At 35.1% G+C, this 72089-nt stretch overlaps 3 protein-coding genes and 1 long non-coding RNA gene across 5 annotated transcripts; 3 read left to right on the forward strand and 1 right to left on the reverse strand.

The window, feature by feature from the left end:
• Positions 1 to 7793: 7793 nt before the first annotated feature.
• On the forward strand, positions 7794 to 8506 carry LOC136223324 (uncharacterized). The gene is made up of 2 exons (XR_010685908.1): positions 7794 to 8147; positions 8277 to 8506. It is a non-coding gene; the product is annotated as an uncharacterized lncRNA (long non-coding RNA).
• Positions 8507 to 17185: 8679 nt separating this feature from the next.
• Positions 17186 to 21916, forward strand: LOC136224245 (LRR receptor-like serine/threonine-protein kinase IOS1). Of its 2 annotated transcripts, XM_066012520.1 has the most exons (13): positions 17186 to 17298; positions 17381 to 17458; positions 17622 to 18641; positions 18723 to 18861; positions 18943 to 19014; positions 19089 to 19160; positions 19296 to 19376; positions 19662 to 19819; positions 19892 to 20118; positions 20205 to 20331; positions 20417 to 20479; positions 21037 to 21226; positions 21309 to 21916. In XM_066012520.1, the coding sequence occupies exons 1-13, from the start codon at positions 17283 to 17285 to the stop codon at positions 21709 to 21711; spliced, it is 2646 nt and encodes an 881-aa protein (XP_065868592.1). In that variant the 5' UTR covers positions 17186 to 17282; the 3' UTR covers positions 21712 to 21916. The 2 variants fall into 2 exon arrangements, with proteins under 2 accessions (XP_065868592.1, XP_065868591.1); XM_066012519.1 differs by having other exon boundaries at positions 17216 to 17458.
• Positions 21917 to 24671: 2755 nt separating this feature from the next.
• Positions 24672 to 29270, forward strand: LOC136221535 (putative leucine-rich repeat receptor-like protein kinase At2g19210). The gene is made up of 12 exons (XM_066008904.1): positions 24672 to 25027; positions 25114 to 25654; positions 25732 to 26207; positions 26291 to 26429; positions 26497 to 26568; positions 26659 to 26730; positions 26800 to 26880; positions 27041 to 27425; positions 27498 to 27624; positions 27780 to 27842; positions 27943 to 28132; positions 28471 to 29270. The coding sequence occupies exons 1-12, from the start codon at positions 24937 to 24939 to the stop codon at positions 28862 to 28864; spliced, it is 2631 nt and encodes an 876-aa protein (XP_065864976.1). The 5' UTR covers positions 24672 to 24936; the 3' UTR covers positions 28865 to 29270.
• Positions 29271 to 50432: 21162 nt separating this feature from the next.
• On the reverse strand, positions 50433 to 53096 carry LOC136223541 (transcription factor bHLH87). The gene is made up of 4 exons (XM_066011598.1): positions 52846 to 53096; positions 52523 to 52719; positions 52166 to 52425; positions 50433 to 52078 (listed from the first exon to the last, which is right to left on the reverse strand). Exons 3-4 carry the CDS (start codon positions 52403 to 52405, stop codon positions 51098 to 51100), a joined length of 1221 nt encoding a protein of 406 aa, XP_065867670.1. The 5' UTR covers positions 52406 to 52425; positions 52523 to 52719; positions 52846 to 53096; the 3' UTR covers positions 50433 to 51097.
• Between the last annotated feature and the right edge of the window lie 18993 nt (positions 53097 to 72089).

Raw genomic sequence — 72089 nt, forward strand, 5'->3', positions numbered from 1 at the left:
CATTTATCCAAGTACTTGCATTTTCATCCCCGTATTTTCAGTTTCTTTACCTTTCATTATCTGATTCATAACAAAGATTGCATCCAACTTTTGCACTTGCTTTTGATTATGAATCACATGTCAAATTTTGCTTTGCGCGAAACAGATAAGTATATAATTTATAGTTATGATATAAGATCCATTTATCAAAAAACGTTTAAGATAATAGATTGAGATTATTCTACCTGCAAGTGCTTGCTACACTCTCAGACGAAGAGTGCCATGACCAGGAAAGGGTAGATAGGCAAATCTGGTGCTGGAAAAAATGATCAAGCCAAAGCAAAATAAATTCAGACAATTTGATAGGTTTATCGACCAAAAATAATTCAATAGAAGTTGAAGTAATTCATCCAAAACAATCAAAATCTCATGACTTTTATGTTGTACAAAGCCAAAAGAAAAAGCACTTAGAGATTGACCGAATCGGAATGTACTATACAAATGATTTCATATAATTTAAATAAATGGCGAGGTATCAATCAATTTTACTAACTAAAGGCAATTGATATATCGACATCTAATGAGGCAATGATAAAAAAACAACAATTTCATAATATCAACCGGCCAATCTACATGTCTTTCTTTGAAATTAGAGAAGCATTCTGTTGAATACATCTGTCTTTTTTCTATTTTTTGTAACCTTCCTTATGACCCATTAGAGCTTAAATGACCCAACTAATTTCAACAAAAAGAGAAGAAAAATCCATCATTGATGACAATGAAATTCATATCAAAATCGTTGAAGCATAATTTTGTAATTGATTGAACACATCAGTTGAATATTAAACTCGGATATTAGTTTGAAAATATAATGGTAAAGAATATGAAGCACAATCATAAAACATGTGAGCTTATCCAACACAAAATGGATTGAGATACATTTAACATAATACCATAGAAGCTAGAACGATGAAGCCACTGAGAAAAACAGGGAATACCAAGGAGAGATCGGATGCAAACTCACATTTGTGTAGAGACACTTACTTTGGGAGATACTTTAACTTCAAGACCTTTCTAGTTCGCTATACCTACAATGTACCACAAGATAAAATCTTAAATGAGGAATTAGAGATACCTAACATTTTTGCAATTATTATGTTATGTTAAGCGCTTCAAATAGTCATACATATGTACTGTTCGATTTTATGAAGGAAAGCTAGGATTTAGAAGAAAAAAAAAGGTTGGAAAAACTTGAATAGAACCTGCATTTTGATGTCAATCTGCAATTCCTTCCCGCTAGCACACCTTGTCTGCATAAGAAAATGAAAATCCATGTACAACACAGGAAACCAGAAGAAATTTCCAAATTACCTTCAAGTTCATAGATTCACATCCAACAATGTGAACACGGCCATCCACAATGCTCTAATTGCTGAATCAATAAAAAGAACATTGAAAATTATCAAAACCCAAACTCACAAAAATAGATCAAAAGAAATTCAAAGCTCACCTTATTCATAATATCATTTGGTAAAAACAATACATTAGAATGAATGAAATAAATAGGGTGGCTAAGAACAAATAAAGTGAAATAGAAATCACACAAGAATGCAAATGATATACGGGGAAAGAACTATAGTAGCAGTTGAAGATGGAGCAGTAGTGGATTAGGATTAGGATTAGTTAGTGCGAAGTTAACTCCTCTTATTAGATATTTCAGATAGATTTTTAATAAAGTAGGATTAAATTTGAGCCTAGCTGACGAGAAACAGTTGGAAGAGATTGATTTATGTATCATTAAAATTAATAAAAGTAAATAATCTGAAACACTTGGAAGAGTTGTATATGCTGTTATTTGTCATATTTTTATAATGCAAATCTTATTTTAGGGATAATTGCACTATGAAAAACAAATTGTATTGTAGTAGAAGAGATCATTTAATGGATTTATCACACTAAATTATATTTTATGGATTAATGGGATAATTACTATGCAAAACGTATTCTAGTTGAAGAGAGGTCATTGGATGGAGTTATTCTAATTAAATTATATTTTATGGCTTTATGGATAATTACTATCAAAAACGAATTGTAGTACCACCATATTTTGGATTATATATTTTTATCCCATTAAATAAAAAATTGAAGAAAAATAGATAGTTCATCAATATTATTTTTAATCAACAAAAATCGAGAAGTTGACACCTCAGCTCCATCGTTACTGTTTTATATTATATATAGATTACCGGCTACAAATCGGTTAACTATTAAAAATATGGATAAATTACAGTTATAGTATCTAAACATTACATTCTTTTACATTTTAGTATTCAGATTTCATTTTTGCACAAAAAATAATATGATAGTGATTTAATATATGAAAAAATTGTTTAGAAAGAGTGGGATAAAAAATGAAAGAGCCAGAATGAGAAGATTAGAAATGGAAATAAAATGTTAAATTGTATTTGGGTCTCACTTTTAAGTAAAAGCATTTGTCAAAATATGCATATCATGTAAAAATGAAATTTAGATATCCAAGTATGAAAAAAGTTATAGTTAAGATACCATAATTATAATTTATCTATATTTTTAATAGTTAACCGGTTATTGTAAGTCAATAATCACTTTAAGTTCATGTAGTTTTTTTTGTCACAAAATGAAATCTACGTACCAAATGTAAAGGTAGATAAAGTTATAAACCCTTGCATTTTCTTCCATTTATATTTTTTTTAGTTAATACATTACTAGTCCTTATATTTATCCAAAAAACCAATTGGTTCCATAAAAAAAAAAGCCAATTCGGCTTTTATATTTTTAAAATGTTTAAGTTGCCTTTTCAATTTGTTTAAAATGACTTGTTAATCCCATAAAATTCCCGTAATTTAAATAAGTTGAAATGTGTATATTTTATACAAGTTTAAGCGATCAATAGATCATTTTAAGAAAATTGGGAGAGCTAATATATACATTTCAAACAGTCAGTCGGTCAGCTTAAACAAGTTCAAGAGAATTTTTTCAAAGTGTTAATTCTTTTCATACAAATATAAAAGACTAAGGCCTTGTTTGTTTACCAACTTAATCATTTAAATTAAAATGTTAAGTACTTATTTAATTCGGAAAATTACAAAAATAAATATTGTGGTTACACCTGTTTTCGATTGCAGCATTATGGTTTAAAAATTTACAAAATGGTATATTGAGGTTCATTCCGTTAGTAAACACATACCAAATTGACTAACGGTGTTAAAAATCAAAGAGAAAAGAGTTAATTTGGTTCTTATATTTATTTATTTTATAAATTAACTCCCCTTATTATCTAATTATCACAAACAAACCCCAAAATTAAAAATAAAAATCAAATACACCTTCTTCTCAATCTCTCTTTAATTTTTTATTTTTTTCCTCTAAAATCAGATTTTTCAATAATTCCCGACGGGTTCCAAGCGGGGTTCTTTCAAAAGTTCTGGGAGACGGTGGGCTCGAGTACCAGTGCTTGTGTTCTGCGTGGGCTTAACACTGGGGTTCTGGAGGAAGGTATGAACCATACTCTCATTTCTCTAATTCCAAAAGTTAAGAACCCGGATAGCCTTACTCAATTTCGTCCGATTAGCCTTTGTAATGTAAGCTACAAGATTCTCACCAAGTGCATTGAGAATAGGATTAAATCTATTCTGCCCAAGGTGGTGGGTCCGATGCAAAGTAGTTTTGTAGTGCTAATCCAAGAAACGGGTTTCTCCTTTCAGCGAGTCAAAAATACAAAGAAACAAATGTTGATCAAGTTGGATTTGGAGAAAGCGTACAACAGAATCAACTAGAACTTCCTTAGAGATACTCTACCTGGCCTTGGTATCCCCGTTGGTTTGATTTCTACTATTATGCAGTGTGTGTCCTCCCCCTATATGCATGTGCTCTGGAATGGCGCCAAGGGGGAGGGTTTCATCCCTTCTCGGGGCTTAAGACAGGGAGATCCTCTTTCTCCTTATCTCTTTGTCCCGTGTTTGGAGAGATTAAGCCATCTTATTCTGGATGCTGTTGAAACTGGTCGCTGGAAGCCAATTGTGCTTTCTCAGAATGGGCCTCAAATCTCACATTGCTTCTTCGCAGATGACATCATTCTGATGGCTCAGGAAACTGGGGAGCAGGCTAGCACTATTAAGGAGATCCTTAACTATTTCTGCGATGGCTCAGGCCAGAAAGTTAATTTGGAGAAGTCTTGTTGTTTCTTTTCTGCAAATGTGCAAGTTCATGTGCAGGATCAGATAATAGGGACGCTGGGAATCAGAAGTACAAAGAATCTGGGGAATTATCTTGGAGTGCAGCTCGCTCACGAAAGAGTGAATAAGCGCTCTTTTGATATGGTCGTTGATAGGGTTCGATGTCGACTTGCTGGCTGGAGGGAGAACTGTCTCTCAATGGCAGGTAGAACTACTCTTGTTATATCAGTTCTATCTGCGCTTCCGACTTATACGATGTAGACAGCAGTGTTTCCAATTAGTGTGTGTAAGACACTAGACAGTATCAATAGAAATTTTATTTGGGGCAGTACCAGTGGTAAGAAGAAGGTGCACCTGGTGAATTGGGAGAGGGTTAGTAGACCTCGGAGCCAAGGAGGGCTCGGGGTCAGACAAACTCGTAAAGCCAATCTCACGAACATAGCAAAGCTCAGTTGGAGGATGCTTTCAGAACCGGATTGTTTCTGGGTAAAAGTGCTCAGAGGTATCTATGGCAGAAACCGTAATGGGATGGCGATCTTCCGGAAGAAGAATCCCCAGAGTTGTATTTGGCGGAGTATTGTCCAAGGGGCAGAAGTGCTGAAGAAAGGGCTAAGGCGGTTAGTTAAAGATGGTAAAGAGACGAGCTTCTGGAATGATTGTTGGCTGGGCTCTCGGCCTCTTCGCGAGACAGCCATACGATCTCTATCGGAGGAAGAGAATGGAAGGAATATCGCTGATTACTGGAAGGAGCAGCAAAGGTGGGATTGGGATTGTCTCGCCTTGGTTCTGCCTCGTGAAGAGCTGTTCAATCTCGCAGCTATGGTGCTGTTTTTCGGAGGTGAGGCGAGGGATGGTTGGACGTGGGATAAAACGCAGACAGGTGCCTTTACAGTGAGGTCGGCGTATGAGGCTTTGGGTCCGCATCTAGTGAATCGGTCTTGTGAGGGGAGTTGCTCGGACTGGAAGGGGTTTTGGGAGATTGAGACTACTGAACGTATCCGCTATTTCATGTGGACCGTAGGGCATGGAGTCGTTTTGACAAACGAGAATCGTGTCCGTAGGCACTTGAGCTTGGATGCAAGTTGTCTACATTGCGGAAATAAGGAAGATATGCTTCATCTCTTCCGTGATTGTGAGGAAGCTCGGAGAATTTGGCTCTTCTTTATCCCCATCGCCTGGTAACACGCATTTTTCTCAAGAGACTTTAATTCGTGGCTGAAGCAGAACATCAGAGCTCAAGAACGCTGGTGCGGAAGGAAGTGGTCTTCGGTTTTTGCTGTCAGTTGCTAGTTCATTTGGAAGTGGCGGAATGAATTAATCTTTGATGGTTCAGCTCGGGGAATAGACGAGAAAATCGCGTGCATCTCTAGCTACACATTGGAGATGAGGGGCGTGAATCGGAATCAGGGGCATAGCAGGCCACGGCCCTCGCACTGTCAGGATCGTCTGGTGAAGTGGAATCCGCCGGCGGAGGAGTGGATTAAAATCAATTGCGATGGGTCAAGTAAAGGGGATCCGGGCTGGGCGACATGTGGAGGTTTGGCTCATGACAATACGGGGAATTGGCTGAGAGGTTTTGTGTGTAATCTGGGGATTTGCACATCGTTGTTAGCAGAGCTATGGGGTATCTATTATGGGATGGAGTTGGCTTGGAGATTGGGATGGAAGAAAGTTGTAGTTGAATCAGACTCTCAATTGGCGGTCAGGATGATTAATGAGGAGGCTCCAAGTTTCCACAGGTACTACTGGTTGGTTGAAGACTGTCGGAAGAGGTCAGGCTATGATTGGGATGTTAGAGTTGTTCATACTCTTCGTGAAGGGAATAGAGCAGCGGATTTTTTGGCAAATTTCGCAGGATCAATGAGCTTAGGGCATCACGAGTGTGACGAGCCCCCGCAGGCCTTAGAGACATCATTCTGTCTTACTCTTCTGGTTCCTGTGTTGTTAGGAAAGCTCGGGACCCTCCCTGAGTTTTGCTTTCTGTTTCTCGGGATCCTGTACCCTTCCTTCTGTTGAAAAAAAAAATAATTCCTTCAATTGAATTTAAATACATAAAATTAAGTCGAAATTAAATCTTTAATTAACTGATATTTAGCTTTTGAACGACATCGGATATGGCCGTTTTAGGATCACCAATTTTTGTAATTATCTTTGCATTCACCTGAAAAAGAAGAAATAAACAAATGATTCAAAACAAGATTCAATTAGATGGGAAATATAGACAGGCAGGCAGGCAAGCATATACCCCTTGATGGCACAAATTCCTTTAGCTTTCTCTAGATAAGCCAAAGCAAGCTTTTGGTTATTCTGTTTGACACATTTAGCCAATTTTGGAGCTGCCAATATCACAGTTTAAAATCATCAGCGAAGTGAAGTGCTGATGAAGATGAAGATGAAGGGTATTACCGGAAGAAACATAGGAGTAGATGAGAGCAGAGCCATGTGAAAAGTGAGGTTGTCTATGGCAGGTGGCTGAGCCATGAAGATGTAAAGAGGTGCTTCCATTAAAGTTTCTTTAAGATTATTGTTTTTTGAGCGATGAATTAAATTCTAAACGAAAATTAGGAGATACGCTACTCCTTATTGATTCTCCCACTCAAAACTTGTTAATTTCTCTCTCTAAAACCACCACAAATGATATTGATTTTAGATAGAGAAATTAATAAAGAGCAAAGAGAAAGAAAATAAAATTAAAGAGAGATTGAGAAAAAGTGTGTCGCGCCCGTGCCCGCGGATCGCGAACTGTTAATATCTTCGAATATGACTCCCGCTCTACTGGTTTGTCAACGGTGCTAGACAGTCCCTCCAAGAAGACTGGTCCAACGGGTTTTCGAGTCGCCACCAATCAGTTTGACGGTCTGATTGGACACCGATTTGATTCCAAATTGACCCATTCGGGTAATGTTCGGATAAGGTATTGGTCTGCGATGATTCCAAGTTCGGTTTCCGGTTACGTATAGGGAAGAGACGAAATCTCACCCTACCCCGCCCGATAAATCGGTACTGTTGTGCTTCTATGTGCTTGTGTTTAGAATTGCTTTGAAATGTTGCTAAGTGTATCAATTCAAGCCTTTGACGATACTCGTAAGGTTGTGGTCATACGACCGTAATAGAATCGTTATCTAACGATCAAAATTGATAGAGGAACCCGTAAATTATTTTTATTTGATTGATTAAATATAGTTTAAGATATTAATATATACATATTTTTAAAGATATAATAGTATATAATTTATTAATTATTTATCGCTTATTTGTTTGGACCACTATTCAATGATCTGAATAATTTGGTCGTTTTATAATTGCTATCCCACAATTAAACCCGACAAATAAAAAGACATCATATATTATATCATCTTTATCAAGCAAATATAATTTTAGCAAAAATGGCGAGTAAACTCGTCATATTTATTAAGTAAGCATAACAATGCACAATTTTATTGTTTATTTATCCGGACCATTATCCAATGATCGAGATAAAATAACAATTTTATAATTTCAGTCTAGAAATTAGAATTTGATAGATGAAAAAAGCTTAAGAATTATTTGAGCTAACAAAACTTGGATCAAATTGAAAAGAAAGCTCAGTATGAATGACTTAAAACTATAGGATCTGAATTGAAATAAAATAAAAAGGGAGGGGTAAATTTAAAATAACAAAAATATGAATATAAATATATAACTTTGGATTTTTTAGGGTTATTTACACATATTTATGTGCAGCCACCCTCGTCCTCTCCTCTTCTTCAAGAACAAAAAAAAAGCATTCCTGGACGGCCATTCCTTTCCGTCTGCGCCGCCAATGTCTGAGTGCTCCGCCGTTCGCCTTCCCGTCGTTCACTGCTCCTTTCTTCTCTGTCGACTTCATCCGTGAAAGAAAGGAGTCGCAGCCATCCGGCCGGCTACCGTTCACCGCCTGTCCTAGTTCCGGTTCGTCTTCTCCGATGAACTCGAGTGAGTTCAGTGTCGTTTTTTTTATCCTGATATTACATATTAGTCCATTTTTTTATGATCTGTGATGGTTGTTGAGTAAGAGGATGTATTTTGCTTTCCAATGTCCTAACAATTTCTCCCTGTTACCAGATCTGAGGCTCACAGAGATTTATTCTCCAGAATCGCTTTCCTTCCTTCATTATTGGATCCGGTGGCTGCAGTGGTAAGGCTTCTTTGAAGAACACAAAGGGGAGACCGAATGCTATGTTAGATTGATTTAATTATTTTTGTTTTCTTTTGGTTTCCTAATTATCTGATAATGATTTTTATTTTCTGAAACTTGTAACAGCAAAACGAAATATAGTGGAAAGCTTATTCTATGTAAATCGTGAGAGGCCGAGTGATGGTACGAGTGGGATTTAGATAGAAAATGGGTTGGATCTATTCTAAGGATAATAGTAATAATAATTTTTCTACAAATAAACTAGTTTTAAGCTTCTAATCAACATTTACAGAAAATGTAAACCTGCATGATTTATTATAAGATTAGGAAAGCTTAGCAGAAATAATAAAAGGGTGGTAACAAATATTTAAGATGCACTATCATGTTAGTAGTATAGTAAAATATGAATAATATATATACATAGTAAGATGACAACATATAATAAATAGTCAAGTGAAGAATAGATATAAATATAGATAGTTTATATACAAATAAAAGTATAAGAGTTTTTATCTAATATATAGAGTTAGTAAGATTAGTAAATGGTTAGTAGTATAAATTTAAAGTGCATTAAGTAAATAACATAGCTGAAAACTAATAGATGTTTATTTAAAATTTACAAAATCAGATCATTTCAAAAGCAACACAAAGTGCTTTTAATCACAGTTTTTGTAAATTAGAAATAAAAACCCTTAGCTCAAAGCTTTAGGGGACAAATGCATAAGAACTTGTTTGTATTTGATATATAAAAATAACAATTACAATGACTCTCTCTCTGATTAGGCAAAAGGCCTTTTAATTGAAGAGATTTCTGTCTAAAAAGTACTTCAAAATATGCTCTCTCTAAACATTTGGCCTAAAAATCTCTTTTTCCAAATTGCCTACCAAACTCTCCAAAAAATCCCCCCTTTCTAGTGTTCAAAACCCATCTATTTATAGATGTACAAGTCATATTGAGAAAAATGTGATCCTCTTTTGTGATGAATTTTTGTGCATTATTAATCCTTGTGCATTTGTCTCTAGTGATGGTCCTCTATTTTCAAGATGTAGGGTATTGTTTGTTTATTCATGCTGAATTTGTCTCTTTAGCCTTGAGGAGTGGACTTTCTCTTGGATTGAGGACCAATGATGCTGTCATTTTTGAATTTTGGTTAGAAAGTTGAAACTTGACTTTTGGAGTCTTGCTTGAGATTATTTTCAGGATTTGTAATCTTTGTAATTCCATGTTTATCTGCAAAAAGACAAAGGATGTAATTGGATTAGTTTATTAATACAAATTTATTTCTTAATAACAGTATCTTATTTTATTTTTGTTTTATTATTTTTTATAATTTATTTTATGAATATTAATTCATTCATGATTAATTAGTTCTAAGAATAAATTGTGTTCTAAATATGATTTTATATAAAAGAATTATTTTTAATAAACAATCTCTTAATAAACCTCATATCTAAAACTATATCTATTCCTTAAAATAATTATAAAATGAATGAGTTAATTTAACTATTGAACAAAAATTGATTTTAACTAACAATCATATTATGAAATATAACAATTTCAAAATCATATTCAGAAAATAATACATTATATCTCACATATAGTTTATAGCAAGATGGAAAATTCATTTATTCCAATGAATTATACCTTGATTTGATAATTATATTGAGATATAACAAATTGGCACACAAAAGCTCCATTTTTGATAAATCATATGTGAGAATGAAGTGTTTTATTTCCGATATAATATATGAATTTGTTGAAATTTCAAATATTGTCAGTTAAAACATAAAAAGTCCCGGACAAAAATGGGTATCTACAAAGTGTATTTGATTTTTATTTTTAATTTTGGAGTTTGTTTGTGATAATTAGATAATAAGGGGGTTAATTTATAAAATAAATAAATATAAAAATCAAATTAACACTTTTCCTTTTAACACCGTTAGTTAATTTTGTATGTGTTTGCTAACAGAATGAACCTCAAGGTACAATTTGTAAATTTTTAAACCACAAGGCTGCAATCGAAAACAGGTGTAACCACAAGGTTTATTTTTGTATTTTTTCCTACTTAATTTAAGTGCATTTAATAACAGTTATTTCTCCACCATTTAAATTAGTAAATTAAATTAAAAATCACTTATTTTGATAAATCAAAATATTTAACTTAATATTTTAAGTTAAACATTATTAACTAATATTTTTATAATAATTACATCATTTAATATTTTCAACACTTATAATATTCAACATTTAAAATTCAATACTTATTTCAACATTTAATTTTCAATTTTATGAAACAACAGTTAAGAATGTATTAATTTATGTTTTCTTCCAATATATGCTATCGTCCTAAAAACTGAAAGAAGAAAAACCTAGCTCTTCTATTTAAAAAACAACAACTACTACTTCTCATCTTTCTCCTCTTAGGGCCCGTTTGTTTTACCTACTGTTTGTTGTTGCTGTTGTTGTTTGCTGTTACGGTTTGCTTTTGCTGTTGCTGTTACGGTTTGCTGTTGGAAAATGCTGCTTTTCCAAAAAGCAGAGATTCCCTGCTTTTGTAAAAGGCTGCTTTTCGGGTGTAAAAGGCAAACAGGAGATCAATAACCAAACACCTAATGCTGCTTTTCAATTGTAAAAGGCAAACATGAGGTTTCTAACCAAACACCTAAAACTCTCCCTTTTGAAGTGAAAAGGCAAAATGAGCATGAAAAGGAGCAACCAAACGCCCCCTTAAGCTGCCGTCCCTCCTTTTCTACTCCTCTCTTCTCTCCATCTCTTCTCTCTCCCTCTTCTCATTTATCAAGCTTTAGACATTTCGGGAGGAAAAATGAAGTTTATTGTAATGATTGTTGAAACACCTTTCCACATGATTTTGATTTGACAAAATTATTTAAGTAATTGATAAAAAAAATATTCTAAACACATTAAATTTAAATGTTTTGATTTATTTATACTAATGTGTTTGTTCAATGTTGAGTTTATTTATCTATAAGACATCAAGATATAAAGTCTAAAAGCCCATGAGTGGAAGTCAAGCCCAAGTCAACATAATCAAGACCTCACGGCCCAAGAAGATGAAACGTAGCCGTTTCAAGCAAAACGACGACTCAGCATGAAGAAGGATCGAGAAGCCTTCTAGCAAAAGCTTCAAGAGGAAGCTGTTGAGTTAAGCGATAAGCAGTCAGGACAGCGGCAGGCAAGAATCAACTTCTAGATAAAGTATTTCTACTTTGGGGAAAGTTCAGAAGGCGCAGGAAGCTGTCTGGAGGACTTTGCCAAAAATGTCGAAACATTCTGTTTACTGGAAGAAAAGTTGCCGAGCACTGCCATGGACAGAAGATGCAAGAATCTCATTGGCCAACGACACTGAGCGCGTACTGAGTGACAACGACAGGAAGTCGTTTCCTTCCAACGGTTATTTCGAAATTCGAAATGACCGGTGCCTCAAGTGTCACTATATAAAGGCCTCTCATTTGCTTCATTCGATGCAGATCTTCAATTAGCCGAAACGCTGTCCAAATTCATACACGAAGTTCTGTGAGAAAAGCAAAGCAAAAACCTTACACCAATTTCCATATTATTGTGTAAAAGTCTAGAGTGATTTCAATCATCTAAAGTGTCTTAGCAATTGTTGTTTAGGACAAACACTTTATCATTTGTAGAAGAATAGAAAGGAGAGACTGAGTATTCGGTTATAGTACTCAGCGGTAGATATAGGAGTGAGTAGAGGTATAGAGGAAGGTACTCTTGTATACTCAGCTTCTATTGTAAAAGGTTTCGTGCTCTACCTTTAAAGAGCTCAGTAGAGAATTCAAAAAGCTCGGAACGAGTTTCGGGGAATGGACGTAGACGGAGAGGCCGAACCAGGATAAGTCTGCTGAGTAATATCTTTCTAACCCTTAAACTCCTTTACATATTGCTTGCTATAAAACTGACTAAGTAACGAACTCACGCTGAGTTAAGTATACTAAGAAGCTGAGTTCAGGAATAGACTCTAAGTGCTATTTCCTGACTCAAAGAAAGAAACAGACTTAGTCACAAGTTGACTAAGCTTGTGTCTTTAAACGGCTTAGTCATGCTGTGTAAACCTTTTCATAAGAAAAGAAGTCAGCCTTAACGGACAAAATTTTAAATAGTTCCTATCGCCCCCTTGGAACTAACTTGTCACGTTATAAGGGACCAACAAGTGGTATCAGAGCTAAATAGCTCACTGTGCAAGATATAACTATCTTGAGCTGATCCCCACTATGGCTGAGAACAGCACTCGGTTCCTCCCAGGAAATCAGACAACTCAGATTTTACCTGAGGGGCCGTCCATTACTCGGTCTCCTCTATTCTTTGGGTCTAACTATACCTTTTGGAAGGATAGAATGAAAAATTTCATTCAGGCAACAAATATGAGTGCATGGCTATCTATAGTCCAAGGCCCATTTGTTCCTGTTGAAACTATTGACGGCCAAACGGTTGTTAAAGCTGAGACTAGATGGACAGAAGATGATCTTAAGAAGCTACAAAATCATGCTTCGGCTATAAACATGCTTCACTGTGCGTTAGATGCTGCAGAATACAACAAGATTTCAGGTTATGAGTCAGCGCAGGAGATCTGGAAGAAGCTAGAGGTTACCTATGAAGGAACTTGGCTTTTCCACTCTCTTTTTCTTATTCTTGCTCAATTTCCCACAATACAAATATTGATCCTCCTTGGCTTTTTATAGGCCAAGGAGAGGCATTGCCAGCAATAATTTTGCTGGCAATGTTGACGAATTTGGTGGTCAAATTAGACCACCAAATTTGTCCAACCTTCGCACTATATTTTTTTTTTCTTTAATTACAAATTACACAAATAATCCTTCAATAATACAAATTACAAAAATAATCCCCCATTAATTGGAACTTCACCTCAATTCCTTTTTTTTTATTTAGTTGTTTTAAATTAATAGTTAATTTTCTCAACAGTGAGATCAGTAGCAGTATCGAGCATCAAAAAGTACTGGAGTTGTTCAGGGGTTTGACGAGGGAATGTCCCAACTCCTACTTGAACCATGAAAATGCAATTGGGTTGAAATTCGACTCGCCCTCGGATTGTATCGGGAAATGTTGCGTTTTCCGGACTAGTGCGGGACAGGTAGGCGGCGCGAGCTGTAGATTGGAGAGATAGCCATTGGATTTGTTGAGTATGAGTAAGGTTAGTAGATTGGTGGAAAGGGGATTCGGGAGAGAAAATGTGGGTGAGATTGAGGGTTAAACCGGCGTTAATGGGATTGATAAAATAGCTTGTTAGGAACAAGCTTGATAAAATGCAAACTGGAAGCAACATTGCTTGCATATTTTTGCTATTGAGTAACACTGATTTCAGGCATGTTAGATAAGTATATAGCTAGGAGATTCAATTAAACGAGAATCTAGCTTAATCTGATAATGTAGATTTTTTTTTTTTTTTTGATATTTTAGGCTTTTCTTTTTCAGTGTTAACAAGAGAAAATGTACATTATTAATGAATAAAATCTCAACTTGCTAATTGTTAACTGTAATCATATCTAAATGCACATTAGTGTTCACATGGATCCTAATGACCACGGTGAATGTGGTCATTTACCATTAGATATAGGCTGATTAAAATTCTAAGGTGGAGATTCAAAGCATCCTACGGCTTAAATTTAATCAGTCTACATCGGTGAATGACCAAATTCACATGGTCATTAGGGTCCATGTGAAAAATACTGTCTAAATGCATACATGTAGATTAGACGAAGAGGAACCTTTATTGATAATCTTAGGTTTGACCCTTTTTTTTTTTTTTTTTGTAAAAAGAGGTTTGAGGTAAAAATCAGAGATTTGGACAACTTTTTGTTTAATAGTTGTGTTTCAAATAGTTTTTCTTTTGCGCTCAAATCTCTAATTTTGAAAAAACTAGTTTTAGAAGTCTTTTCCGATTAGCTTATTGCTACATCTCTCTTAAACAGATATTTTTATCATGTACAAAAAAAATAATAATAATAACATGATAATCATATTCATCTAACTACATTTTATTGGTAAATGTTAATTAATAAATCTAAATTTTTATTATGTTTTCGGAACTTATATTTATATTCACAATTATATGGATTAAAATTAAAAATTAAACTAATTAATATTATTGGAAACTTCGAGAAGAATATAAAAATACTAGGTTTTTCTTTTAATGAAATGTTAAATTATAAATTAATTGATATATATATTAGAAAATGTATTATATAATATCTAAAATACTATATCAATCCAAGTCTAAGTTTTTATCGAGGATCATAGTACTTTTCTTAGTAAAAACCTAAGAATAATTTCATTGTTTAAATATATTTTTATGTAATAAGGACATAAGTTATAGCACGTGGATATGACATTTTGTATATGGTGACTAAGAATATAAATTATTAAAAAAATAATTGTCATAAAATATTAATGTACTTATTTAATATAAACAATTATTAACAATCACTTAAGTTTTAGAGAATAAGTTTATATAAATAACTAATCAAATGGGAAAAAAAAGTACTCTTGGATTGGGCCGTAATATAACAATTTTTCGCACAATAATCTATTTATGAGAAATATTCTGAAAATCAAGAGAAAAATCTGTTTAGATCTCATAATGAATGATTTCAGATATGTCAAAATTTACCCACTTGTATTTACTCCTAAAAGCACTTAATTACCTATGGTAAATTCTATTCCTGAAATGAAGTAAAAAGGAAATTGTGCCTAGGACCACCGTTCAAAACTAAGGTTGCCTGAACTGTTTAGGCACTCAAAATCGAGAATCCGCCATGATTTGTTCAATTAGTCCCTCTAGGCATTTTTGTGACCCATAAACGATTTTTAGCTGTTTGGACTCCGCATATGCAGTCTCAACGATGCCTAGACCGCCTAAGCTACGATGTACAAAAGCATGTTTTATTATGCATTTTTTTATTATGCATTTATTTGTTTCTTTATAATAATTCATATTTGAGTTGTTTCAATGATATTGTTGTTGAAATGTTGATATTTGCTAATTTTTGAAGATATATATTACAAATATACATGCTCTTTTATATTAAATAATTTTATAATATTTATATGGTATAATACATATTTTAATTGAATTTATATAATAACTTGTTGATAAATAAATAAAAAATATAAAAATACAAATCCAATTAATCTCAAATTAATTCCTGATTAATCTTCGAAGGTAATACCTAACGTTTTTTTATAACATGGAGGACCAATAAAATTCAAGTCATATAATGTATTTTGAGGGTCTAAGCTTTGTAATTTAGAAATTAAATTTGTTTTGAATGATTAAGTAATAACTAATTAATTTGTAAAAGTAATAATTAGTTAATGGAATAAAATCCTATTTAGTTTATCAGGTATCCAAACTTTACGGGGTATTATTTGATAATATTTTCTCCATACTATTGATGATATTTATTTTATTTTGGATGAAAAATTAACTAATTTGTTAAATCTTAGTACCTAATACAATTTTTGATTTGTGACATATTCATATAACTTGTTTTTTTTCATAAATAATAGTAAATGACAGATTTTGAATAACATAACCTCACATAACGCTTCAGACCTTAATTATTTGTGAATTATTTGATTAAAAATGTGTGTTATTCTATGCTTTCTCCCACATTAGAAAATCGTGATTATTTGCTTGTGGATTGGAGTTCTGAGAATTTGCAATTATCTTTGAATTTCGTTTTTTGAACGTGATTAATAGTGATATAAATTTTCCATGTTCAAAGTTAAATTATGAGTTGACTCTGATTTATAATTGTGATAGGAATGTATGATCTGACATTTTAGGAATGTTTTTCATTTTTGTCAAAATTTGAATCGGGGTCAGCCGGCTCAATTGAAATGTGTAGTTGAAATTATTGTACTACATGAATAATTGGTTTGCTAATAGTCTTAATTTTTTTTTTATAATTATGGTATAGTACAAAACAAAAAGTACCGTTACTTTTCAATAATTAACTTTGCATCTCTCCTCCTACTTTTCAATGGATATGTTTTTTCTCATTGCAAAATGATGAAGACTTCCTAATTAGCTATATGTCAACTTCTCTAGTTCGTTGACTTTCCATCAATTTGACTAAAAAATATGGCGGTATTTAATTGAAAAAATATATTTAGTGTGTACAGTAATCACTAGTTTTACTCGGTTAGGGAAAAAATTATAGTAACTGAATTTCTATTCTTAATAGTAGTCATTAAACTTTACATTTTTAATACCGATGGCTACTCAACGTCTTAATACAACTGTTGACGGCGTTAAAATAAAAATTCAAAAAGTTAATTATATTTTAAGGAACTTTAACTCGTTGAAAATTTTCGTTTAGAGGTAATTTAGCTGTGGTTTGTTTAGGGGAGAGTGCATGAATTTTAAGAAGAGAAAGCTCCAAAATATATGATTATGGAAAAATAAAAAATATGGTTTCATGGTAAGTGTCATTCTGAACAACTTTAATTGTTGAATATTTTCATTTTAAGGTCGTTAATGGTTATTTTGAAGAGTTAGTTAAAGTTGAGTTGTTACTGGTGTTAAAAAGTATAAAGTTTATTGGTCATACCGTAAGAATTGAAGTTCGGTAGCCACAATATTAAAGTGAGTAAATTTCAGTGACCATGGGTGTAATTTACCCTTTTTTACATTGTAATTTATACTACATTTCACAAAAAAACCTTAGAGATAAATTTCATTTTTTAAAAAATGAAAAATTATACGGAGAAAATACTAACTAAAAATGAATAAAAATCACTAAAGTCTTCTGGTATTGCGTGTGGACTTTCATAGGTAAATTTGTTTTATAAACTCTTAATCCAAAACAAAGCTGGCAAGTGCTCCATCTCCGACCAGCTTCTAGTCAACATTCTCATCAGAATATTGATCCCCCATATAATGGCCATATTCCTTTGTGAGTGACCATATTAATTGCCTAAACTCCATACTTAATCACTACTTTCCCTAATTAATAATCATGTTGCTTTCTTTTGTAGCCAATTTACAAACTTTCCACTTCCCATTGCTCACTATCTTTGCCCTTATTGCTGTTCTTCAAGCTCAGGATCAATCAGGTACGTTCTTATCCAGGATTCACTGACACGGAATGTCTTAATTTAAGTTTTTTTGGGTTCCTATGCCCAAAAAGTTTCAAGCTTTGCATATTTCCCGCGACTAGTGGGTGCTCAAGGCCTCTAGATCCACCCATACTTACACTTGCTAATCTTTCTCTTGCAGGGTTCATCAGCATAGATTGTGGGCTACCAGATAATGCAAAAAACTACACAGATACTAAAACAACACTAGTTTACGTTCCGGATTCCGGATTTATTGATACAGGCATAAGCAAGAGCATTTCAACAGAATACTCAACATACCTGATAGACCAGCAGCTGCAGACCTTAAGAACCTTTCCACAAGGGGACCGAAACTGCTACGAGATTCAACTCAAAATGGGCAGTAAATACTTAATCAGAGCTGTATTCATGTACGGAAATCATGATTCTCAGAACAAAGCTCCCACCTTTGATTTACATCTCGGATCAAAAAAATGGGACACAGTTGACACAATCAATGCCACCATGATCATTACCAAGGAGATCATACATATGACAAGTGCAAATTACATTCATGTCTGCCTGGTAAACACAGGCTCAGGAACCCCTTTCATTTCAACATTGGAATTAAGGCCTGTGAAGAACAATTCTTACAACACCGATTTCGGATCATTGTCGTTGTTTACAAGGCTGGATATTGGTTCGTCAACAAATCAGACTGTCAGGTATGCTGATGATGTGTTTGACAGGAAATGGGTGCCTTATCATTTCTTTAAATGGGCAGAGATAAACACTGCTGAGACAATTGATTTACAATCTCAAAACAATTTCCGGGCGCCTTCTGTTGTCATGAGAAGTGCTGGAACAGCTGCTAATCCTGATGAACCAATGCAACTTTTTATAGATATGGAAGATACATCTCTCAGGTTTTTAATTTATATGCATTTTGCTGAAATTGTCAAGCTTCAGGCGAATCAGACAAGGATCTTTAACATTTCCTTAAATGGCCAGTACTGGTCTGGTCCTGTATTGCTTGAATACTTGTATACAACCACAATTTACAGTCCAACGTTGTTGACCGGGGGAAAATACGAGTTTTCGATATTTAAAATCCGAAATTCGACGCTTCCTCCTCTTATTAATGGAATTGAGATTTTCTCTGTTGTTGATCTCTTACAAACATACTCAAACCAAAAAGATGGTATGCATTTTCTGCTTAATGTATTGTATGTAATGATTTAACTTTTACTAATTGTATGAATTTCGTCGGTATTTCATTCAGTTGAGGCGATTAAGAACATCAAGAACTCGTATGAGATAACCCGAAATTGGCAGGGGGATCCGTGTGCTCCCCGGGTATACTTGTGGGATGGTCTCAATTGCAGCTATCCTGTAAATGATGTGCCTAGAATTATATCCTTGTAAGTTAAAAATCCATCTTTACATTAGGAATGTTTTTCTGATTAGTACTTATGTTAACAACAAATTGAAAAATTGGTTAGGAACTTGTCTTCAATTGGACTAACCGGAGAAATCCCCCGTTCCATATCAAGTCTCACATCATTGCAATCTCTGTAAGTCCTAATGGAATATTCTGCCTTAGAACAAAGAAAAAAACATTCTCTTACATGTCATGTTTGAATCTCAGGGATTTATCAAACAATAATTTCACTGGATCAGTGCCTGATTTTCTTTCTCAGTTGCCATCCTTAAAAGTTCTGTAAGTTGGTTAATTGGTAAACAAATAACGTTTCTCTGTGTTTGTTTCTGTTTTCGTGCAACATAGGAACTACAAGTCCTTTAGAAGGTAATATGTACCTTAGAGCTAAACTTCTTGTATGGGATTTATTTGCAGGAACTTGGCTAGGAACCAACTAAGTGGATCAGTTCCGGCATCACTCCTTCAAAAGTCGAAGCAGAAAACGATGGAATTAAGGTATGCGGAAGAGGTCAATAGATGGGAATTTCTACAAATTACAGATTTTTGAGGGAGTAATCATCGACGGATTATTTCGTTGGAAATATGTGTTTTACTACACATATTTCCGTCAGTAATTACTGACAGAACTTCCGTGAGCCCTGTCCCTCCGCCCCGTATGCATTAGATGAATTAGGTTCCAATTAAGATTTCCTAACTCATTGATAAAAATTGATTGGGAAATTATTTGAAGATAGAAATTTCAAGTCTTCCTTCTAATAAAATGTATTCATTTGCTTGAAGTGTTGGTGAAAATCCAAATCTGTGTGCATCAAGTTCATGTGAGAGTAAGAAGAAAAGCTTGGCTGCGCCAATTGTGGCTTCAATTGCTGGAGTGATCATTCTCATAGCTGCATTAGCTACCTTCTCTTATTATATCCTTAAACGAAGAAAACAACAAGGTTTGTTCTTGTTCAACTATTTCAACATTCTGCATAAAAAAAATGCCTACTAATTACAAATGCTATCAACAGGCACAGAAGAAGAAGACCCGAAATCTAATAACGAATACGAGTCATTAGAATCAAAAGGACGACACTTCACATACTCAGAAGTTGTGAGCATGACTAACAACTTCAAGAGGGTGCTTGGAAAGGGCGGATTCGGGACGGTTTACCATGGATATTTAGATGATACTGAAGTAGCTGTGAAGATGCTATCTCCATCATCAGCACAAGGTTATAAGCAATTTCAAGCAGAGGTAGTTTACCATAACTAATTCATATAATTATTCATATTGATTGTTGAAAAGAGTTAATGTAATTTTCTGATAAAATATATGTATAGGTGAGCCTTCTTCTGAGAGTTCATCATAGGAACTTGACAAGCCTTGTTGGGTTCTTTGAAGAAGGTACTAACATGGGTTTAATCTATGAGTACATGGCTAATGGAGATATTGAACATCTTATGTCAGGTCAGTTCCACTTCAAATTTTAACCATATAATTGATGAAACTAGGTAGTATATAGTATAGTTTTACAGTTTTTTCATTATTACAGGTTCGAATAGAAATGAATTTGGGTGGGCGAAGAGACTTCAAGTAGTCGTCGAAGCAGCACAAGGTAAAATTTTGGGAAAGTGCAGATATATTCCTATAAAGGATGGTTCCGATGGGCCATAGAGGTCCATCGATCCTCCTTCTAGGGAGAAAAGAACAAAAATTATATATATACCGTCACTATTTCTGTCGCTAAACATAAAAATTTAGCTACAAATTTGACATTACGGAATTGGTGAGGGTTTTTTCAGTCATTATTAATCCCCAAAAAATCTATGTTTCTCACTAAACTTTGGTCCGATTATTTTGTTTTAGTTCCATGCCTGTATTGGCGTTTAAACACAAGTAAGAGTTCCGTTTTATGGGTTTTGTTACTTGTACATAAAATTGGTCTATGTACAATGTTAAGGACAAAATTTTACTACTCCTTTTTAGGAGTGTATATGCACTTCTCTAAAAACTTTAGAAGCTACAAATCTATTTTTTTGAACCTTACTAGATCGAGCTTTAATTTTGTGCTTAAGGATTTTTTGACATGGTATCAAAGGTTCCTAAAGTTTCAATTATTTATGATTAATGGTCACGAGAAAAGTGATATATGTGGAATCTCAATTAATGTAGGGCTGGAATACCTACACAACGGGTGCAAGCCACCAATCGTGCATAGAGATGTCAAGCCGGCAAACATCTTATTGAACGACAAATTCCAAGCAAAACTAGCTGATTTCGGACTATCAAGATCCTTCCCACTCGAAGGCGAAACTCATATATCCACAGTAGTCGCGGGCACCCCAGGCTACCTTGACCCCGAGTGAGTCCTTTTACATTGTATTATAACTTACTACGTGTTAATAATCGTAACATGTTTATATATATATATCGGGGGGTTACAGGTATTCAGTGACGAACTGGCTAACAGAAAAGAGCGACGTATACAGTTTCGGGATAGTGATATTGAACATGATAACAGGAAGGCCAGGGATTGCAATGGTAGATGGGAGAAACACACATATATGTAAATGGGTGAAATCTCTACTAGAAAATGGAGACATAAAGAGTGTAGTGGATCCAAGTTTAGGTAAAGATTTTGAAATGAATTCAGTGTGGAAAGCAGTGGAAATAGCAATGACATGTACAAGTCCAACCTCTGCTGGTAGGCCAACTATGCATCAAGTTGTGACGGAATTGAATGAATGTTTAGAAGAAGAAATGGCCAGGAGGAAGCTCCAGAGGAAGGAGAGTGATTCAATTGGGTCCATGGAAATGATGACTGATACATCTCCTCTTGCTAGGTAGCTCATTAAATGTCTATTTCAGCACCATTGAATGAGTGCTTATTTATTTGTTATTATTCGGATTTTTTGTTTTAGCTTTTGTTTTTTTGTTAGTATTATTATTTTTGCAAGTCAACTGTACTAAGTTTGTCTGTATTTGCAAGTCAGACATTAAATGTATACTGCATATTCAAAGCGAGAAAATGAAAGATGAGTTTTGGGTTTAATAGATCTGTAACACTCTGTCTCAATACCACGTAGATATTGTCCTCTTTGGTCCAATTCCAATACATTGGGCCTCACGGCTTTAAAACGCGTCTACATGTATTGGATTCACATCTTACTAATAAGCCCCAATCACTTCCTCTCCATTTCCGATGTGGGATTCAGTTCATTCCTGCCCCCATCGCCATCTCTTAGGGTCGCTCCTTGCTCAGGCCTTCTACCCCAGCGCCACCCACTCCGGACCGGGTCGTTACAAGATCAATGCCCACTGGATTTTTATTTGTAAATTCTAATCATATATTTATAAACTTTTAGACAAGAATTACAAAAATAAATATGTGGTTTAATAGTGTTGTAGTATAAAATCATAATATTGTTTTTTTATTAGTCTATCAAAAATATACTTTTACATTTAAGACAAAAAAAAGAAACTGCATAATAAAATTTTAGGGGGGATTGAGCGGCTCAAACTTGCAATCTTAAGATAACATAAAAATAAGGGTTAATACCTCTGTATCCATCCCCCTAAACTTAAACTTGTCTCATTTTGTCATTTAATCCCCTCTATTTATTAGTCAACATATTAATCCCTCTCACTAAAAAATTATCATATATTTAGCATCTTTTGCGCTTGCATGTAATTAAAATACACTTTCTATCACACATTCTGTGTCAATTTCAATACAACTTCTGCATTTTGATGTGAATCATTTCTTCATTGTTTTGAAACAAATATAAAACTTAAAGTGTACAAAATATTATATTTATTGAATTGATGTGGCTAATAGGATACACAAAATGAATTAATAGACTAATAGGTTAGTATTGACTGCTAGATAAAAGGGGCTAAGTGACAACAACAAAGCCTTAGTCCCGAAATGATTCGGGGTCGGCTAACATGAACCATCATATAAAACCGTGAAAATCAAGTCGTGTCAGCGACACAGATTCGCTCCCTCCACTCCGTCCTATCCACTACCATATTTTCCTCAATTCCCAATAAACTCATATCACTCTCGATCACCCTCCTCCAAGTTTGCTTAGGTCTTCCCCTACCCCTCACCACTACATCCCTTTGCCACTCTTCGGTTCTCCTAACCGGCGCATCAAGCGCTCTACGTCTCACATGGCCAAACCACCTTAGTCGGTTTTCTCTCATTTTATTCTCAATAGATGTGACCCCTACTTTTGTCCTAATTATTTCATTACGCACCCGGTCCTTTCTCGTGTGACCACACATCCATCTCAACATACGCATCTCCGCCACCGACATCTTATGGATGTGGCAGTGTTTCACTGCCCAACACTCCGTACCATATAACAATGCTGGTCTAATTGCCGTCCGGTAGAATTTTCCCTTCAAGGGGTATTGCCATGAGGGGGCTCCTCGACTCCTTACCCCTATACTGGCCCGGTCCTTATTTTTATTCTCTATTTGAACCTACAACCTCGATTAAAATTCATTTTAAACAATGTAATCTGACCAATTCAATGAGTAAAACTTAAAATCTCACAAATAAAAAATATAAATTATAAATAGAGACCGAATTTATAGCTTTTAAACTCATTTGCTGCGAATCATAAGAACAAAATTCTCATCCCTCAGTGAAAACTGTTAAACTGAGAAGGCAAAATACATATTAGTAATCATACAATTACTTAAACAAATCAATTTTTTATAATTTAGGTGGAGTTTAATTTAGTAATTGTTTCGAATTTTAGTACAGCTTAGATGATAAGATTCAATAAAAATATTCTTTGAGAACTTCCAACACAAAATCTTGCTAAATTAAATTAAATTTAAGAGAGATTTTGTCAAAATTGTTTATTTATGAACAAGTTGCATGCGTACTTACTGTCCTTGCCAAATTGAAATTTTTTTATTCATTATTTCTCTTATAAAAAAGCATGTATTCTTCTGTTAACATTAAAATTATGATTATTCACCAAGATATCCAAACTCAACATGGAAATTTTGATTTCATTAACATTATTCTTATTGACCATAATTATGCAAATTTTTTATATAATTTTTGTTTAATTCTTCTCAACTTTGATGTTACTATCAATTATATCAATTTGCAGAAAAAAAAACCAAATTAACAACTCATTATTATACAATGATTTTTTAATTGCTTTCGTATAATATTAAGTTTAAATTAGGTTTACACTATCAAATTGAACGTGGATGATCTCAAAATAGAAAATTCCAAGTATTAAATTTGTTTTGTACCATATTTATTATGGAAACACGTTTTTTATTTTTCAAAACCATCATTTTTAAGCTTTATGTTTCTAAACATTAATTTTCCCTCTTCTAACTAAACAATACACTTGAAATTTTCTATTTTGAGGTTATCAACAGTCAAATTGACGGTATAAACCTAAAAATCTTTAGCTTTGCAAATGGGCGAAGACTTCCGTCCTTTTTTGCAACAAAAAACACAGGTATCCATCAGCAGATCGGCGAAAACATATAGTTTATTTTTGGAATTATCCCTTAAAATAAAGCTGAATTACATTTTATGTAATTGATAATCCCCATAAAAGCTTAGCTTCAAATTGTTGCCTTTTCCTTCATATTTTCACCAACTTCAGCTTCGTTGACATTGACTTAGAGACACAATGGAAGTTGACATATATGATTAATCATTAGTTAATTAATCAAATTTAGCTGCCAGTTGAAATTAATTAAGCACAATTTGCAACGTTAATAGAATATTTATGTATTGACCTGGTATAATTATATTTTCCTCTTTAACCCAAGTCCTATTGTTTATTGTCATATTTAAAACGTATCTACGTGTCTTGATAATCCACCTCACTCTATCCCTATTTCAAATGTGAAAATCAATTCGTTCCTACACATCACCATCTTTTACGGTCACTCATTTCTCAAATTTTCTACTCCAACATCACCGCTCAGGACCAAGTAGTTACAAGTTGACCAATTCAATACATTCTCAGCATTAGTCAACATGCCATAGCTCCCATTAATTGTTCTTCCAAGCAAAAAGTAACAATGAAGCACAAGATGTTACAATATTTCTTTTTCATCTCTCTTTCTGTTTCAGCTTATCTTATGATTCAGGTTGATTCTCAGGATCAATCAGGTTAATAATTTCATTGAAAACATGTCACATTTTCTCTATAGTTATATATATGAACCAACAACTAATTTGATTCTCTTTTCTCTCAGGTTTCATTAGCATTGATTGTGGTTTACAAGCTGATTCAACCTATACTGATACAACAACAACCCTCAATTACATTTCAGATGAAGCATTCGTCGATTCAGGGATAATTAAGAACATATCATCCGGTTTCAGCACGAATAGCACAGACCGACATTTATGGTATGTCCGGAGCTTTCCTGAAGGAGAAAGAAACTGTTACAATGTATCACTTACTAAAGCTACTAAATATTTGATCAGAACTACTTTCCTGTATGGAAATTATGATGCCTTAAACAAGTTACCAGTATTTGATTTGTATTTAGGACCTAATAAATGGGTCACAGTCAAAATCCTGAATGCATCTAATCCTATCAATAAAGAGATAATTCATACCCCTGTCTTGGATTATATTCATGTCTGTCTTGTCAACATTCGATCCGGGACGCCTTTTATATCCGCATTAGAGATAAGACCCTTGAAGAATACTACATATGTGCCGAAATCAGGAGCATTGGCGAAATTTACTCGCTTGGATTTTGGTTCCGTCACTAATAAAACTGTCAGGTTAGACTTCTTTTTTTGTGCTGCTAAATGACAATACAATTCTTGCTTGCTTCATCTATATGAATGAACTTGTTCAGGTATCCGGATGATGTTTTCGATCGTTTATGGACGCCTGATCATTTCGATAAATGGACAGATATAAGTACTCTAGAGACTATTGATGCAACAAATCACAATGACTTTCAACCACCATCAGTTGTATTGAGAACTGCAAGCTTTCCAACAAATGCCAGTGAAGTTATGCTATTCTTTATAGATACTCAGGACACTTTCCTCCAATTCTACGTGTTTATGCATTTCGCTGAAATCCTGAAGCTTGAACCGAATCAATCCAGGCATTTCAATGTTTCCCTGAATGGGAAGTTGTACTATGGACCTGTTATTCCTGATTACTTGTACACTACTTCTATTTTTAGCCAGGTTCCGATAAACGGAGGAAATTATACGTTTTCGCTCTTCCAAATCGATAATTCAACCCTGCCACCGCTCCTCAATGCCATTGAAATTTATTCGGTGGTTGACATCTCACAATTTGAGACATATCAAGATGATGGTATGTTCATTCAATCTCACAGATAATCTGTATATCTTAGCAACTATTTATGAAATTTGAACAACTGATTGTGTAAATCGTAGTTGATGCTATAACAAACATCAAGTCAACGTATCGAATAACTAAAAACTGGCAAGGAGATCCATGTGCTCCTCAAGTTTATGTATGGCATGGTCTAAATTGCAGCTATATTGCTGGTGCACCACCTATAATCACATCCTTGTAAGTATAAGCATGCCAAGTAAATGTTTGTGCTACATTCTATTAATAATGAACTTCTTGTGTCTAGGAATTTATCATCTTCCGGATTGACTGGAGAAATATTTTCTGATATAGCCAATCTAAAATCACTAGAATCACTGTAAGAAAGAATCTAAATCTTACTGACAACATTAGAGACAGAATTGCGACCATTGTAAATAAATTGATGGCATTTTCTGTCACAATTCAGGGATTTATCAAACAATAGTTTGTCAGGATCCGTGCCTGATTTTCTGTCAAAATTGACATCCTTGAAAACCCTGTAAGTATCTTGAGATTTAGGACTAACAATGAAACTAAATTTCTTATCAAAAGTGATATGTTTGTGCAGAAACTTGACAGGAAACAAGCTTACAGGTACTATTCCAGTTGAACTTTATGAAAGATCGAAAAACGGTTTGCTATTGCTAAGGTCCGGCTCCATAAACTTAATTGCATAGCCATTGTCAGTGACGGATCCAGGGTTCACTGACATGGGTGCTCCGCAGTCTGTTAGTGAATCCTGGATCCGTCGCTGTTTATTTCTGAGATACTTACTATTTGTACTTTTGTGTGTGTTTTGAATGAATCAGTGTAAGCGGAAACGAACAACTATGTCCATCAGTTTCGTGCAAGAAAAAGGGAAAGAGTATTGTTGTACCAGTAGTGGCATCAATTGCTGCATTTTTGGTGCTAGGAGCTGCCTTAGCAGCCATAATACGCTACTTGATCAGACGTTCTGCAGCAGTTGTCACGGAGGACCACAGAGTAAGCGACGAAATGAATGAGCTAATGGAAGCAAAGAATCTACAGTTCAGTTATGCTGAAATCCTCAGGATTACAAATAATTTTGCCAAGGTTCTTGGCAAAGGCGGTTTCGGGACAGTATACCATGGCAAGTTAAACGACGGTACTGAAGTTGCTGTGAAAATACTCTCTCCATCCTCAGCTCAAGGGTATAAGGAGTTCCAGACAGAGGTAAATAGATCAAATAATCAACTCAAATGTTGTTCTTGTTTACTAATACTGATATATGAATTTGATTCACAGGTGAAGCTTCTCTTGAAAGTTCATCATAGGAACTTGACAGCCCTTGTTGGCTACTGCAATGAAGGCACCAAAATGGGGTTAATCTACGAGTTCATGGCGAATGGAAACTTAGATGACCATCTTTCAGGTTTTTTTTATCTCCGATTCTTGAAAACACACAACCAATTGCACGGACACTCCACTTTAGTAGCGTTTAGTGTCTTCCAGGTGTCGGTGCAACATAGCCAGAAAGCGCAATTATGTAACAATCTAACATTTACAGGTTTGTTTTTGTAAATACAGATAGTAACTCCAATGTTTTAAGTTGGGAGATAAGACTCCAAATAGCCGTCGATGCAGCACAAGGTTAGTACCTCTTGGGAAGTCCTCGTGTTCCACCTCTAAACTTTTTTCTCAAAAAAAGAAAGAATTATTAATTCGGTTAATATTATATGGAAATGAATAGGATTGGAGTATCTTCACAATGGTTGTAAGCCACAAATAGTACACAGAGATGTGAAGACAACAAACATATTATTGAATGAGAAATTCCAAGCAAAACTAGCTGATTTTGGTCTGTCAAGAATGTTCCCAGTTGAAGGTGGCACACATGTTTCAACTATTGTTGCTGGCACCCTTGGTTACCTTGACCCTGAGTAAGTCATTTCAACCCCAACTTCTCCAAAAATTCAAATGTGAATCCTAACTCTACATAAACAAAACTAGACTTGTTCGCAGGCTCGGTCCAGTCGAGCTTGAACGGTGTCTAATTGGACACTTAACTATTTTCTTAATATGTGTGATTTGATCAAATGTGACAATTATTTGAGACCGGATTAAAGGAAATGTGTTGTCCTCAGCGGATAGATAGTTGAGGACATCAGATTTCTTCGGGCGGATGGAGTAATTTAGTAAACCGGTGCCTTGTTCCTATCCTTAATTTGGTTGAAAATTGGGTGGAAGATTGATCAAACATGAAATTTTTGGTTTGTAGGTACTATGTAACTAACAGGTTAAGTGAGAAAAGTGATGTGTATAGCTATGGTGTGGTTCTTCTGGAGCTAATTACAGGCCGACCTGTGATATCTAAAACTGGTGAAAAGACTCATATTAGCGAATTTGTGAGCGAGATGCTCGAAAATGGAGACATTGAAAGCATCTTAGAACCAAGACTAGGAGGAAATGTGGATGTTAATTCAGCGTGGAAAGTGGTGGAATTAGGAATGGCTTGCGTGTCAACAACTGCTGCTACAAGGCCAACAATGAATCAACTCGTCACGCAATTGAATGAATGTTTAAACACACATATGGCTCGATCCAGAGAAGGATTCAGTATTGAATTCACATCATCGGACGTCAATACTGAACTATCTCCTGCGGCAAGGTAATTATAGATTGGTTGTTGTAATTTCCAGGCCTAGATTCATCTTCGTCGATGTTTGTAATTCACGGTGTGTTAGTGAATTTGAACAGAATGTCTACTGGTTTTCTTGTGTTTTATGTGATCTTCTTTTACGCTGCTGGGTTCAATAATTGGGGGAAAATAAGGCAGAGTCTGTCATATTTTCACTCTGGTTTTCGATTTTCTAAATACATGTAACGTGTTCGTCAGAAGTCCGCAAAGAAACTTCACATGACTATTCAAGCATTTGTGATGCTGCAAGCTACAACAGTTCATTTTGCTGCATTTTACCGCTGCTAACGAAACATATTACGTGCAATCTCTAATTTTGCTAATTTTGTGTGTGCAATGATGCTCAGATTGTGAAAATAGTAGCAATAGCAATAAGCTGTTTTCTATATTAGAGATTGTGAAGCATACCTTATGGATATGGTATTCCACCATGGCTATGGTTCTATTTCGCTGCTGTTGGAGTTCCTATAGATGGAGTGGAGCAATATGTAGATATGTTCAGTAAATCTTTTTGTGACCTTTGAAAGTTTCCATGGCTATCAACTTATCCTCCCTAAACTTTTCCTCATCAAAAAGGAAAAAGAAAAGGAAAAAAAACTGTGAGATTATGTATAGTGTTAGACCAGTCCATGGGCGGGTAACCGTCCGACCCGCCCAGGTCCATATCCGTTGGGCCGGAATTAATCAACAAAAATTGATTATGCCCAGGTCCTCTAAAGCTCTCCCATTGCGGACCTGAGATTGTCCAGTCCCGTCCACCTATTAATATGGGTAATTAATTATTAGTTCCTATATTTTGACAAAACACACTGTTTAGTTCATCTATTTTCAAAAACAAGCAGTAAGGTCCCTAACCTTTTTCTCGATCAACTGTTTAGTCCCTAATATTTTTCTTGGTGAACTATTTAGTCCATGCCGAAGATTCTGTTTGTCAATTTGGATTTGAGTCAAAATCTATTTAAAATAAAAAAAATGTAATGTCTTAACTACCCTTTACCACAAAATCAAATATATAAGAGTATCTCTAACAGTCTCTTAAATTGGCTCTTAAATTAAAATTTGAGGAGGGAGAATGAAAATTCATCTCCAACAGCCTCTTAGTGGCTCCTCAAATCACTAAGAGCATTTCCATCATCTCTGTTAGAGCATCTCCAAGAGACTCTTAGTGAGCTCTCTAAAAATAATATAAATAATTGACTTTTAGTGATTTAAGAGTGACTAAGATATATCATCTCCAACAATACTCCTTATATTTACTCTTTATTTATTATTTTATTATTAAGATTATTATTTATTGATATATTCACCAATAGTGTGAGGAGAGAGACTTATTAATAATAAATTATTAATAAAAAATGAAGTTAGGAGACACTAAGAGGTGGAGAGAGACTCTCTATTAATAGAGAGAATGAAGAGGCTCTTAGTGATTTGAGGAGCCACTAAGAGGCTGTTGGAGCTGATTTTTTATTCTCTCTGCTCAAATTTTAACTTAAGAGTCAATTTAAGAGGCTGTTGGAGATGCTCTTAATAGAGAGTCTCTCTCCACCTCTTAGTGTCTCCTAACTTCATTTTTTATTAATAAGTTATTATTGATGTGTCTCTCTCCTCACATTATTGGTAATATAACAATAAAAAATAATTTTAATAATAAAATAATAAATAAAGAGTGAATATAAGGAGCATTATTGGAGATCATATATCTTAGCCACTCTTAAATCACTAAGAGTCAATTATTTATATTATTTTTAGAGAGTTCACTAAGAGTCTCTTGGAGATGCTCTAAGACCATTATCTTTATTGTTTCTCATCTCTGCGTTCTTTTTTTCCTTTATTTTCATTTCCTTTACTCTACTGCATCTGAAATCAACTTTAAGTGTTCTTCTTCTTGATTGTTTTTTTAATCGTTCAGATTCGTAAGCATTGAGTCTGCGTTCTTTTTCTTGTTCTCCATACAAATAGCTTCTTCTTCTAAATCTTTTCTCCATTTTTTTTGTGAGCGCGAGTTGTGAAAGAAAAACATAGAGCTGTGAATTGCTTTTAACTGATAAATAGTAAAGGGTAATTTAGTTATTTCCGAATTCATAAACGGTAAAAAATCTACCAAACAGATGAAAGAACTAAACAGTTCACCGAAAAAAATGGTTAGGGACCTTATCGTGTGTTTTTTAAAACACGGGGACTAAATAGTGAGTTTTATCAAAATATAGGGACTAATAATTAATAACTCTATTAATATTAATTATTAATTTATATATTTTTTTTTGGTAAGGAGGAGGGCCAAGCCCAGAAAACAAAGAAAACTAAAACATAGAAATAACCCTCTTCGTTGACCTTCCTGCGCGGTCGTCGTCGAGAATGTCCTGGAGGCCTACAGGCAGTACATCACACTCGTGATAGCCCAGTAAAACACGTCCTGTGAAATTTGTCATCCAGTCAGCAGCCTGATTACCCTCACGGTAATTATGCTTTAGAACTACTTCCCAGTCTCCCTCGATCAGATTCTTACAGTTCGAAATGATCCAAATATGTGGGTTGTGATCATTTTCCTCTTCTTCCAACGCCTCAATTACTTTTTTAGAATCAACCTCCATGATAACCTTTCAATATCCTTTTTGTCAAGCCGTGGATAGCCCATAAAATACACCCCACATTTCAGATGCAAAAACCGAACAAATTCCAAGGTTGACTACGAACCCACTAATCCAATCTCCTGGAGAATTTTGAAGCAGCCCGCCAGCCGATGCATATCCCAGAGCCCCTTTACTCGCTCCATCTGTGTTTACTTTGATCCAGTCTTGTTCTAGTGGATGCCATTTGACCCATTATTCCACAACACGACTAGTCCGGGTACTGCCATTCACTGTAATTGATTTCTGATGTTCAAGAACTTTGTTCAGAATAAAAGTAACTTTATCCCCCCTCATATCTTCCTCCTCGAACACGCGCAAATTGCGCCATCTCTAGATCCACCACAGGGTGAAGGCGAAGACGCTTGTCTACTCCATTCCTCTAATACGACGCGATTTCAGAAGGTCATCCAGCAACTACTTATTTCTTTCGAGCAAGAAGAAATTTGCAACCTTATTCCGCGGTACCAGTTCAATCCAAATCAATCTCGCCTCGATACAATCCCTCAAGACATGCATGGTGGTTTCAGCAGCTCCGCAATCCAGGCAAGCTTCATTATTCGTTAAATGTCGTTTAACCCTGTTACTGTTGCACATGATTGCATTGTGACGGACCAGCCACATGAAGGAGCGAACTCTTTCAGTCGCTTCTATTAAATATTTAATTTTAAGTGTAAATTTTAATTTTTATAATTAAAAATTATGCATACATTTTTAGGTGAGTTTATATGGATTGAGTTTGAGATTTAATTTTTAAACCCGAGTCCAGCACGACGCAAGCAAATTTTTAAACCTGAATACCATCTAAATTAATACTAGATTGGGTTGGACTTAGACTGAGCAATTGTATATGAAATTCCGGTAGACTCGGCTCGAACCCGACCCACATATAGGTGTAATTGTGTATAGAGAAATATATATATAAAAAAAAAAAAATTGGGTCACTATGTTTAAAAGTTGCAAATAAAGATGTGAATGATGTTATATTAGCAAATATATTTTTTAAATAAACTCATGATGTGTCCATTTCACCAAAATTTGACATATTTGTGTTAAAAAAAGTCATAACAGGTGTTTGGTTGTCGAAACTAAAGTTTGAAAATTAATAAAAACCTTAAACTATCAAAATTATGAAATCAAATCTCTGAACTAAGTATACATTTTAAATAAAAATCATCAATTGAGTCATCATCGAAAATCATTCGTTTTAAACAATTTCAAATTATCTTCCCTAAACCTACTTTGGACCAATACACAGAACATTACAATATCACAATTTCTGATCTTTTAGGATATAATGAGGTCTTTAATTGATGAATTTTGTTTAACTCATGAATATAATTGATGATTTCGATAGTTTAACGTTCTAATTGACTTTGAAATTTTAGTTTAACGTTCTAATTGATTTTGAAATTTTAATTTAAGAATTAAATGAGTGCTATACTTTTAAAAAATAAAATAAAATGGGTTAATTCATTGCAATTGGATTTTGCATAGCTTTTCAACCATATCCCTCTTACTTGAGGCATACAATCGAAATTGTCCATTCTTGACCAGCTAAAATGCGAAACAAGGAAAGAAAATGAGAAAATTACTATGACAAAGTTTTTCCGATACGGATAAGCAAAGATAGGGTTAATTAATAAAGATAGAATTAATTTTGATCTTAAATAAATAGGTTTTTTATTAACTTGAACTAGAAAGAGTAAATCTCAATAAAAAGATATAAATTTTGTTCTTCAAAAGAAGTTTGTATTTTGATTAATGAAAAGATCCTCATCCCTACAAAGATTGGAGCTTAAATATCTTCCCTAATTTAAATACAAAAAACTATAAAACCTTTATTAGGGTTACATCTCTTAACTAAAGGAGTAGGAGCAAGGTGTGATGGAAAGGATAAGTGTTAGAATAGTAAATAAGCCTCAATGGAAAAACCATAATAACAAAATAGTATAACAGTAATAAAGTTGAGAACAAAATTCTAGTAGATTGATCTCCTTGGTGAGGAAGTAACCCCACACAACACGTGGCATGTTTGACATGCGGTGTAGCTAACAACTACGGCCACTCCTTCGATCATCGGTGAGAGTCTTTGGTGGCCTTAACTAATAGGTCACACGTCGTGTGAAGGAAAACCGCACCCCGTGTGAATTTCTACAGAAATTCCAGGAGCTCGGCAAACCATCCATATGCCATATGGATCTATATTCCCACCTTCGTTCACCTAACACCCAACTCACACAGCGTGTGGCTGATATTACAAGACGTGTAAGGTACTCCTCCATCTTGCTTTGGGTTCTTGATAGAGATGCCAACATCATTCTCACTTTCTTCAAATGAGTTGGACCCCGACTCGCCCTTAGTGAACTTAAGAGATCCATCCGACTTAGATCACGTATGTTGAATGAAGTTGATATTTTGCCTAGACAATTGGGGAGGGCTATATGATCTCCATTTGCATTGACCTTCTTGGTTACCTTATAGGTGTTGAAACACCTTTCCAACATGATTTTGATTTGACAAAATTATTTAAGTTAATCCATGATTAAGACAATTAAATTTAAGTGCTTTGATTTAATTGTACTAATGCATTTGTTCAATGTTGAGTATAAACATATTTAAGAACATGAATCAAAATAAGACAGAACATAGTCAGCATGATAACATAGCACGTGCTGAGTAAAGAATGACTCAGTACGAAAGAAGGAAAGTCTTCTTTAGGACCGAAGCTTACAGAACGAAGCTGACCGTAGAAGCTGAGTGAAAAGCAACTCAGCATAAAAGAAGAAAAGTCTTCTTTGGAACTATATCTTGCAGAACGAAGCTGACCGTGGAAGCTGAGTGAAAGGCAACTCAGTATCGGTATTGGCAACAATCAAAGACAACGGCTATCAAAGTCATGCTGAATGATTTTAAGGACAGCACCAATGATCCGTTTGCTAAAAGACAAGATCCGACAACTATCTGCACCAATAATAGAAACCTTGGAATTACGCAAAGAGTTAATTTCGAGATGCATGGGTCAAATGTCCGCTGGCTAAAAGACGAAACCTGCACAAGAAGACAAACCTACGAAAAGAAGACAAGACTGGCGCCTGTGAAATTCAGACGACAGGATTGGCCTGCAAATCTGAAGCTGACCAAAACATGTCGCAAAGAAAAAGCCGTTTGAATCCAACGGATAATTCCGGATTCAAATCATTTCTGCTTCAGACCTCATTTCCGGATTCAAATACATACAAAAAGCACACCAAAACAAGAAAAAGATCTTACACCAAATTCCCATTTCTGTGTAAAAGCTAGAGTGATTTTTGTAATCATCTAAAGTGTTCTGTGTCTGAAAAAGAACAAGTTTGTATCAATTGTAAAATTGAGAGAGTTGTGCTGAGTACTCGGTTTTAAGTACTCAACGGTAGAGAAATCTAGGTGTTCGGTTATAGCACTTAGTAGGAGTTGAGTAGACGAATAGAGGACGGTACTCTTGCATATTCAACTGCCTTGTAAACGGTTTGTGCTCTACCTTTAAAGACCTCAGTATTGGATTTAAAAAGCCCGGAGGGATTCTAGGGACTGGACGTAGGCGGAGAGGCCGAACCAGGATAAGTCATGCTGAGTAATTTCTAACTCTCTCTCTCAATATATATCTGTATGCGTTGCTTGTTATATTTACTCAGTATATAAATTGTTTAAGCTGACACTGAGTAAATCAGAGTGCTGAGTTGGAAGCTGACCACAAAAGTGTCATTTCCCAACTCGCAAGTAAAACAGCTCTGGTCAGTATCTGACTAGAACTGTCTTACGCCTCATTCGGCCGTGCTGACCAAAGCTGAGTTGCAAAACTCAAAGAATTATATTAAGTCAGCATAATTAAAACGAAAAAGTTATATTAGTTCCTAACCCCCCCCCCCTTGGAACTAATCACAAGGGACCAACAAGTGGTATCAGAGCCTAATAGCTCACTACTCAAAGATATAACTATCTTGAGCTGATCCCGATAAATGGCTAAGAACAGCACTCGTTTCCTTCTAGGGAACCAAACAACACAGATACTCCCTGAAGGATTATCAATTAGTCGGCCTCCCCTATTCTTTGGATCTAATTATACATTCTGGAAGAATAGGATGAAGAACTTTATTCAAGCCACAAACATGAGTGCATGGCTTGCAATAGTTCAATGCCCATATGCGCCTTATAAAACTGTTAACGATGAGAAAATTGTTAAGAGTGAAACTGAGTGGTCAGAAGATGACCTTAAGAAATTACAAAATAACGCTTCGGCTATCAATATGCTTCACTGTGCTCTAGATGCTGCAGAGTACAATAATATTTCAGGTTGCGAGTCAGCACAAGAGATATGGAAGAAGCTGGAGGTGACCTATGAAGGCACGAGCAAAGTCAAGGAATCTAAGGTAAACCAGCACATGAGACTCTATGAGCTGTTCGAGATGAACGAAAACGAAAACATCTCGAAGATGAACTCAAGATTCACAAATATCATAAATGAGCTCAAGAGGCTTGGGAAGAATTTCACCGAAGAGGAACAGGTGAAGAAAATCTTGAGAAGTCTACCCAAGAGCTAGCAAGCTAAGAAAACGGCTGTGGAGGAAGCCCAAGACTTGACCACGTATAAGTATGATGAGCTGATCGGTTCTCTGCTGACTCATGAGATCTCTATGAAAAATTTCGAAGCTAAAGAGAAGTCAGAAGACAAGAAGCAGAAATCACTCGTCATGAAAGCTGACTCAACCGAAGCTGACTCATCAGATGATGAAGAAATGGCCATGTTCACAAGGAAGATGAAGAAGTTGTTCAGAAAAAATGGTAAAAACATTGTCTCAACCAAGAGACCATTGGAATTACTACATTTGGACCTTTTCGGACCTGTCCAGCCACTCAGCTTAGGCAGTAAGAAATTTTCCTTAGTCACTGTAGATGATTTCTCTCGGTATACTTGGATCATCTTGCTGAGTAGCAAGGATGAAACATTTGAGATGTTCACAACATTGATTAAAAAGCTTGAAAATGACAAAGACCTAAGAATAGCTCATATTAGAAGTGATAATGGCGGAGAATTCAAAAACCAACAGTTTGACGAATTCTGCGAAGTCAGTGGCATTGACCATAACTTTTCTGCTCCTAGGATGCCTCAACAAAATGGGGTTGTTGAAAGGAAAAACAGAACAATAGTCGAAATTGCTAGGACAATGCTGAGCGAAAATAGGCTTCCAAAGTATTTCTGGGGTGAAGCTGTCCACACAGCATGTTACATACTGAATAGGGCTTTAGTTAGACCTATACTCAAGAAAACCCCTTATGAACTTTGGAAAGGATGAAAGCCCAACATTGGCTACTTTCGTGCCTTTGGGTGTAAATGTTTTATAGTAAACACAAAAGACAATCTTGCTAAATTTGATGCTAAAGCTGACGAAGCGATCTTTTTAGGGTACTCAACTAACAGTAAAGCATATAGGGTGTATAATAAACGAACTCAAGTTGTAGAAGAGTCTTTCCATATCGAGTTCGATGAAACTGACCCTACAGGAAAGACAACTCAGTCTGCCGAAGATGAACCAAGCTCAGCTTCCGCTGACCAAAATGGAGTCGCTGAGTCATCAGTACAAGGACTGACCAAAGGTAAACACGAAACAAAAATTATCTTTGCTGACCAATCTACTCCTGCAGATACTGTAGAAACACCTATTCCAGACAACTCAACATTACCTAAGGAAATCAAAATTCCAAGAGGACATTCGGAGAAGTCCATTCTTGATGATGCTGACAACAAGCTGATGACAAGAGATCAACTTAGAAAGTATCTCAGCAATGTTGCATTCGTCTCAGTTCATGAGCCAAAGAGTTTTGCTGATGCTGAGCACGACGAACACTGGATCAATGCTATGCAAGAGGATCTTGATCAGTTCAAAAGAAATGAGGTATGGGATTTAGTACCAAAACCTAGGAACCAAAAGACCATAGGAACTAAGTGGGTCTTTAGGAATAAACTAGATGAGCAAGGCAACGTAGTCAAAAACAAAGCTCGGCTTATAGCCCAAGGCTATAGTCAGCAAGAGGGTATTGACTATAGTGAGACCTTTGCACCCGTAGCTAGGTTAGAGGCTATACGTATTTTATGTGCTTATGCTAGTTACATGAATTTCAAACTATATCAAATGGATGTCAAAAGTGCTTTTCTTAATGGATTTATAAACGAAGAGGTATATGTTAGTCAACCTCCTGGGTTTGAAGATCCAAAGTTTCCAAACCACATTTATAAACTCAAGAAGGCCTTGTACGGCCTGAAACAAGCACCTCATGCTTGGTATGGGAGGTTGACCAATTTCCTGCTAACCAGGAACTATGTCAGAGGCAAAGCTGACACAACCTTATTCATTAAGAAAAAGGGTAAAAATACCCTGCTGGCACAAATTTACGTAGATGATATAATATTTGGTGCTACTGACGAATCTATGTGTAAAGAATTTAGCAAACAGATGCAAACTGAGTTCGAAATGTCTATGATGGGTGAACTCAACTTCTTCCTTGGACTTCAAATCAAGCAAGAGAAGAACGGCATCTGCATTAGTCAGTCTAAGTACGCCAAAGAAATGCTAAAGAAGTTCGATATGGAAGATTGTAAGCCCATATCAACCCCAATGGGTATTGATACTGTCCTGTGCACGGATGAGAAGAGTAAGTCAGTAGATAGTAAGTTATATCGAGGTATGATTGGCTCTCTACTCTATCTTACTGCCAGTAGACCTGATATTCAGTACTCAGTATGCTATTGCGCTAGATACCAAGCTGACCCTAGAGAATCACACCTTATAGATGTGAAAAGAATTTTTAGATATTTGCAGAGCTCAGTTAATGCAGGTTTATGGTATCCAAACTCAAATGACTTCACACTCATTGGATACACTGATGCTGACTATGGATGGGACAAGCTAGAGCGTAAGAGCACTTCTGGAGGATGTCACTTCCTTGGAAGCTGTCTAGTGTCTTGGTTCAGCAAGAAGCAGTCATCAGTTGCCCTGTCTACAACTGAAGCTGAGTACATTGCTGCTGGAAGCTGTGTGGCCCAAGTCCTATGGATTAAGCAACAGTTTGAGGATTACGGAGTTAAAACAGAAACAATTGAAGTCAAATGCGATAACAAAAGCACTATTGACCTATCTAGGAATCCAATCCAACACAGCAGGATGAAGCATGTCAGCATAAGGCATCACTTCATCAGAGATTATGTACTCAAAGGTGAGATCAAGCTGACCTACGTACCAACAGATGAACAGCTTGCGGATATCTTCACTAAACCTCTGGCTCGTGAGCAATTCAGCATATTAAGGAAAGCTATCGGTATGTGTAATCCTGTTTAATAAATTCTTGATCAATATTGAGTGATTATACTATATGCCGAGTAGTTAATGCATGCTTACTCAAACTGAGCTAAACTGAATAACACAGAATCACCTTATGCTGACTAGACATACATGCTGTGTGATTACTATAGGCTGAGTTATTTCTGTGTGAAAATTTCCTCTACATAAAACTGAGCACTCAGTATCTCAAACGTTCAGAATTCTAAATACTGAGTAAAATTCATTTCACATTAAATGCTAGCACACGCGCAATAAATAGCCACCTAGGATGACGTAATCGAAATAATTAGAAAATAAATGCGCCGAACATGTCATAAATGCCAGATTATTGTCGTTTGATCATCTCGAGGTATAACGGCTAGTCCAACGTTCCAGATCAACTCGACCCTCTATAAATAGTGGATGAATTCCCACTCACATCTCTTTACACTTTGAAATCTCTGGCAAATTGATTTCTATCTAAAATCCCTAATCTTCAAATACTCTCAAAGAATCCCTAAATCATTCGGATTCCCAAAACATCTCCAGAGCTGATTATGACGGCAATCACTCCGATGAAAACCCTCCATCTCCTGCTCAGCAGGAATACGTCGAGACTCCTACCAAGTCTCAAGGACAAGGTCAGCATGACCAAACTCCGAGCAAGAGCCCCCAAGCTGACCTCGCAACCTCTTCAAAAAGGAAGAAGAAGGAAGACAAACAATCTCAGAAAAAGAAATTTCTTATGGTCTATGACAGTGTCAAGAACTGTGAGGTACTCCGTTGCCGATGGTTCTCCCCGAGTTTTGTAACCGCTGAGAAGTCGTTCTATGAATGGATCTCCAAAAACAGGTGGTCGAAATTATTCTCCCTCTCTGGTAAAGTCTACCCACGATTAGTAAGGGAATTCTATTCGAATCTGAAGGTGAATAAGGACAATGATGACCATCTAGTCACAAAGTTCACGGGCAAGGACATCACGGTAACTCCGTCTTATCTTGCAACCTTGCTAAAACTGCCCAACAAGGGTAAAGAATTTAGAACCACAAACGTCAAACTTGACTACCCAGTTGAGTTTTGTAAACCTAAGGACCATAAGGGAGAAATAGCCAGCACATGTATGGGCCAAAATCAAAAGATGGCTCATTACATCTTGACCAACTTTATCTTTCCTAAAGTAAACTCAGCCTCATCTGCCTCCAACTTCGAGCAGAATTTTATCTGGCACATGCTGACCTACCAACCACTCAATATGCCCGTCTTTCTTGTCGGTGCATTCCAACGAAGTACTGGGAAACTCAGGTTGGGCTCCCTCATCACAAGAATTCTTGAAGACTATCAGGTGAGTACGGTCGGTGAAACTGAGTCATAGGGAACTGAGATTACGGCGGCCCTGCTGTTCGGGTTAGCATACAACCAACCTCTCAAGTCTAAGAAAGGAAAGGGGGTTGTGGAAGAAAATGAGGAAGAGGTTGATGAGGAAAAAGGCGCACAAGCTGTGCCGACTAAGAAGGAAAAAAAGGTTATGGAGCAACCTCGTACTGACCGCACCAGACAAGATAAAAAGCGGAAAGCTGACCAAGCCGCTAAAGACATCAATACTGCTCCAAAGAAAATTCGTTTTGTGTCAAGCAAACAGAAAGCTGCTGCTCAGCAAGCTAAGTCGGCAGAGAAAATGCCAGTTGAGCCTGAGGAAGTCGAAAGTGAGGAAATTCTAGAAACACCTCTGAGAAAGAAGAAGAGACCTTCTGGTCTGAGTCCAATTGATGCTGCCCCTCTTGGTTTTGTAGTCTCTGACGATTCCCACTTCGTGAGAAGCCAAGAAATTGACCTTGAGAAAACCCCTTCTGACCAGGAAAATGAATTGGGAGATTTTGGAGGACAGTTTGAAGCTGAGGAAACAGCCAATGTTAATGATGAGCAAGATCAGGGTGCTGCTGAGCGCACTAAGTTAGTTGATGCTGAGCCAACTGAACTACAAGCTGACCAAACAGAAAGAGTTCAAACTGAGAGAAGTCTTAATGCTGACCTATAGCTCAATTCTTCATCTGAGTCTCTTGACTCAATTGTTGCTGATCCCTCACCTCAAACCAAAACGGCCAGTTCTGAAAAGCGTTTTAAACGCAAAGCTTACAAGTCCAAATCCCTAGATCTATTGGCTGATTCTCCCCTTAGAGAACCAATTACTGACCTAACTGGACTTCAGTATGAATTCTTCTCCTCCGTCATAGAGCCAACTCAGGATCAGTTCGCACAAAATCAAGCCTCTGTTACTCATACTGAGGAACAAGCCAAGACTCCGAAAAATCCAATTTCTGCCGAGCAAGAGCTCGAAGTTCAAGCTGCTCAAGAAGGTGAGCGAGCAAAGGAAAATCATATCCATGTAAATTCTGAAGTAACTCCTCCTGCACCAACTCAACTTCAAAATGATACTGTGCAGGTCAACATCTCTGCCAATCCACCTCTTCCTAACCCAACTTCGCAGAATGTTGAACAGTCAGTTCCTGGTGCTGACTTAAACAAAAGTCCAGCTGTTGATCATGCTGGCCCATCTGGTATTGGAAAGCAACCTACTCAAAAACCGGCAACTGAGCGAACTCCTGAGGCAACTTATGCTTACCTAAATGCTACTGAGTCTGGGCGTCGAATCATCGACTCAGCTCAATCCATTCTCCAGGATTTGACTCACTCTCATGCCGATGCTACTGGGTTCACTAATGTTGAGTGAACACAACTTTCTTCTGTCACTCAGCTCCTGAATAAGATCAAGGGTCTCAAAGATCTTGTGAGTGTCATGACAACTGTTCAATCTCAACAACCGAAGCAAGACTCCATTGTGAAGCTAGCTGAGCTGCAATTAATGATGGTGAATCACATGGATTCCCTCCAAGGCCAAATAAATGCTCTGTCTGCAGTCAACACAGGATATGCTACCTCTGCTGAGGTTGACCACCACTTCACCAAGCTACACTCTGAGCTGACCGACACTCGTGCGCTAATTTCCTCCTCTTCCTAGTGTTCGATCGAGAAAATTAGCGAAGCTATCCGTCTACTCAACTTGAGTAAGGAAGAAATGGATACTGACTTGGTGAAAACAAATGAAATCCTGCAATATTCCCAAGCTACCTTCAAACATGTGCGCCACACGAATGCTCAACGTCAGTTCTACGATTTAGCCTTGCTCAAAATGTATCATCAAGCCTATGCTAGGCTGACTGACACGCTAACCTGGATTGGGAAGTCACAGGAATATATTCTCAGCATGCTTAGTGCATCCATTCGAGTCCCCGGATCCATTATAGACGATGGAGTTCCTATTTTCGATGGTCTCCGGGAAAGCACGAAACAGCTTAAGGCATACTCAGTAAGGTTAACTCGTGCTGCTCTCAACGACACTTTCATTCCTCCTCCGCCCGATGCTGGCAAAACGGGGGAGAAAGAACAAACTGATGGAACTCAGCCCAAATCAGGGGACGCAGGAGAAGCATCTGGTAGTCAGTAGAAATAAAGAAACGCCAAGGGAAAAGGCAAAGTTAATCCTGCCCACCAAGCCCAAGTCAACAGGAAGAAATAGATTAGTTAATCTTAGAATTTGACTTGTAGTATTTGTCTGGCGTATTCTATCTCCTTGTTTGCTGACCAAATCATCTATTTTACAAGCATCTTTTATTTCAAACTGACTTATCTACTTGTGATGCTTAATTGTTGTGCTATATGCTGAACTATCTTAATTGAACAAACAAAATTAAAAAGGAACATGTATGAAACTCTCAACACACATTTACTCTGATACATGAATACACCTTGCTCTGATACATAAATTCATAGATATAATCTCTTTGAAACTGACCGTGTATCAAACTGAGTAAATACATGCTCCAACATATTGACCTCTTCTGAAAGCTGACCTAAGCTCATCTGAATTAGATCTTAGAAGGTCTAGAATTGAACTTAGTCAGTACAAGCATGTTTTAACGTTTCTCAATTAAATCTTGGAAGGTTTAGAGTTAAGTTAAGATAATGGATGCAACCCTTACGGGGGAGTAATTTTAGAAGAACGAAAAACAATTCAATCATGGGGAATTTCAAAACTGAGTTCCATAATTAAAAATTTTGCCAACATCAAAATGGGGGAGTTTGTTGAAACACCTTTCCAACATGATTTTGATTTGACAAAATTATTTAAGTTAATCCATGATTAAGACAATTAAATTTAAGTGCTTTGATTTAATTGTACTAATGCGTTTGTTCAATGTTGAGTATAAAAATATTTAAGAACAGGAATCAAAATAAGACAGAACGTAGTCAGCATGATAACATAGCACGTGCTGAGTAAAGAATGACTCAGTACGAAAGAAGGAAAGTCTTCTTCAGGACCGAAGCTTACAGAACGAAGCTGACCGTAGAAGCTAAGTGAAAAGCAACTCAGCATAAAAGAAGAAAATTCTTCTTTGGAACTATATCTTGTAGAACGAAGCTGATCGTGGAAGCTGAGTGAAAGGCAACTCAGTATCGGTATTGGCAACAATCAAAGACAACGGCTATCAAAGTCATGCTGAATGATTTTAAGCACATCACCAATGATCCGTTTGCTAAAAGACAAGATCCGACAACTGTCTGCACCAATAATAGAAACCTTGGAATTACGCAAAGAGTTAATTTCGAGATGCATGGGTCAAATGTCCGTTGGCTAAAAGACGAAACCTGCACAAGAAGACAAACCTGCGAGAAGAAGACAAGACTGTCGCCTGCGAAATTCAGACGACAGGATTGGCCTGCAAATCTGAAGCTGACCAGAACATGTCGCAAAGAAAAAGCCGTTTGAATCCAACGGATAATTCCGGATTCAAATCATTTCTGCTTCAGACCTCAACTATAAAAGGACAAGTACACTTCTTGGATCCTTTGCCGAAATACAAGAGAAAAAGCATATATACAAAAAGAACACCAAAACAAGAAAAATATCTTACACCAAAGTTCCATTTCTGTGTAAAAACTAGAGTGATTTTTGTAATCATCTAAAGTGTTCTTTGTCTGAAAAAGAACAAGTTTGTATCAATTTTAAAATTGAGAGAGTTGTGCTGAGTACTCGGTTTTAAGTACTCAGCGGTAGAGAAATCTAGGTGTTCGGTTATAGCACTTAGTAGGAGTTGAGTAGACGAATAGAGGACAGTACTCTTGCATATTCAACTGCCTTGTAAACGGTTTGTGCTCTACCTTTAAAGAGCTCAGTATTGGATTTAAAAAGCCCGGAGGGATTCTGGGGACTGGACGTAGGCGGAGAGGCCGAACCAGGATAAGTCGTGCTGAGTAATTTCTAACTCTCTCTCAATATATATCTGTATGTGTTGCTTGTTATATTTACTCAGTATATAAATTGTTTAAGCTGACACTGAGTAAATCAGAGTGCTGAGTTGGAAGCTGACCACAAAAGTGTCATTTTCCAACTCGCAAGTAAAACAGCTCTAGTCAGTATCTGACTAAAACTGTCTTACGCCTCATTCGGCCGTGCTGACCAAAGCTGAGTTGCAAAACTCAAGGAATTATATTAAGTCAGCATAATTAAAACGAAAAAGTTATATTAGTTCCTAACCCCCCCTTGGAACTAATCACACGGGACCAACAATAGGGACCATACTTCCTTAGCCGAAGCTTGCTATACTTGGTGCGCTAGCGAGCCTCTCCTTACTTAGGTACACCATCACTTTCATCCCCGACTTCGAATAAAAAATCCCTCCGATTCTCATCAACCTTTGCTTTCAACTTCTTGTTCCACTCTTCAAGGCTCTCTTTCATCTCGAAGTGCATTTGTTGGTATTCGTTAGCAAGGTTATGGGCTGTCACATTCCTCTTGTCGCCCTTCGGAATGTCCATAATGTCGAGAGTATAGTTGGGTGTCTTCGTATATACCACTTCCAAAGGTGACTTCCCCGTGACCGAATGTATGACTCCATTGTAAGCAAGCTCTGCTTGGGCCAATACCAACTCTACTTGAAGAGTTATTTGTTCCAAATAAACAAGTTGAGGAGTTTAGTTGTAACATTTTAAAGTTCATAGGTCAGTTGCAGTTTTTGGACAATTTAGTGAGGCTGGGGATGTCCTAGGCCAATTAATTTTGTTTTGATATTTAAAATAATGTGTGTTGAGCAATTATTTTGGTTTAAATATTTAGATCAAAAGATACGATTAATCGTTGTTTTGATTAACCATTATATTTAGGTTTGAATAAAATATGATAACCGTTATTTTTTGTTAACTGTTATATTTAGATTTGAATAAAAAATATAATTAACTATTTTTTATTAACCATTAAGATAATAGTTAAAAACCGTTAATGGAAAAATCTAATCACAAATTACGATTAACCATTGATATGGTTAACCAATGTACTTGGATTGGTTTAAAGTTTAATATCTAAAAAACCGATAGAATCGGTTAGGCTAAAAAAAAAAAAAAAGTTAAGGTAAGGTTTAAAAAATACCCTACTAAAAATTAAAACTTATTAAACCCTAAACTTTGGAATACTGGTTTAAAATGATATATAAGTTTAAATATTAAAAATAAAATCCGACTTTCAAGATTTTATTTATTTTTCTCATTTTTTTATTTCATTCATTGTACTTATTTACTGTCTTGTCTTTTATGATTTTTTTTTTATTTTAATTAGGGATAAAATACAAAAAATACCCCTAACTTTCATAGCTAGAATCAATTTTACTCTAACATCTAAAATGATGTAATTTTACTTCAATTTTACTCTAACATCTAAAATGATGTAATTTTACTTCTAACATTGGCAGCCAAAGACAATTTTACTCCTAATATTATCAATTTGAGAAATTATTATAAAACACATTTATTTTGTTCCTTATTCTGCACCAATTACATATCAGTTTGTTTTTGAAAAGATTTTATATTTATTGAATAGTAGAATTGAGGATTAATATTTATAAATTCGGTGAAATATTTTTTGTCCAATTCGTACAAAAGACAATATATTTTTAATTTTTTTAAAAAAAAATCACGTCTAATAATATGTTTATGGTATGTTACTAATAAGTGATAAACTCACTCACATGTGAAGTGTAGATGATAAGATGCACGATCGAGAAGACAGCTTGGTAAATTATTTTTCAAATTGAGAACGTTAGGAGTAAACTTACTCTTGGCTGCCAAGATTAGAGGTAAAATTGTATCATTTTAGAAGTTAGAGATAAAATTGTTACTGATTGTAAACGTTAGAGATATTTTTGCATCTTATCTCTTTTAATTATGAAATTTCCATTTTTTATATTTTATTTATTCTATTAACTAAGCTAAAAAAATTTTTAGGTAATTATTTTATAAACTTTTTTTAGTTTAACAATATAAATTAATACAAACAAAAAGTAATAAATAGAATGTCTAAATATTGATATATTTATTTTTTAATAAATTAATTTAAATATAGGTTCATTATTTCTAAATTAAATAAGTTAAAAGAGAATCAATTAGAGTATGTTTTGATTGAGCAATGTCACTATTAATTTCTTAAAAAAATTAATGTTCTACTTAATGGGCCTAATTGTGCGCTGCAACTATTTTGGACTTCTGACACAATTGTCAAATAGGGCCTGCAGTCTTTCAACAAATCAAAAGCTTCCAAATATTGATAAAATAGTAAAATTGAACTTTTTTTTTCTATCACCAAAATTAAAATTGAGCTGAAGTTTATTATAAGATAAAATTAAGTTATTTTTGTATATTGATTTTCTTCAATTATTATGATAAAAAATTTTTTTTGACGGTTATCATCCATGAAACTAATTTTGTTATGAACAATGTTGTAACATTTGTCACAACGTTACAACATTTAAAAATACGTTAAACATATTTCTTATATATATAATTAAGTCTTTAACTTTTTACGATTTTAAGTAAGTAAGCTATTGATTATTTATTTTTTCAAATTAACTGTCTGAATTTTAATTTTATATACATTGAAGTTCTCAAATACAGTTTATTGGCTTATCTATCCAAACTCTTAGCCTTTAACCAGCTCAAGGCATTTCGAATATCTATAGTTTCTCCATCACGAAGTTGAAACTCTTTAGGAAGGTGATGATGCGCTTCAAGTTAACGCTTCAAGACTCATTAAGGGATAGTGTACCCTATTGTTATTGAATACTTGGGATTTATACTTACAAATTAATCAACTGTAAACTGATACTTAAGCGACAGATAGTGGATTTGAATGTTTTTCTAATTTAATTACTAATCCTAATTCCTAATTCTAAGTTTGATCCAGGTTCAATGTAAATTCCTATGAATATAAATGGTTGTGATATGATAAAAAGAGTAATTTAAGCAATGTTCAAATGTATTTATGAACAAAAATCAATATTGCATAAATGTAATAAGATAAAACCAACTTATCCTAGGAATTTCCTAACCCGATTGTGGCTAATTCTAATGGTTCAGAAACTCGGATCTGTTACTGTGGTATTGTTAATACTTACAATCTCCAGTATGTAATACCGAATTAGACTCACAATATGAACTACAAACAATATTTAAACCTACGAAAGATTAAATCAAGTATCCAAATGCAATAATTAACTAGAACATAAAGAGGAATGAAATATAAATGGAACTCAGATTAAAGATATTGAAATTGTCACAGATTACAACCAATTCAAAATTTGAAAAGATCTTACTAGTTGAACAAGAATAAAGAAGAGGGAGACCACCTTTGAAACTTGTTGACTCAAGAAATCATCAGTCTGAATTGGAGGTAACCTTGATCGTTTATGTATTAATGGCAGATGGAAGCTTTTTGCAGATGAAGATGGTGAATAGTGGAGGTTCAAACTACTCTTAAAAGGAAGAAAATTTATAGATAATTTACTAGATGCATTGGAATGAATGAGAATTCCATGGTCTTTAAATAAAAATATCAAAACATATCTAGCTACTTCAAATATTCTGTAATAGCTGGAATATCAAAATACAGGTTGCCAATTTAAAATGGGAAGACTAAGTCATTTTTTAGACTTACGGCTGGCCAACTCGACGAGTTAGCCATGATTTGTGGTTAGGGGCTTCACTGGCCCCTAGGTCGGCAAGTTGGAGCCCCAGCTCAGCGAGCTAGGGGGTCAGACTTCGTCCTCCTTCTCCTTTATGGCCAATTCGACGACTTGGCATGTCTTCGGCGACCTGGCTAGCAACGATGCTAGACGAGTGAAATCCTTGCCTGGTCTTGGTCAGACTTGCTCCTGATGCAGAATCCCCTGAAAATCTCCAAATAATCTTACAAAATATCTTAAATGTTTGCCAAAATCAATTAATTAACTTAGCAAAAATTATTTTAATAATCAAGTCAAAATTGATTATTTTTTGTAAACTAATTTTATGAAATTGGCACTATAATAAGCTCTAAATTAAATGTGTTAATCTTTTATTGAAAACAACATACTTGATAAAAAATTAAATAAATATTATAAAAGTAAATAAAAACTAAAAGTAAATAAAACAAAGATTAAAACTAATAAATTAACACAAAGTAACACGAAATGATACAAATAATCTCAAAACATGTACTAAAAGATAGAGATAAAACATCCCTATCAGGTGACAAGAAAACACCCCCAAAAAGTCACTCTCAACAATTCGCACAACAATGACATTCTCTAGGACCCGAAAACTCATAAGCGCCGAAGCATCCACATTCAACTTCAGTTTAAGCAGGTCGTCCGAAAGACTATGCAACAGATCCTTAGAAGCAGACCGACAAGTATTCTCAGGAATCCCGTAAAAACTAGTAAACCGCTATAGCATACTACCCCCAACTGACTTCCGCATCCATAAAATGCCGATGAGGAGTTAGAATTTTAACCATCCTTTGCGGATATCAGAACAGCCCCAAATCACCATTCATTTCTTTGCAGTCAACACTCACAAACCTAACAAACTTAATTCTTCTTCACAGTGTATCTAAAAGATTCAGATAGATAGATGCGAGTCTCGAAAAGGAAAATAATATTAGACTTATTTTAATGTACAATATCCATAAGCCTAACCCACTATAGTTCCAGACTATTAGACTCTAAAAAAAAAAAAGTGTCAATTCGAAAATATAAACAAAACTTTTGAGCAATATTTATTAGCAAATTATAACTGAATTGATATACATGAATGAGAAAATTCAATGTATAAAGAAGCAAAAATGAATTTAATGGCTGAAATAAGCAAAACAATAATATAATATGTTATCTTCCCCTCAAATTGCAAACAACTACCGAAAGAAAGAAAAGAAAAAAGAAAAATTTCAATTATTGCTTACGCAAAAGGTGAAAAAAGAAAAAGAAAAATGTTATCTAGTCAACATTGTTGTGCCTTATGAAATTTTCTGATTGGCCAACAATAATACAACAAGGTATATTTTCAATATTTATCTTTTCCATGTCCTAACAAATTATCAATTATGCTGAGAAATTTCATTATATAATTCCCACATCATGTCATCAATAAAACACATCACATTTTAATTAATATATATTTTTAATTTATCTAACCGTAACACCGACATTCCCCCGATTAATCTAAATTCGAACCAATAAAATCTCTCTCGATAGTCAAAAAAATTTCCGCGTTGCTTATTACGTGTAATTAGTTATCTTTTATTGCATTTCATTAGACTCTGCTGTCATTGGCCATTAGTCCGATCTTGCAGGAACGATCTACAACGAGTAAAGACACGCCACCCGAAGCTCAAGCGCGTGACGTATAGATAACACATTACGGGGAAGGTGTAATAAAATTTCTTATTAATGTTACCTATTATCTTTGTTTTTCTTACACATTTCAAAGGAAAGGAGATAGAAAACGTAGCTGTCTGAAACAATACAACCATATCATAACTGTTCACCAAAAAATATAGTCAAAATTCCCACTTGTGAATGCTTACAAAAATATGAGTTTTGGACTCTTTTTTACACACGCAAATTGGTTATTTTCTGTCCCTACATATAACCATTACCAACCTGGATTTCTCAAGCATACATATGCATATATAATATAATAATAATAATATAAAATAAATCAAAGAGATTTAAATTTAAGTTCCTTTCACAACAGAATGTCTAAATTTAGCAAACTTCCCCAACCACATATATAATTCTTCTTAATTCTCTTGACAATAATAGTTTCAGATAGTGATACTACAATTTCAATTTAGGGATTATAATGGAGTCCATCCAATTTGAATATTTTATATTATTATTTTGGTCTAAAAACAGAAACAAGAGTCTTGATTTCAATCAAATCTTGTCTTTTCAGTGTTCTTACAAGGCAGAGCCAAAGAAGAAAAACACAAAAATCAAAATATGCTAAAAACACATCATCAATTGTATCATCATGATCTATATCATTAGTTTGATTTGATATATAGCCTAGGAATCAATAATTCAATATTCAATTTTAAAATTGGGATTAATATAATAAGGTAAGCTGATCCTGCCAAAAAAGAAGCATAAACATGTGCTTAGCAATGAGATTTGGGGGTGATTTTCAAGAGCACGCTTTGGATTGAATCAAGGAGACAGGACCACTGCCCACTGGACTGGACCTCACATTTCTTAATAAGAGAATGTCTCTTTAACTACTAATTAATTATCATTAGGATCTCCATTAAAGCTGAGCTTTAAGTACATTGTTCTCATTAAACTAACATATTTAAAACAAGATAAAGTCCTAATCCCTTTTTAATCCTTCATCTTAATCATACCTCTCATAATTGCTATCCCCTTTTCAATTATGATATCTAATTAAACTCTATTCTTCCATCCCAATTCTTGCTATTTCCAATCGGGGGGCGTATTTAGGAGAGTCCGAAGAGGGTTTGAGCACTCACTGATCGCGGTAATTGACTTCATCCACCATATCCATCATGCTTGTTGTAGTGGAAGCAGCAAAAACAGTAGAGAAAATGGGACTGCAATGTTCTTGGAAGGTGGAGGTGATAATGATGAATTTAGGAATCTTATCATTAGTCAAAGTAATGTAATGATGATCAAAGATTATGGTGGGGGATTTTGGATTAGCTTTTGTACTTGTTTTGTTGGGTAGAAAGTGGGTTTTGGAATTGGATTCTTAATCATTTGGAGATGGAAAATGATGATGATGATGATAATTAAGAATAATCATGATTAAGGACCCATTATTAGGGACTCATTTATCTAAAAGACTTCAACTTTGAGAGGGGTGGATATGATTAGGGTTTTGAAGAGAAAAGTGATGAGTTTGCATGGGAAGAAAAGAGTGGTTATTGAATGGTAATAAAGAAGAAGAAGAAGGATTGGAAGTTTCAAGCTTTTCAAGTTCTTTCACTTGTGATCTTAAGAATTTCAGATAATTTGCAGCTTCATCTAACATTGATGCTGTATCCATCTTGTTCCCACCTGGAACTAGCCTCTGTAAAACCCTAATTCTCTCGCTAATTCTTTCTCTTCTTTGCCTTGCAGCCACTGTTTGGGGATCAGTTGAAATTCTCACATTTTTCCTCCTTGGCCTCTCCACTATTTCCAATCCTAAATTCACTGGCCTAAATGCAGCTGCTCTATATATCATCTCTTTCATCTGTGCAATTGCTTCTGGATCAGGCTCTTCAATTGATGAATTTACCGAGGAATTACTCGGCTGTTGGAAATTTATGTTGGATGATGAACTTGGTTTGGTCTTCTCAGATCTGAATCTCTTCGCCTTTGGCTCCTTCTCCGTGATTAACTTAAATCCGCCTCCTTCTTCTTTACCGGTTTGAAGAAGATCGAAGAATGGATACTTACTTGATCCCGGTTTCACCTCAGTTTGATCATTGCTTCTCTTTGTACAACATTTTTTATCTGATGAACTTGGGGATGCAGTTCCCGTTTCAGCTTCAGCTTCTTCAACCTCATTTACCAAGCATTTGTTCTCCGATTCGCCTGATGAAACTGCACTGGTAGCCCCGAAATTCAATAGGTTTCTACACTCTGAGAAGATCACAGAAATCCCATCATCAGATGTGTCTGTTTTGCTATTAGTCCCTGAGAGCAAGCAATCAAGTGACTCCAGCGAACCTGTTGAAACACCAGTATTTCGGTTCCCTAACACGAAATTGTTAATCAATGGAGATGAGTATAGCTCTTGAGTACTCGAAACATCTATCCATCCCCTTGTAGTCTCTTGGTTCTACAATGAATTAATGAAATGTTAGGATTGTCCTTACAATATGAAAGTACATGAAACCAAAATGAAAAGATTTGAGTTAGTACTTACTCTTTCAGAACTCGAATTCGCCTTCTGGAGTTCTTGAATTGGATCGAAAATGTGATCATCTGTGAGATCTATCTTGTTACCAATACTACTAAAAAGGCAAGAATTTGAATTTGGAAGAATCAAGTGTTCTTGAGTGCTCCATATGGGAGGTACATGATGTTGTGGATTGTTGCTCCATAAGGACGATGATGTATTTAAATTTGCAACAACTTGTGACTCATTCCATCCAAGATTATCCATGGATTCAACAGATTTAATCCCTAAATCAACAAAATAGATTCAATAAATCTCAAAGAAAAAAGAGAGAGAATAATATGAGTAATGAATAGGCAACTTGAACAAATATATAATGCATACCGAGATCCAGCAGGTGCCAGCCAAGTTGGGATACCAATTATAGACCCAAAATATTAGCCAGAAAGGTCACTTTTTTGGGGGGGAAATAATAGAGCCAAAGCTTTAAACAAACCACAGCTTTGTTCAAGTTACTATCTTCTCTGTACAATCTGGTACTGCCACTAACAACTTCTTCTTTACTTTGTGTATAATGCAGACTGTGTTCACCAACAAAACACCCATTTGCTAACGTCAGTTTTAGCAACTCTAATGCTGACAAAAAAAAAAACAAACAAAAAACAAAACCCATCTTCAAAGAAAGTTCAAGAAGATCAAATTGTTACCTTGAGAAAGGAAAATATTCAGTTTCAGCAAGATCTCCAGATTTTCACACCTTGAAACAGCTTAGAATAAGGATGACAAAATGATGATACAGTTTATGGTTATATATATAGATAGGAAGAAGAAGAACATAGGATTGAAGTATTATTTAATTAATTTATTAAAATACTATATATAAAAAAAATATAATAAAGTTAATAGTACTTTGAACATGTTATAGAATAAAATATATAGTTTAAATAGAAACAAGTAATGGAGGTTTCAAAAGATAAGGGTCTTTGGTCAGTTTGGTGGGGATGTAAAAGGTATATTTTTCTTGCAGATGGGAAGCATGAGTTTTCAGACAACCAAATATCTATATTTATATACGCTTTAATACATCTTCTTATGTCTCATTAGTTCCATAAATTTGCTTACATTGATTAATTAGTCTCTTAAATTTGCTTAAAATAATATATGGTACCGTACTATTAGACCCCTGAAGTGATTTCATATTCTAGTAATAGGTACTGTAATTTCTAACGTTCTAACCGCCCAATTGGACTTGAAATTGTATAATTATAACATTAAAGTTGAAAGTTATCCTGAAATTAAATAATTGAGCTTTTTAAGAATATTTTAAGTAAGAAAAAGGTCTGAGCGGTGTTCCTTTTGGTTTGGTGTATTCCATGCGCACTGTGAAGTTTCAGTAGAAGTGCAAGAGTGAAAGAATGAGCATCTTTTTGACAGTGCCACTTTCTTCCTAAAGCTTTTTGCTTAATCATAGTTTTAATCATCACTCTCTCTGTATATATTTATATTAATTACTGCTGTTTTCACCTTTTTTACTTTCACTTTATAAATTACTATATAAATAACTAGAAAGATTAGGCCATAATTGACTACTCATAACCCCCCCTTTTTACCTGGATCCCTTTCCTTTGGCCTTTTAATTAATGCAGTAATTAATTAATTCCATCTTTTAATCTTTTTACAGCATGATATTGACATGTGTAATAGGACAGTACAGTACCAGCTATGCAGAGATCTTTTTTAAGTTCAAATAAGGTTCAGAAATGAGACATTTAACTGTTATGAAAAATAAATAGTGAGACAGTACAGTAATATTAATGGAAAGAAAGAAGAAAGGAATAAAAAGAGTTATATTTTTTTTTTACCTTAAAAAGTAGTAAAAATAGTGGAGCTAGCTAGGAAAGTTTTAGGACAGAAGTAGTTGGTGGCAGGCAGGAGGAGAGAGGAGTCAGAGAAATATTTGGTTTGTTGAATCATGAAAATTAATGAAGTTAGAGTTGAGTTTAATGGTATGTAATTAAACTGGGTGTGTTCTCAGTCCAACCCACATGCCTCCCATTCTGTACAGCTCAGTCAATGGTTTGGGTTGGTCACCACAGTTTAGTTTAGTTATTTCAATAATAATAATAATAATAATAATAAAATAAATTAAAATCATCGGGTATCCTAAACCGGGATTCAAAATTCTCTTTCAACACGTATTTTAATCATAGTTGTATTCTCAATTCTAATATTCAAATGCTGATTGAATACAGTGGTGGAGTCAGGATTTGAGATTAGGGAGCTATTTTAATCCTATAGTGGCACGGCGAGAGAGGGACGTACTTGGACATCTGCGGCATGGTGAACGGAGGAAGGAGCACAATTGAAAAAATAATAATAATAAAAGAAAGAAGGGTTCAGAAGAGAGTGAAAAGAGAATGAGTTAATTCTAGCGGAAGTAACACCCTACTCTAGGTTTTGCTAGAGCATGGGGCTCTGCTCCTCAATCACTCTCACCGCGTATTTTTAATCATATTTGCATTTCACCTTTAATATTTAAACACTAATTGAATGCAGTCGTAGAGCTAGAATTTGAGATTTAGGAAGACTACTTTTAATCCTATAGTGGGACAATGAGAGAGGAGCCTACTTAGATGCCAACGGAGAGGTGAACAGAGGAAGGAGGACAGTTGAAAAAAAAGGGGCTAATTCTGGCGGAATTAACACCCTACTCATGGTTTCGCTAGAGCAGGGGCTCTGGCTCTCCAAACACCGGACTGCCTCTACTACTGATTGAATAGTTCTCTCGCTTCACAGTCAAACGTGTGCCAATAAAATATTACCATCGCATAATTATTTAATTATATTTTTTTAAAGTATAGATTCTAAAATATAAATTATAGTTCTTAAAATATAAACTTTATATCTGAAATTATAAATTCTCGATTTTAAAACATATGATATGTTATCAAATTATTAGCTCAGTTAGAGAAATGTTGTCATGGTTCACACGGATGATACAGTGTACCGAACATATAGTATAAGTTATTCATGCCACATATATACACTTTTCCATTACATCAATCATTTTCCATGTAGTGATAGACAAAACGATTTTTTATTGGTCGGGTCACACAACTGGAATAGTGTAAAATTTCTCCAAATATTAGCAATCCTTTAATATTGTCAACTCTTTTCTGATTTTCTTTCCGAAAAATTATAGTATCTTCTAAAATTATCAATTTTTGTATAAACAATATATAATGTTTGTTGGATTAATAATTTGAGTCTGCATATATAAACATGATAACATTATAGCTAGAGAGTAAAAAAGAAATAGCCACTAATTATTTATATGATCCTGAGCACATCTTTTTGCAGGCACATGAACCAAAACAGAGCAATATATATTTGTAAATCAATTATTGACATTTGCATGTAGCAACTAATTTTTTTTATAATTACTAAACCAATATAACTTGAATCATTATACAAAAATATACTTTGATTATGATAGTTAAAAAATAATATTTTATATAAATATGTAATTGCTCTTAGCCTGGGTCATGGGTTCGAATCATATGAGGTGGTGTGGGTTGAGCCAAGGCTTGCGCTAATGTATAAGATGATAATTAAAAAAAAAAAACTTTGAGACCTACTGAAAATATAAAATAATAATTCATTAAATACGTATGAAAATTACATATATAATTCATAAAATAAAACACTTCCTAAATAATTTTTATTTCAATTTTTATATTTTTCCTAAAACATGTATCTCTAGTCAATTGTTTTTTCTTTTCATGCAAAATGAACTCAATTTTATCTTTAACTTTTTAGAGAGCATAAAATACATTCAGCACATTCTTCTCATTTTGAAACAAGTAATTTTTCAAAGTCTCCACGGCAATAAAAACTTCTTTTGAAGAAACATGTGGTATAATATTACTATCATCTTGATCTTGATTGTCATCATTTTCCATACCTATTACTCCTTGAATAATTTCTTCGTCCATATGTGATTCCATTGAAGCTTCATTTGGAGAAATATGTGGTATAACATTACTATCATGTGGATCTTGATTGTCATCATCTTGGGTACCTATTACTCCTTGAATAATTTCTTCGTCTATAGGCAATTTCATTAAAGTTTCATTTTCACTAAGATAATTCAGAATCTGCTCTACATTCATGATATTTCTATAAATTAAATTAATAGAATATTCATTTATCGATAAATTAATAATTCTGTATAAGATAATCATTTTTCAAGTTTCAAGGATATTTATTCATAGAGTTTTTTGAGATTTTTTGCTATATATATGAGTTTTTTCAATGCTTCAATGTTGGGATTAGTTACTAGTTTGAATTTGATACAAATTTATATTTTTTGGGAATTAGTTTTTTCAAGTAAAGGTAGAGAGTAAGAGGGAAGACTCATCCAGGGTTGTCTTAAACTGTTTGGGATCATGTGCTAAATTTTCTTAAAGTCTTACTAATTAACAGAATTTTGTATTGAAATTGTAAATTTTGGATGGTTGAATATCTAAATCACATAGGCACTCAATATAAGGAAAAAGTGTAAATAAATCTTATTACATTAATGTTATTGTTTTTTTTTATTTAAGCTAATATCTATATTTGACTAAGGACATCTTAAATTTTGGGGCCCTTATAATTTTGAGGCCTTGTGCGTAAGCGCTCCTTGCACACCCTCATCTACTCCCCTGGACTCATCCCAACTAGGTTGGCACCAACCCCCTGCCCACAACCCCAAGCCCCTAAATTTTATTAAATGCAATGAAAAGAATTACAAATTGCAAAAACAAAGAATGAAAAAATTGGACTACAAATTCAAAACCAAACTTAACAATGTCTCCTATATAAAGTTTTATTGAAGTCATTAAAACATATTCTGAACAACACGATGGATAGATGTCCCACCACTGTTCTCCCATATCACTAGCCTTTTTACGTGCAAGACAATCAGCAACTGAGTTACCTTCCCTAAAAATGCAAAATATGCACACCAGTTAGTTATTAATTATATTTAAACAATGAAGTCAATCAATCATAAGCTGTCATAGAACATCTTTATTGTGACTCTTCAGCAATTCATTATTACCAGCAAATCTGACTCTATCCAAAGCAGAAATCATTATTGACTTGTTGTATTTTAATTGTATATATGACCACTTTTATTTCAGCTAAAAGAGCGTCACATTCCTCTAATTCCAGTGCATAGAAACCTCTCGAGTTCCTAAAATCCCCCATGCATCAGATACTGTAGCCGACGAGGAATCGTTTGTATTTACTTTTGTCCATCCCTGTGGCGGAGATGCCCAAGTTATGAACTGGAAAATTGAAGGAGGGGTAGCCCTTCCCTGAATGCCAAACTACAACAAAATCTATGTATCCCTGGCTGAGCTCATTACCCCATGTTTGAAAAAATTTGCATCATGCACTCCTTTTCATATAAGTCGTAATGTGGATGAGACATAAATCAATACAATATTGAATATATAGTTATTTCTTACATTTTAGATTTTCCAAATTGCATGAATCGCTGCACTTTGCCATAATTGTTTGACATAAGAACTAAAATGTAATTCATTAGCTCGTTGAAATAATTGACCAACGATTTGCGGTGTGCCTAGATAAGTTAAAAAAACCTCCTTCAGTGATTTCCAAATCTGGCGCGCAAAAATACATTGTATCAGTAAATGATCATGTGCCTCTACGGCAGCTCCGCATAGATTGCATCTTGACGCTAGTATCATTCCGTATTGGCATAAGATCTGTCTGTCTAAATGTCAAGAGGCTTAGGCTTCAAATGGATGGAATCCTTCAACTTAGCGTTCCTTGCTAAACAAGGGTGGAGATTGTTGACCCAACCAGATTCGTTGTGTGCTCGGATTTTGAAGGCAACGTATTATCTGAACTCTCCTTTCCTTAAAGCTCCTGTTGGTATACACCCAAGCTATTCTTGGTTGAGTATTCTTAAGGGAAGACCTATCCTTGAGAAAGCCTTGCTTGCATTGGGGAATGGCCAGTCTATTGATATATGGGATGATAATTGGATTTCAACTCAGTGTTACAAGAAGCCCATGTTTAGATCAAATGTTCTTCTGTCTAATTCAGTTCACTACTTAATTGACCATGTACTTCGGTGCTGGAATCGAGAGGCTGTGAAAGCTGCTTTCCTTCCGTCTGAGGTACCGTCTATTCTGAGTATTTCTATTAGTTATCGGCTACCAGATGATATTCTGTTCCGGATGTTTTCTAAGGATGGTGCATACTCGGTCAAGTCAGGATAGTAAACAGAAATTATCCCATCAAAAGTTAAGATTTTTAGCTGGCGGGCTGTTCATAATGCTCTTCCAACTCTCAATGAACTATTCAAAAGAGGCGTTGAAGTGGTTGATTTTTGTGCTTTCCTCTTGTGTAAAGGCTAAAGAGGTTTGGAAGTTCCTTAATCCGAATCTTCGTTTAGACAAATTGTTTACAGGCTCTATTGAATCCTGGTTTCTGGATGTTTGCTCAGCTGTTGAAGCCCAAATCTTTAATCACTTCCTATTGATTATCTGGATGCTTTGGTTCAGTCGCAATCATTTTGTTCATGGCAATCCCCTTCTTGCCGCCTTTGGATTGCTAAGTAAGGCTAGGGAGATTCTTGATGATTATAATTGTGCCCTTGGGAAAGCCTCTCAAAACTTAACTCATACGTTTCAGACTCGCCCCAACACTATGTGGTCTCCTCCTATTGGCGAGTCCTTCGAACTGAACTGTGATGATGCTGTGCTTAGTGATAAATCCGTGTGTAGTCTGGGAGTGGTCATAAAAAACGCTGCATGTAAGCCTATGGTTTCGACGTGCTATCCCAAAATGGAATGTTTTAATGTTGCGGTCGCGGAAGGCTCCTTTTTTGTTAAAAATTGTCTTGGATTGTTCTCTTTTGCAGTTGGAGGTGGAGAGTGATTCCCTTTATATTATCAATGCTTTACAAGACCTCTCACCTAAAAGAAATGAACTATGTCTAATATATGAAGACATCAAATGCCTTGTTGATTCTTTCTACTGTATTTCTTTTAATCATGTCCATAGGAATGCAAATGGCTTGACTCATTCCTTAGCTAATTTTGCTATATCCCCGAACTCTTTTCTTGTTTTTATTGAATGTGTCCCTCTCCTTGTGCTGATACACTTTATAAAGATTATTGTTGTTGAAGTTTATAAAGTATTCTCCTTTTATAAAAAAAAAGGTGTTGTTAAACATAGCCTCAATTTCTCACTCCCAACCTCGTGAAATGACGAAAATACCTTTTGAAGTTTTGAGTTAGGAAATGGAGAGTTTTTTCCTCTCCTGCCACGCGAGCGTAAGGGAATCATGTCTCATCTTGTGGTGAGGCGTGTGTATATCACGCCTCACCACGTGGTGAGGCGTGAAGCTATAATTTGGTCATAAAAATAAATGCAAATCATTCGTTTTCTTAATAGGTATAATTTGATCAAATGTGATGTTCTCTCCGTTTTACGATAGATGTCTTTTTAACAAGTAATTAATGATAGGAGTGGTCTATTGATACTTGAACTAGTTTTTGGAAAATATCAAGGGAAGCGGCAAAAGATGGCCCCGCCCCAACCCAATACAATGTACGACTACCTTGTAACCTTAACACCACATGTCGGCAAAAGTCTGCATCACCAACTCAACTCTGCTCTCTGTCCACCACCACCACCGCCGGCAACGTCATTGGTCCCTCCCGATAATATGGTTGACCCTTTAACACATTATTTTCTTCTTCAATTATTTCACTTCATATGTATCGATACATTTAAATCTTATTTATTCTTCCAGCTGTATTTTCATAACTGCTTTTTTTTAGACTTTACAGTTTTAATAATTAAAATTTACTTTGTATTATAAATATAACTATATTTTGATTTTTAAAATCACTATTAAAAATTCCCGATAAATGCTATACCAAAAAAACTTGGTTTTGTAAGGCGGATAGATGACACCCATGACTACTGAATTTTATTTTTTCGGGATATAAAAATTCAGCTTCAAAATTTAATATAAAAAATACTTAACTTTATATTTATTAATTTTTGTTGGTTATTAAATTTGAACTAACTTTTCAAAATAATTTTTAACCAATTGAAAATACAAATATTTAAGAGAACTAAAGTTCAACTAAGGTTAAAAAAAAAAGTTGTTTGAATTACATTTATCATGAATTACATTTTTTATTTTTTAAAATTACTATTTTTTGAAGTTTTTTCTTTCTAAAAGTTTACTCCCTCCTAACCAAACAACATCTAAATGACCTCAAAATGAAAATTTTTAAGAATTAAAACTGCTTAAAATATTACTCTCTATTCATTTTAATTGTCTTTTAAGGTTTCTACACAAATATTAAAAAACCTATTAATTAGTCTAAAAATCAGTTAAACATTACCTTATTACTCTCTTGTAATTAATGCTTAAATTTCTCTACAAATTTATTTCCTCTTATTATATGAGGACAAAGTTGAAAAAAACACATTTAATGCTCCTTGAAAAGTGCAAAAGGTCAGATAATTTGAAACAAAAAATTTTTCCTCAAAACGACAATTATTATGAAACGGATGGAGTATTAATTCTTAGAATTTTTTATTTTGAAGTCGTCAACGGTCGTGTTGAGACGTTGAGTGGTCACGGGTGTTAAAAAATATAAAGTTGAATGATTTTATGTTAAGTTTTAAAGTTTAATAGTTATACCATTTAAAAAATCAAAGTTCGGTGACCATGGGTGTAATTTACCCATTGTAATGCTAATATGCTAGAGGGCTTGAACTAAAAGTAAGTGCTCTAAAAAGATTAAATTAATAGTTAATGTTTAAAATCAAATTTTATTATTATGTTTGACACGTTTGACATGTGAGAGTATCTTTAATAGAGGTTGCTCGAAAGAATGCCAAAAAATAACCTATTATTCTAAAATATAATATTTTATTAATTTAGTAATCCATATCATGTTTGACAACTTTTATTTAAAAATTCTCCAATAGTAAAATAATTTTAAAAGTTCACAATAATCCCACAAATTATTACTTAATATATAATTTATTTAATTATAAATATTATCAACCAATAGTGAAATGAGAGAGAAAGTCATCAAAAAGGTGAACCAATAGTATTCAAGTAAATCAAATTTTTTTATATTAAAAGATGTTTGACAACCTTGGTTCAAGGTTGCCAAAAATTGACAACTTTTTTAGCACCCACCATCACTCCAATAGTAGGCACCATTTAAAATTTGTCAAACTAAATGTCATATCTTTTGGGACCATCTATTGAAGATGCTCTGAATGGCTTTTTATTTTTTAATTATAAAAAGCAAAAAAAAAAAAAAAAAGCTTAATGCATATTTACACCATTGAACTTGGCAAGATTTGCCTATTGGCACCCTGAACTTTTAAAATAACCTATCACACACCTATAGTTGGCTTTAAAAACCTATTGTACACCTATAGTTGGTTTTAATAATCTATTACACACTTGTAGTTGGCTCATTCGGATCTCCTATACACAAAATCGTTGATCTTTCATCTTTAACGAACAAGGTGGTATGCGTGTTATAGAAAAAAAGAAAAGCGCATGAGTTCGTTCGGTATGCCACCTCATCCGTCAAAGACGAAAAATCAACGATTTTGTGTGTAGGAGGTTCGAATGAGCCAACTATAGGTGTGTGATAGATTTTTAAAGCCAACTATAGGTGTGCGATGGGTTTTTAAATGCAACTATAGATGTGTGATAGGTTACTTTAAAAGTTCAATGTGCCATTAGGCAAAACTTGTCAAGTTTAGGTGTGTGTATATATACATTAAGCCAAAAAAAAATCATTAGATCATTGATTTTTCATTTTTTGGTTTATAAAGCTCTTGATCTTTAATTAGAATACATTAACCTCATGATCATTTATTTTTTGTCGTATTAAACTATGCTTACCAAATCAGTAAAGTTATGAACATCTAATTCTGTTAAAAAGATGTTGTTTAATGATGATTTTTACCTTTATAAAAGGTACATGCTTATCTTACTCTCTCTCTCTCTCTATATATATATATATATATATATATATATATATATATATATATATATATATATATATATATATCAAAATTTGATCAATCGAGCTGTTAGGATCCGAATCATTTTGCACTTCGTTAAAAGGATTTGACATCATGTAGTTATAGAAATCGATTGAACTACAAACTTAAGTTGATAATTAAAGTCAAAAGATAGTGTTTATTATCTATGACGAACATTTTCGTACGAATTTCCATTAGGCTTGAAAGTATACAACACAGACTCATATGTTGCTAGGGTTTGAATTTTTGACTATATGATCTGAGAGACTATAATACCATATCAAGGAACCATTTGACCCATAAGTTTAAACTTATAGTCAATGACTCATCTGATACCATGTAAACAAAGACTTAACTCATCCAGAAGATATAAAAAAGAGAGAGAACTGCCCACATATGTAAAGAGTCATATAGCTTTCTAATTTAGCAATATAAGATATTTAACACACTCTTCACACTCAATTCATTTAGTATGTGACGATAATATTAGTGACGGTCCAATATTGAACCATAGTTCTGCTACCATATTATATAACGACTTGACCTAAAAAATTAAACTAATAATTAAAATACATGAATAGCTTATACATATTACATGTGTATGATTTAAAATTAATTTGAGCTACTCAAAGTTTAAGAGAATATGTTATTTTGCAAAAAAAAAAAAAAAAAAAGACTATGTTATTAATGGAGTTGACATAGTGTAAATCATAGTTAGATCAATATCATGTTATATTTTGCGTCAATTTGGCCAAAAATACACAACATTAATATCATGTAATTTGGAAGGTAAAAAAAATTGGTTTTTAACTTTTTTCGAGAGAGATTATCAAAGCAAAATAGTGTGGATGACATGAGAAGTGTTTATATCGTGAAAGTAAAAAGGTGTTAATCAAATCTGTAGTACATGCAATACCTCAATATATTATGAGTTGTTTCGTACTACCAAAATCTTTTTGTGATGAATTACAATAGTTAATGGCTCGATTTTGGTGAAAACATGATTCTAGCTCTAAGCTAATTCATTGGCTTTGTTGGAAAAAGTTATGTTTGCCTAAGGAGGAGGGTGGTTTGGGATTTAAAAACGTTTTTGCATCTAATCTAGCTTTGCTTGTTAAACAGGTTTGGAGAATAATTGAAAATCCCAATTCATTGTGCTCGCTGGTTTTTAAACATAAGTATTTTTCAAGACATGGTTTGATAGAGGTCAAAATTGGTTATTGTGCTAGTCATATTTGGCGTCGTCTCTTGCGAGCAAGATAGATTATTGAAGAAAGATATTGTTGGAGACGGTCGTTTGATTAAGTTGATGCATTCACATTGGATACATGATTTTACCTGCAATCAGCCATTTATTTCTTCTTAATGATTCTCAATCTGATAGTATTTCGTGTTTGATTGATTTTGATTTTTTTTATTGGAAGAGGGATTTGATTTTTTTTCTTCTGATGTAGCTTGATATTTTACAAATTCCTTTAAACAGATGGAATGGAATGAATTCTTTGTTTTTGCTTCATTCATGAACATGAAGATATTTGGCGAAGTCGGGTCATAAAGTTGTTGCTCGTTTAATAAGTTTATCATCTTCATTAGCATTTCCTTCTTTTTGTGGCCAAGCATTTTGGAAGAGTTTATAATCTATCCTGTCACCTATAAAATTCATTAATATGATTTGGTTTGTAGTGAAAAATATCCTCATATGCTTTACATCTCTTAAAAAGGAGGAGGGGGTTCCAATTTGATATTTGTGCTACTTCTGTGGTCAAGTTGAGGAATCGTTAATTCACTTATTTAAATTCTGCCCAATATCCCTACTATATTGGAAATGTTTGGGTTTATCTATCAAAGTTTATCAATTGGATGGTTCTGTCTGTTTGGAGTGGATTGTTGGAGTTTTACAACTTCTGTCGTGGGATGAGTGTGCTCAGTTCTGCGGTTTACTCTAGTATATATGGTCCGTCGACTAGGTCATGTGCAGTCTGTAGGTTGAGTATTATTGATTCTAGACAATTTTGGTTCTGTACAAGTAACGAATAACAGGCACTCTCTTCCGTCACATTCGGTAGACCATCGATTTGGTATCCGCCGGTTGAGGGAACTTTTAAAGTGAATTTTGATGTTGCATATTCTATTCAGACTCATAATTGTGTATTTGGTTTCATAGTACATGACTATTATGGACAAGTTGCACTTTCAGGTAGTGGACCTCTCGGGTTAGCTTTGTCTGTGTTACATGCCGAGTTGCATGCAATAATTTATGTTGTTCGGGTTATTCACGAATCTGGTTTTCAATCAATGATGGTAGCGTCAGACTCGCTCTCTTCCATTCATTTATTGCGAGGTGATCTAATAGTTAAAAATTGGTTAGGAACTGTTGTTTGTGATTGTTGGAGCCACAATAGAAATTTAGCTTCTAATAGATGATATGAAATACAACATTCACTAATGTTGAACAAGAAATAATATAGCCTTGAACAAGGACCTATATGAAGGAAATATAAATGTCTAAGAAGAAAGATTAGTTTCTGATTAATATTAAAGTAACTTTGTTACACTCTTTGTTTTGGTTGTTGTTATAATGTTATAAAAACTTAGGAAACAATTTATACTTGCATACTTGCTATAAAATAAGTGAACTAAATTAACCACAAGTATAAACCTCACAATTTGTGATCCTTCCTATTACTCCTCCACAATTTACCGGAGCAATTTTCTTTATTTTCACTTTTTTATATTTAGTTATTACTAAATATTCACACAATTCTCTACCTTGTTCATAATTTGAAATACTCAAAATTTTGGACGAACAAATTGCGCTTTTTGAATCGGCTGCACCATAATGTCCATGACTGCCTATGTACCCTATAACTGGGATCAAGCCAGTCAAAGTTCTATTTGTTAACATTTGATTTTTGATTCAAAGTTGTTTTTTTTACTAGGTTCAATTTTGATAAGTTTAGTTTTAATTTGTTCCAAGTGTATTTCTGTTTTTGTGTGTTTTAGTCAGTGGAAAATATATTTTGATTAGTGTTTTAGTTAGTGGGGTTGGTAGCTAGTGGTTACCTAAAATTTATATTCTTATGTTTAACCGATGGCCTATATTAGGCATATTATTTACATTTTCAAGTGTGTAAAAATATTGACAAATTCAATAAAATATTTAGCATCATTTTCCTTATTATTTCTTTCATACCTTTTCTTTAAAAAACCAACAATTGGTATCAGAGCTTCATTGATCTTTAAAGGATCTATGACTATTTGAAAGAAAACACAACCATGGCTTCCGACCACCCATCAATTCTTTCTCCTCCAATTTTTAATAGCGAAAATTACCAAATTTGGATTGTCAAAATGAAAGCTAATCTGAGAGGCTCGGGTTTATAGCAGTAAGTTGAATCTAAAAGGGAGACACCTTGGAAATAATCCAACGCTAAATCAAATCAGAGCTCGTGAAGATGAATCAACAAAGGCTCCAAGTGCTTTATCAATAATTCATGTTGTTGTATCAGAATCAATTTTCACAAGAATCATGATTTGTGAAACACGAAAAGAGGTTTGGGATAAATTGAAAGAATTTTATTAATACAATGAAAGAACAAGGAGGATGCAAGTCTTGAATCTCAAAAGGGATTTCGAGACTCTAAGTATGAAATAAAAAAAAAGTCGATTCATGAGTATTATGATAAGTTGATGGCGATGGTGAACAATATTTGCCTGATAGGAGAATATCTAACAGAGAGTAGAATTGTAGAAAAATTGGTTGTGAGCTTGTTCGCTGCTTCCTCCTCATTCATACATGAATTCAAATTCTTATTTACAATTTTATTACCCACAAACTCACAATGAGAATCTAAATCACCATCAACATCATAAACATCCAACTTCTAACTAGTAATTCAAGCACTCATAACTTCAACATGAGAAATTGGAAAATTAGGATTTACCTCTTGAATACGCAATGAATGAAAGATTTTTTATGCTCTTTAAGAGGCGGCATTGAGTTTTCTTCGTTTCTTCTAGGAGGGACTCCCAGTGTTGGTTGGAGGGTGTTTCAGACCTCTATCTGAAGTCTCCTTAAGTTCTTATTGTAGAAAAAATGGCTCTCTTTTAAGAATGTCATAATGTTAGCCTAAAGGGAAGAAGAGGGATAGAGTATACTAGTTGTTCAAAGTCCCACATTGGAAAGTTATACTTTTGGGGGGAGTTTGGAACACTATATATTTGGGCTTGGGTTTTAGGCTTAAGGCACCCCACAACAAGCCTCCTCTAATTTCTAAGGCTATGTTGTTTTCTCCTCCTTTCTCTATTGTAATTGCTCATTTGCAATAATATTTAGTAGTGTCCGAGGACGTAGGCAATATTGGCCGAACCTCGTTAAATTCCGGTGTTTTCTCTATTTGTTTTATGCTTTAGCTTTCAATTTACTAGTCGTTTCCGCAACAATTGGTATCAGAGCCTTGGTTTAGAAACTTAGTATGCTCTGTGCACCGCAGTTAGACTGATCGGTCGGCACATCAGAAAAGTTTCTTTTCTCGGGGTTTCGTTGGTTTTAAAAACTTAGTATGCTCTGTGCGCCGCAGCTAGACTGAACGGTCGGCACATCAGAAAAGTTTTTTTTGGTTTCGTTGACAATTTAGCAAATTGAAAGGTAGTGTTTAAAACACTCATTTGGAAAAATCTTAGATAATATTTTGTCTTAAGTGCTTAGGAAAATTCTGTCAAAAGGGCAATAATCGCCTAAGAAAGCTGGTACTTAAGTGAGACCGTTTGTGACTCCACCAGTGGCCTGGGAATTTTTCTAGTGAAGTTATTTAAGGCAAGTTATTATTGGCAATTTTTCAATTTGAGCTGAGATGGCGACTGATGAAACATCACAGGGTCCCACATCGGTAAAGACATCTATTCTGTCAAGAATAGGCGTGTCAAACAGCAGAATTGCTGTGGAGATCTTTGATGGTACTGGTCATTTCGGCATTTGGCAAAGCGAAGTTTTGGATGCCTTGTTTCAACAAGGTCTAGATATTGCCCTTGAAGGAGAGAAACCAGAAGATGTTGATGAGAAGGATTGGAAAACAATAAACCGTTTGGCGTGTGGTACAATTCGATCATGCCTTTCCAGAGAGCAGAAATATGCATTCAGTAAGGAAACTTTTGCAAGTGTTTTGTGGAAGGCATTGGAGGACAAGTTCTTGAGGAAAAGCAGTCAGAATAAGCTTCATATGAAGAAAAGGTTGTTCAGGTTCTCATATGTTCCTGGTACGACGATGAATGATCACATCACGAGTTTCAATAAGCTTGTTGCCGACTTGATGAACTTGGACGTGACTTTTGGAGATGAAGATTTGGCTTTAATGTTGTTGGGATCGCTTCCTGAGGAGTTTGAATTTCTTGAAACGACTTTACTTCATGGAAAGGCTGAGGTGTCTCTTAAAGAAGTGTGTGTTGCATTGTATAGCTACGAATTAAGAAAGAAAGATAAGAAAGAAAGTAGCAGTGGCGCAGCAGAAGCACTAGTCATGAGAGGCCGTTCCCAGAAGAAGAGTAAAGGCAAGAAGGAGAGATCAAAATCTAGAGTTGGCAAAGATGAATGTGCCTTTTGCCGAGAGAAAGGGCACTGGAAGAAAGATTGTCCCAAACTGAAGAACAAATCTGGTAAAGGGAAGGCTGTTGCAGATTCAAATGTTGCCGAGTATGATGATAACTCAGACTTTTCATTGGCTACCATGGCATCATCAAGTGGGTTGCAAGCATGGATTCTAGACACGGGTTGTAGCCACCATATGTGTCCTAATCGAGAGTGGTTCTTTGACTTCAAGGAAATAGATGGTGGAGTTGTTCACACAGCAAATGACAGTCCCTGTAAGACAGCTGGAATTGGTTCAATTCAGTTGAGGAATCATGATGGAGCAACCAGAACTTTGACAGATGTTAGATACGTGCCGAGCTTGACGAAGAATCTTATTTCAGTGGGAGTCTTGAGCAAAAAGGGGTTCACTATTGTTATCAAAGAAGATTCCATGAAGGTCATCTCTGGTGAACTTGTGGTAATGAAGGGAGTTCAAAGAAGCAACAACTTGTACTATTATGACGGTAGTACAATTACTGGAGCAGCAGCAGTAGTTTCCAGTGAAGATAAGGAGCTAGAAGCAACCAGATTGTGTCATATGCGGTTGGGGCATGCAGGTGAAATGTCCTTGAAAGCTTTGGTGAGTCCATGGTTATTGAATGGTGTTCGGACCTGCAAGTTAGATCTTTGTCAGCATTGTGTCAAAGGGAAGCAGACGAGAGTGAAGTTTGGCACTGCAATCCATAATACCAAAGGTATTTTGGACTATGTTCACTCAGATGTATGGGGACCTTCCAAAACAATTTCGTTGGGGGGTAAATCCTATTATGTTACCTTTGTTGACGACTTCTCTAGAAGAGTGTGGGTGTACACTATGAAGTCGAAGGATGAAGTGTTGGGAATTTTTCTCATGTGGAAAAAGATGATGGAGACTCAGACAGGAAGGAAGATCAAATGTCTCCGATCAGATAATGGTGGAGAGTACAAAATTGACCCTTTCATGAAAGTTTGTCAAGATGAAGGAATTGTCCGACACTTCACAATAAGAAATACACCACAACAGAATGGGGTGGCAGAACGGATGAATCGAACTCTACTGGAGAAAGTTCGATGTATGTTGTCCAATGCTGGTTTGGGCAGACAGTTCTGGGCTGAGGCTGTAACATATGCTAGCCATCTCATTAATCGATTACCATCATCTGCTATCAACGGCAAGACACCTTTAGAGGTGTGTCATGGAAAACCAGCTAAAGATTATAATTCCTTACATGTGTTTGGTTCCACCGCATACTACCACGTTAAGGAATCAAAGTTGGATCCGAGAGCAAAAGAAGCGGTATTTATGGGCATTTCCTCTAGAGTCAAAGGATATCGCTTATGGTGTCGTGAGTCCAAGAAGATAATCTTTAGCAGGGATGTTACCTTTGATGAATCCACCATATTGAAGAAGGTAGAAGATAAGCAAGCAGATGGTACTCCACAGCAGGTGGAGGATACTTCCAAACAGGTGGAGTTTGAAGGAGGTAGAAAAATTGATCCAGCAACGGAATCCGATAGTCGTACTGTAGAAGGATCAAATGAAGAATGTGAGGTTCCAGCACAAGAACCGCCACAACAAGAGATGCCAATTGCATTGAGAAAGCCACATAGAAATAGAAAAAAGCTTGCTCGCTATGATGATACAGTGGCTTGTGCATCTTCAGTTGAAGAAATTCCTACCTCTTATTCTGAAGCTGTACAAAGTTCAGAAGATGAAAGATGGAGAAATGCTATGGATGAGGAGATGCAGTCCCTTGAAAAGAATCAGACATAGAAGCTAGCAAGTCTACCAAAGGGAAAGAAGGCAATTGGATGCAAATGGGTATTTGCAATAAAGGAGGGATTTCCTGACAAGTCCAGTGTTTGCTACAAGGCAAGGTTGGTGGCTAAAGGCTACGCTCAGAAGGAGGGAATTGATTATAATGAAGTATTTTCTCCAGTTGTAAAACACACCTCCATAAGAATATTGTTGGCTTTGGTAGCACAGTTTGATTTGGAACTAGTTCAATTGGATGTAAAGACTGCGTTTTTACATGGGGACTTGGAGGAGGAAATCTATATGACTCAGCTAGAGGGATACAAGATTCCTGGTAAGGAAAACTTAGTATGCAAGTTGAGCAAATCATTGTATGGATTGAAGCAATCTCCAAGGCAGTGGTACAAGAGATTTGATAAGTTCATGATGGGGCAGAAGTACACTAGAAGCAAGTATGATCACTGTGTATATTTACGCAAGCTACAAGATGGATCATTTGTTTATCTTCTCCTTTATGTCGATGATATGTTGATTGCGTCAAAAAATAAAGGAGAGATAGAAAAATTGAAGGCTCAACTGAATCAAGAATTCGAAATGAAAGATTTAGGTGAGGCTAAGAAGATTCTCGGTATGGAGATAAGCAGAAATAGGAAATTGGGGAGACTTTGTTTGACTCAAAAGCAATATCTGAAGAAAGTACTAAGACATTTTGGCATGGACGAGAAGACAAAATCAGTCAGTACTCCACTTGCTCCTCATTTCAAACTTAGTGCAACTCTATCTCCAGAAAGTGATGAAGAACGAGAACATATGTCAAATGTTCCATATGCGAATGCAGTTGGTAGCTTGATGTATGCGATGGTGTGTACGAGGCCCAACATTTCACAAGCAGTTGGAGTTGTGAGTAGGTATATGCATAATCCTGGCAAAGGACATTGGCAAGCAGTGAAATGGATTCTACGGTATATCCAACATACTGTGGATGTTGGTTTGGTGTTTGAGCGGGATGTGAAAGTCGGCGAATGCATAGTGGGATATTGTGATTCAGACTATGCCAGTGATTTGGATAATCGGCGATCAACTACTGGTTATTTGTTTACCATAGTGAAGGCACCAGTTAGTTGGAGGTCTACCTTACAGTCGACAGTTGCTTTGTCTACGACAGAGGCAGAGTACATGGCAGTTACAGAAGCTGTTAAGGAGGCAATTTAGCTTCAAGGGTTGCTAAAAGAGTTGGGAATCGGACAGAAGCATGTCAAAGTGCATTGTGACAGTCAAAGTGCTATTTATTTAGCAAAGAACCAAGTCTATCATGCAAGGACGAAGCATATCGATGTTCGTTATCATTTTGTAAGGGAAATTTTTAAAGCGGGTCAAATACAACTTCAAAAGATTCCGACCGCTGACAATCCCGCAGATATGGCAACGAAGGTGGTAACATCAATCAAGTTTCAACATTGTTTGGACTTGATTAATGTTATCTCTACTTGAAGTTGAAATTTGAAGACACTACTGAGTATAGGAAATGATGGAGAGATAGTTTGGTTGATGTTTCTTAGAAGATCGCCAAGGTGGAGATTGTAGAAAAAATGGCTCTCTTTTAAGAATGTCATAATGTTAGCCTAAAGGGAAAAAGAGGGATAGAGTATACTAGTTGTTCAAAGTCCCACATTGGAAAGTTATACTTTTGGGGGGAGTTTGGAACACTATATATTTGGGCTTGGGTTTTAGGCTTAAGGCACCCCACAACAAGCCTCCTCTAATTTCTAAGGCTATGTTGTTTTCTCCTCCTTTCTCTATTGTAATTGCTCATTTGCAATAATATTTAGTAGTGTCCGGGGACGTAGGCAATATTGGCCGAACCTCGTTAAATTCCGGTGTTTTCTCTATTTGTTTTATGCTTTAGCTTTCAATTTGCTAGTCGTTTCCGCAACACTTATCGATGTTGTCGATACATATCAATAATTTTTCATGGATTTCCTACTTCGTTCTTCCAGACGCATATGTTCGTCACTCTCTCTCTCTCTTGTTTGAAGCGATTGATTCTTCTTTCATAATACTCCATGTATGTTCTTCAAATAGTGAAAAAATCAAGTGCTCGAAGAAGTCTCAGGTTAGGAAACGATCGACTCTGATACCATCTGATTCGAATCGGGAAACAGATGATAATTTTCAATCGTAAATAGGGGGAGGGATTTGTAATAATGAGGAGAAAGTGGAGAAAGGGGAAGAGTTGACTTGTATGAACTTTTTAAAAAGTCTACACGTCTTATGGGCTTTGTGCTGAAACTAATTAGTGGTATTTTTAAAGTCAACACGTCGTGTGGGAATAGCCACACAATGTGTGGATTACATATTAAGAAGCAAAAGCTCTTCTTTAGATCCACACGACGTGTAAGTTTTGTTTTTCATATGAATGATCTTCTATTTGTTTCAGTGTGTTGCCCTTTTAACCTGGCTTCTCCCTCCACTTA

Source organism: Euphorbia lathyris, chromosome 3, assembly GCF_963576675.1.
Source record: "Euphorbia lathyris chromosome 3, ddEupLath1.1, whole genome shotgun sequence".
NCBI classification, from domain to species: Eukaryota; Viridiplantae; Streptophyta; class Magnoliopsida; order Malpighiales; family Euphorbiaceae; genus Euphorbia; species Euphorbia lathyris.

Bases quoted from the DNA above. Each gene is read 5' to 3' on its own strand.
- LOC136224245 (XM_066012519.1), top strand. From the start codon at position 17,362: ATGTTGCTTTCTTTTGTAGCCAATTTACAAACTTTCCACTTCCCATTG. The intron at 18,642-18,722 runs GTATGCATTTTC...TATTTCATTCAG, and splicing joins ATACTCAAACCAAAAAGATG to TTGAGGCGATTAAGAACATC. The intron at 18,862-18,942 runs GTAAGTTAAAAA...AAAATTGGTTAG, and splicing joins GTGCCTAGAATTATATCCTT to GAACTTGTCTTCAATTGGAC.
- LOC136221535 (XM_066008904.1), top strand. From the start codon at position 24,937: ATGAAGCACAAGATGTTACAATATTTCTTTTTCATCTCTCTTTCTGTT. The intron at 26,430-26,496 runs GTAAGTATAAGC...TCTTGTGTCTAG, and splicing joins CCACCTATAATCACATCCTT to GAATTTATCATCTTCCGGAT. The intron at 26,881-27,040 runs GTCCGGCTCCAT...TGAATGAATCAG, and splicing joins AACGGTTTGCTATTGCTAAG to TGTAAGCGGAAACGAACAAC.
- LOC136223541 (XM_066011598.1), bottom strand. From the start codon at position 52,405: ATGGATAATCTTGGATGGAATGAGTCACAAGTTGTTGCAAATTTAAAT. The intron at 52,079-52,165 runs GTAAGTACTAAC...AATTCATTGTAG, and splicing joins CGAATTCGAGTTCTGAAAGA to AACCAAGAGACTACAAGGGG.